Below are 72,089 nucleotides of genomic sequence, written 5' to 3' on the forward strand. Positions count from 1 at the left end.
TTTCATCACCAAAAAGTGATTATCCAATTCTCACCATCATTTATGTTTTATAGCATTTTTATGAGTTGCATGTATGCATTACCCTCTCATGACTCAAGTATATTATTGTTGGTTCACTTTTGTAAAGGGTCCTAAATACATTTTATATCTAAAGTACAAATGAAAAATTCAATTATGTAATAAACAATATCATTAAAATTATTAATTCACAACCCATGTAGTTACACTTCTTAGTTAAATTTTATTTTTATTTAATTACCATAAAGTTCATATTAGCGATAAAACAAAATTTTAATCATCAAGATTCTCATGTTGAAAATTCTATGGTAACACCATTATAACAAATTTACATTTCAAATAACGATCAATCATGTTACCTCATAAATCATAAAGATACAATAATTTATTTGTTTAGGTTTGCAATTGCCTCTTTTCTGAAAAAACAAGATAGATATTCATTGTTAAGTAATCTCAAATGATTAAATTTAAATTAGTAAAAACATAATTAACTTTCACAAATAAAACAAGAGTTTAAAAACTTAATCTCCTTAAAATAAGAGTTAATATACCAATTAAAATGAGTATATAATTTTTTAAAAGTTAATATTCTTATGCGATGTAAAAAGATATACAAATATTCATAAAATTCAAAGAAGTACAATAAGACAATTTATATTGGAAAATTATCACAAAGAATAAAACACTTTTCTAAATCTTCTCAACCTTAAATGAAGATAGACTTTTCAAGATTTAAAGTTATACAATTATCTTTCAGGATAAAATACTCAAATATTTTTTTCCAGTTTTCCCAACAAAATTGCCTTTCAATACTTGTTTTCAAAATCTAAAATAGATTAATGATGAACATAATTTTATTCACACTTATTAGCTTTAATCATAAATTATTGGAATGTAATAATAAATAAATTCATTGTTTTAATCAAGATTCATATAATTGAGTATATTCAGGCCTTAACTATTTTTGTGTTAATTTTGTGTTTTTTTAGATTAGACCGTTTAAAGGAAGTGTTTAGTTTTGCAAATGGGCCAAATATGCAAAAAGTCCAAGTTGCTTCTTTGAATCAAAATAGAAAACAAATTTTGAGGAGAAGAATGAGAAAATAAAATCTACAATATCTCATAAACAGTAGAATACAGTGAAACAAAATCCAAGAATTATGGAAAGTTGGAAATTGTTAAGAGAATCTAAACCATAATATTTTTCCAAGATCCTTGGAGCAGAAAAACCTATAAAAAGACAAAAACTTCAAGGAGAAAGGGGGAAGTTTCACAGAGTTTTCTTAGTTTATTTTCTTCTTTGTAATTCTTTTATTTTTGCCTCTGCATTGGAAGATTAAACATTTTTGGTTGATTTCTTTGTAATTCCCCATTGAGTTATGAGGTTCTGATCAATAAAAGTTTTGTTTTTCAATTCTCTATAGGAGTTGTTTTAATATTCTGAAAAACTAGATTTTGTGAGAGATTGTACTTGAACGCATGATTGAGAGTTTTTCTTATCTTAAATTTTGGTTTCTTAGTTAGTTCGCATTGTTCTAATTAATTTCTTGGGCGCATGATTCAAAAGAGAGGAGATAAGCATTCCCATGGAGTATACACATGGAACAAAGTGGATACTGATTAAACTAGTAGACGCATGATTTACTGGTGAGCTTCAAATTGAATTAGATTGACGCATGTTCAATATATCTTTAGAAGACCTATGAAGAATTCATTGGTGGAAAAACTTAGAGATCAACCGCTTTTTATTTGTTGTTTTAATCTATTTTCTATTTCATGGTTAACAATCACAACCAATTTTATCTTTATTGTTATTACTAACTTTCTTATTTGCAGATAGATTATGAATAGTGATATACTGATTTCACTATTAAATTCGTTGGGAGATGACTTGGGGTCATCTGACCACAAGTATACTATTATCTTTATAGTGTTAGATAAGTCTACGCTGAAATCATCTTAATTTGACACCAAAAGGACAATTATCAATTAACCATTATTTTACACGTTGTATATTCAAAATAAAATAAAAATATGATTTTATTTTCAAGTTTTAGGACATGTAATCACATCTTCAAAAATAAAAAGTTACAAAAAGCAATAGAACCAAATAAGTATTATATTAAAATGAATGATTATTTTTGTATCATAAATTAGCTTCAACATGAACTTATCTCACAAGTAATAAAAAAGAAAAAAACAAGAGTAAAATTTTGTAGTTGGTTCCGATTAAATTTGATTTTACGAAAAAAAAAATGGTTAGATTTTAAAAAAATGCTTAAATAAAGGAATTGTTCTAGTTGAAACAAAGTTGAAATCACTATCTTACATAGTTTGACTATAAAACTTTGTCCAATTTTTTTATAAAAACTATAAGGTTGAATTAGCTGTCAAATAGCTGCTAATAGTGGTGGTCAAGCCTTTGATGAATGAAAGAGAGAAAACTTTTTGAACTTAGTTTAAAAAATTCCCGTTATTTTGCTGAGGTTTTGGAATAAACCCTTTGGAACATAACGAAAGTTAAAAAAACTTTCGTTATTTTGTTGTTTTTTAAATGTGTTGTGTTTTTTTTTCAACGATTTTTTTAATACATATTTTCTAAAACAACTGAAAAATGATAAAAGACAGATTTTAAAATTTTGAAATTTATAATTAAATGTAATAAATAAAACAAAACAAAAAATCTTTAATTTAAAGGTAAACTAAAGTAAACATAAAAAATATTATTTGTTATCGCTTATAAAAATAGACATAATAAATGAAAAATTGATGAAAGAATTATTTGTGAGAAAGTGTATTTCTAATTTCAGGAGATTACTCAATTAATGGTAAAATGAGTACTCATCTCTAGTCGATGTGGGATCTCCAACACACCCACCTCACGCCGAGAGTGACAGCTCGTGCGTGGGATAACATATTATGGGTGGTCCGATAACGACCCGATAGCGGGTGGCCTGATAAGTCCAACAAACACTTGCTAGGATAGGCTTGAAAATGGCTCTGATACCACATTATGAAGTGGACTTTAAGCCTAATTCAACCACATAAAACCGGCTCATGGGGTGAGGTTTGCACCCACTTATATACAATAAAATGTCCTAATCTCTAGTCGATGTGGGATCTCCAACACACCCCTCTCACGCCGAGAGTGACAGCTCGTGCGTGGGATAACATATTATGGGTGGTCCGATAACGACCCGATAGCGGGTGGCCTGATAAGTCCAACAAACACTTGCTAGGATAGGCTTGAAAATGGCTCTGATACCACATTATGAAGTGGACTTTAAGCCTAATTCAACCACATAAAACCGGCTCATGGGGTGAGGTTTGCACCCACTTATATACAATAAAATGTCCTAATCTCTAGTCGATGTGGGATCTCCAACACACCCACCTCACGCCGAGAGTGACAGCTCGTGCGTGGGATAACATATTATGGGTGGTCTGATAACGGCCCGATAACGGGTGACCTGATAAGCCCAACAAACACTAGTTAGGATAGGCTTGAAATGACTCTGATACTATATTACGAAGTGGACTTTAAGCCTAACTCAACCCCATAAAACCGGCTCATGGGGTGAGGTTTGCACTCACTTATATACAATGAAATATTCTCATCTCTAGTCGATGTGGGATCTCCAATCTCCAACAAGTACTACTTAAAATTTTCACTCATGAGAGTGTGGACTTTCTCAGGTGTTTCTATAGCCTACATTTTATAGATACACTTTTTTCTTTTTTTAGTTTCATATTTTGTTTGTCTTGGTTTTGATTTTTAGATATATATAATTCAGTGGTAGCCGGTGGAGGAGCACTTGAAGCAGCTTTGTCAGTTTATTTGGAGTACCTTACCACAACTTTAGGATATAGGGAGCAATTGGCTATAGCTGAATTTCTTGAGTCTCTATTAATCATTTTGGAAGTTATAGAGATTTCCATGCTATAATTTTTTAGTCAGAAACCTACTTTCACCTCCAACATCTTTAGAAAACGGAATTAAGTTTTATTCACGACATAAATCGTGTTTCAAGAATCAGTTATGAAATGAAAAATATATTAAACAAAATAAATTATGATAATTTAATAGGTAATTTTATATTTCAAAAAATGAAATGAAATTAAATATATAACTACATATCACAAATTTTACTGCACAACAATTAGATTAAGTATATTATTTAAAGAATGAAATCGAAAATAATAGTTAATTGTTACAAAATAATTATGTGTTATTCTTATCATTATCTAAGTATACTTATAATTGTCACTATACTTTTCAGATACATTAAGTGTTGTAAAATAGAATCTATAATATCGTAAAAGATAGAGAATGCAGTTTTGATTCACGAACCCTAATGCGGTTTTGATTCACAATCTAATTCTTAGGATTCAATTTCGTAGTTGTGTGATTTGCGGAAACCTTCATGCAAGCGTTTCGTTTCTCTTCTATACTCATGATTTATGCAAGGACAGGTTCTCCGCGCGTAGGACTCAGACCTTCGAAGACTCTGTTCGTCTTGGGAGGTTGGGTAGCTGGAACGTGAAGTAGTGTCACCAATGACTGGAACGTGGGTTGTGCCAGTTTTGAGGCTTTTACTTTTTCTCACTATATAAACAAAGGTTTCCCTCATCTAGAAACACATCTTCATTGTGTCTTCGACATATCACACTCACCGTGCATCTTTTTTTTCCCCTCACCTTTTCACCTTCCTCTCTTTCTCTCTGTTCATTAATTCTTTTATTTTATTAAAAAATATATTTATGGGTTTATTGGGTTCTTACTCTTTTAAGAGTAACTTGCTAGTTCTTATCCTCAGAAATTTTTGGAAAGTTTCTGTTATATCTTGGGAGACTTGCGTAACTGCGAATAAGTCCTTACGGACAATGATCACTCACGTCTTGGGAAATCAACTTTGTGTTTTAAAGCCTTATTTACTACAATCGTAAGGACTTATGACTGACAATACAGACAACAACAACAACAACTCTGCTCCGAAAATGTCAAACGTTGTTTCCGCAATGCAAACCATTTTTGGACGTCTCAAAAATTGAAGTCTTCACCGGTCTGAATTTTCTGACGCTGGTGCGTGGCCACCCTGTTGGACATGTACGAAGTTGCTTTTGCACTTACGACTTCTAAACCCGACCAAAGCACGACTGCAAAACAAATTGATGCTTGGATCCATGCAAACAAGGTATGCCGTCACACCTTATTCAGTGTGTTATCTAATGATATGTTCGATCTCTATTGCTCTTAAAAGGAAGAAAAATATATTTGGGATTCCCTTATCCTCAAATACACTGCCGAAGACGTCGTCAGACAAAGCTTCAAGATCGGAAACTACTACCGCTAGGAGATGATTGAAGACAAAGACATTAAAATCCAGATAAACGAATACCACAAGTTGCTTGAAGATATCAAAGCTGAAAGCATAGCCTTGCTTGATGAATCTGTGTCTGAACTCTTGATCGAAAAGCTTCCGCAATCTTGGATTGATTACAAACAACAACTGAAGCACATACACAAATAGATATCACTATCAAATTTGATCACCCACATTATAATTGAAGACACAAACAGTAAAGAATGTGTTGTTGCAAAGGCCAAAACTTAGTCTGCCAAAGCAAACATGGTATAAGACAAACTGGCTCCAAAAAGTTACGAGAAAAAATCTGATAACAAAAAGAAATATAATAATAAATTCTCTCGTCCCAATGGAACTAACCCCACTTTCAAGAAAAAGGGTAATTGCTTTGTGTGTGGAAAACCATGTCATCAAGCACCCCAATGCAGACATAAGGCCAAAAACCACTATCCTCCTAAGGAAAATATAGCCGAAGGAAAGATACAATTGTGGCAGTCGTTTCACAAATAAATCTTGTGACAAATATGAGCAAATTGGTGGTAGACTCTAGGGCTACCAGACACATCTGTGCAAGCATAAATGTGCTTACCTCTTACGCAAGTGTGTGGATGAAGAAGAACAAGTTTATCTTGGTGACTCTAAGACAACTCATGTCCTAGGAAAAGGAAAGGTTCTTCTGAAGCTCACATCTGGTAAAACTCTGACTTTGAGTGATGTGCTACATGTGCCATCAAGTAAAGTTAATTTGATCTTTGTAGCATTATTAAACAACGTTGGGGTTAAAGTGTCATTTGAATCTGACAAGATTTTTATGACAAAAAATAATGTTTTGTGGGGAAGGGATATCGTGATCAAGGTCTTTTTGTATTAAACATTTATGAAGTTATTAATGAATCTGAATCCTCTGCTTATATTGTTGCTTCGTATGATATATAGTGAATTATTCATATCTTATGAAATTGCAACAACTAGGATTAATCAACATGTATGACAAACAAAATAGTAAATGTGATATATGTGTAGAATCGAAAAAATAACGAAGAAAACATGTCATTCTATAGAACGTCAAATTGAACATCTTGATTTAATTCATACTGATCTTGCATATTTAAAACAAACCATGTCTAAAGGTGGTAAAAAGTATTTTGTAACATTTATAGATTATTTTTCTAGATACACCAAAGTATATTTAATTAAACATAAAGATGAAGCTTTTGACATGTTCTTAACTTATAAAGCGGAAGTAGAAAATCAATTGAATAAGAAAATTAAAAGAATTATATCATATAGAGGTGTTGACTATGTTTTATTTAATGATTATTGTGTTAAATAAGGTATTATTCATGAAGTAACCTGATTGTATTCACCTGAATCTAATGGAGTAGATGAAAGGAAAAATATGTCTCTTAAAGAAATGATGAATGACATCCTTATTAGTTCTAATGCTTCTGATAATCTATGGGGTGAATCTCTGCTTTCAGTGTATTTTTTGCAAAATAGGATATCACATAAGAAAAGTGATAAAACACCTTATGAGTTGTGGAAAGGATATCAACCTGATCTGAAATACCTAAGAGTATGAGGGTGTTTAGCTAAAGTAATGTTACCTGATCCTAAGAAAAGGAAAATAAGCTCTAAAACATCTAATTGTATGTTCTTAGGAAATGCGGAACATATTGTTGCCCATAGGTTTCTAGTTCTTAATATTGATACAATTGAACGTAACACTATAGTAGAGACGAAAAATGTTGAGTTCTTTGAACATAGCTTTCCTCTAAAGAGTAGTGGTACATCTGAACAACCTATAGGCAGTGTTAGTGATACCATGAGTGAGAATGTTAGGAGAAGTAAAAGACAGAGAAAGGAAACCTCATTTGGTTTTTACACTTATCTAGTTGAAAATGATCCAATAAATTTTTTAAAAGCCACTGGTACTCCTGATGCTAAACATTAGGATAAGGCCATTAGGACTAAGCTTGATTTAATTAAGAAAAATAACAAGTGGACCTTAGTAGATCTGCCTAAAAGAGCAAAACTCATTGGTTGTAAATGGATCTTTAAGAAGAAGTATCATCCTGATGGATCCATATAGAAATATAAGGCAAGATTAGTTGCTAAAGGTTTTACTAAAAAACATAACATAGATTACTTTGATACTTTTGCCCCTCTTACTAGGATTTCTTCTATTCATGTGTTGCTAGTCTTAGGATCTATCCATAAGTTAGTAATTCACCAAATGAATGTTAAAACAACCTTTTTGAAAGGTGAATTAGAAGAGGAAATTTATATGACTCAACCTGAAGGATGTGTAGTTCCAGGTCAAAAGGAAAAAGTATGCAAACTTTTAAAATCTCAGTATGGTTTGAAACAAACACCAAAACAATGACATAAAAAACTTAACAATGTTTTAATTTGTGAAGGTTTTTCTATCAATGATGTTGATAAATATGTGTTCTAGATATGAAAATGGTGAATGTGTCATTATATGTTTGTATGTAAATGACATGCTAATTTTTGGTACATGTAATGATATTGTTTTTAAAACAAAATTATTTCTAGGATCTAAGTTTGAGATGAAAGGCATGGGTGAAACAAGTATGATTCTAGGAGTTAAAATTATAAGGAAGGGAGATAGTATATATCCTAAGAAAAATACACAGAGAAACTTCTTAAGAAGTTTGGTTACTATGCCTTTAAGTCAGTGAGCACCCCTTATGATGCTATTTCTAAATTAAAGAAGAAGAGAGGAAAATCTATTCCCCAAACTCAGTATGCCCAAATAATTGGGAGCTTATTGCATTTAATGAGCTTTCTAGACCAGATATTGCTTATGCAATAGGTAGATTGAGTAGGTACACTCAATGTCCTAGTCAGGATCATTGGGATGCGCTTGTGAGATTCATGAAATACTTGAGAGGTACAATGAATTATGCCATTGAATATAGTGGATTTCTCATTGTGCTATAAGAGTATAGTGATGCTAACTAGATCTCTAATTCAGATGAGACAAAATCCAATAGTGGTTATATATTTACACTTGGGGGTGGTGCAATTACATGGAGATCAACCATACAAACTATTATTGCAATATCAACAATGGAATTTGAGTTTGTTGCTCTCGAGATAGCTGGTAGTGAAGCTGAGTGGTTGAAAAACTTCTTAGCTAGCATTCCATTAAGAATGAAACCAACCTCATCTGTATCAATGCATTGTGATTGCCAATCGGCAATAGCTATAGATAAAAATAAAACTTACAATGAAAAGAACAAACATATATAGTTGAGATATAATTTAGTGAAGCAACTACTAAAGAGTGGAACAATTTCTATTGACTATGTCAAATCAAAATGGAATTTGGCAGATCCTTTGACAAAACTCCTAGGGAGAAAACTAATTATAGAAACATCAAGAGGAATGAGACATAAGCCACTTGCAAACAAACAAGTGATGGAAACCCAATTTTTGTGATTGGAGATCCCATGAATAAGGTTCATATGGGTACAAGTCACTTGTTAGTTCTACTAGCACTAATATTGATTTAAGATCAACTTTGTCCATTCCTGTGTTGTGTATGAAAGTGCTAGATACTGCATTATCGAAAGGATAAGCTTTGTGGTTAAAATTTTGAGATAAAAGAGTTTTAATGATTTACAAAGTTTTAATGATTTTCATATCCCTTATGGGTGGTGTATGATTTGCAACATACACTTGATGAAATCACTTATAAGAGTGTAAAGTGGGACTACTTGCATAAGATCTTGGCAAGATCTCTATAGCACTCATGAATATCGGGCACGCGCACGGCCTAATAAGCGCAACACAAGGATAACAACAAGTAATGTGGGGGTGTATTGTGATTGATAAACCTCTTACACATAGTAAGTGTCTTGGTTCATATAGCTTGCTATACCAACTACACTATGTGTTAAGTTCGTCAATCTAAGACTGGTTCATATAGCTTGCTATACCAGCTCTGATGCATTACATCTTAAATGAACCCAAAATCTTATTTTTCTTTCTTTATCTCTATGTTTGATCTTTTTCAATATGTGGGAGATTGTTGTAAAACAAAATCTACAATATCGCAAAAGAAAAAGAACGCGGTTTTGATTCAAGAACCTTAATGCGGTTTTGATTCACAAATCTGATTCTTAGGGTTCAGTTTCATTATTGTGCAATATTTGGAAATCCTCGTGCAAGCGTTCCGTTTCTTTTCTACACTCACGATCTATGCAAGGGCATGTTCTTCGTGCGCAAGACTCGGACTTTCAAAGACTTCGTTTGTCTCGGGAGGTTGGGCAGCTGGAACATGGAGTAGTGTCGCCAATGAATGAAACGTGGGTTGTGGCAGTTTTTGGGGCTGTTACATTTTCCCACTATATAGACAAGGGTTTCCCTCATCCAGAAACACATCTTCATTGCCTCTTCTGCATATCACACTCACCGTGCATCTTTTTCTTCCTCTCACATTTTCACCTTCCTCTCTTTCTCTCTCTTCATTAATTCTTTTATTTTATTATAAATATATGTTTAGGTTTATTGGGTTCTTAGTCTTTTAAGAGTAACTTACTAGTTCTGATCTTTTGATTCTAAAAAAATTTCGGAAAGTTGTTGTTGTATTCTGGGGGACTTGCACAATACACCGCAAATAAGTCCTTACGGACAGTGATTACTCACACCTCGGGAAATCAATTTTGTTCACGTTTTAAAGTCTTATTTACTACATTAAGAAGATAACAAAATAAAAATAGGAAGATAGAACTTTGATTCAAACATTTCCAAGTCTCTCAAATTTTGGATGTGAATGGGATGCAGAAATCAAAGCTGCAAATGCCACTAATGCTTCGATTGTATGCTTCTTTTATGTGACAAAAGCGTCCTCATCCTCTCCTCCCTTATTTTCTTTACATATTTGGACTTTTAAATCATAATGGTCTCATTCACTCATTGTGATTAATTAAACTAGACTCATTCATACATGGACAAGGCGTGCATTATAGATCCTATTGTAGTCACTCTCATTGGACACTTGCTTAAATACAATCTGTTAGAAAAGATGGCTTTAAACTAGAGGGGGGGTGAATTGTTTAAAGGGGTTTTCGCAAACTTTTCAAAGCTAGAATGAACTTATTTCAGAAACCAATTGATTCAGCAATTTAGTTAGCCAAAACAGCAAGCAAAACAATGATATCAGGAAAAGCAATCGGTTGTTTCTTCGAAACAATTGGTTGTTTATACCAGCAAACAACAAACAAACTGAAATTAAAGAGTTAGGGATAGAAAGATTGTACACATATGTTTATACTGGTTCACTCCAACTAGAGTTACATCCAGTCTTCTCAGAAACCCTGAGGATATCCACTAAGCAATCACCACTTGATCACTTACACCACAACCAAGAGAATGACCTTGAACACCTCAAGAAACACACTCTCCTTGGCCAACACTAAGATTGCTGATCTTGAACACCTCAAGAACACACAACCAATCTCAGCAACACAAACAAACGAATTGTTCAGCAGTTTACAAAGATTACACTTGTTACAGATGGAAATCTGAAATCAATACAAGTAGAATCCCTATTCAGCACCTTGATCAATCTCTCAACTCTTTAGCAATCTCAGAATACTTTGAAAAACTCTTTTGTGAAAACTTTGTTTCAAGATTCTTAATATATCAAAACTGTTTTTCAGAATATATCTAAGAATATAGTTTGTTATCAAATCTTTAACAAACTCTTAATTGCATTAAAATAGATTGGTCAAAGCATTTAATGACTGGAGCGTATTCAGTTAAAGCATTTAAAGCTCAGTCAAAGAAAACAATTTTTCTGTTATGGTTTTAAAACAAACAATCGATTGTTTCCTCGAATCAATCGGTTGTTTTGTTACTTAACAAAATACACCATTCAAAAACAGTTTTCAAACTTTCTCAAAACATCTAAGTGTAAACAATCGGTTGTTTCGACAAAACAATCGGTTGTTTCAACTTAGTTTGAAAAACATTTTGCTTTGTTAAAATTGAGATGTTAATTGCTTTGAGATTTAATCTAAGTGTTGATTACAACATTGAACTACCCCAGAACAAGACTAAAGCCAGCACAGCAGCAACAAGGAAAGCAGAGGCTTCATCATCCTTCAAAGGATTTGGATTCTTCAAAACATTGAACACCACATGGTTCAACATAATCAACACATGTTGGTGAAAGGATGTGAGAAATCTAGGCCAAATTAGCAACATACAAGCATGTTAAGAGACTACCCTACACAATTTCGATTATTTGAAATAGTGCTTCTGAGTACTGCCAAGTAGTTACTACTATAATTCTATAATTTGTGTGCCACTATGTCCAATAAAGAAAAAGGCATTTAGAGTTGAGTTTGAATGGACGTACCATAGTAGCCAACCAACCTTAGCCTCATTAGAGAAAAAAAAAAGGTTAGGTGACTTCAAACAAAATAGAAAAGTAATATCTCAAATAAAAAAAAAAGTAATGACCATATTTGACCCCATTGTTGAGGATGCCTACAATATGGTGGGATTCTATCCATTTAGACCCTTTTGATAAACCAGTGATGTCTCAACTTCCTTAACTCCTACCCAAACTGCTTATTCTCAAACCTCAAATCTAAAACTACTATCAAATCAGCCTTAAAAACAGTCAAAATTCGCTTCGAATTTGCTGGTTTTTAACGTTTACTTATTTGGGAAAACAAACGAAACAAGTAACAATAATTAGACACCCGAATGCATTTGAACTAAACTTTACACTACTCTCCACACGAAATACTATTCTAATTGTGATGTGAGTTGATTTTAGGATGACATATTTTATGGCTTGCACTTTGTTTATGCGTTTTTTATTTAAGCATAATATGGTGAGAAACCCATAGAAGATTGTCACTGCACATGAACTTAACCAAGTGGTTAAATAAGTGTGAATGTTCTCTTCTAGAGGGCAAGACAAAACACAATTATATGGTGTTGATGATGATGAGGTGAAAAATTAAACAACATATAATGGAAGGAAATAAGATGGAAATTGAATAGGAAAAGAAGAACACAAGAACATAAAGAGGAATGAAAATGGCGTTAGGAAAGAAAGGAAAAGATGAAGAGTTAGAGAAAGCTTATGGATGATGATGGTGGTCACGCCACTTAAAGTGGTGGGAGACTCCAAGATGAGTGGTGAAGAGCCATCACTTGAGGTGCACTACTCTCAAGATAAGACCCAAGAACAATTTAGGATACAAAACTCACTGATCACTCAAGCAGAGTTTCTCTTCTATTCAAAATTCAATGTGTCATTACATGAGGCAAAACACCCTATTTATAAGAGACGGGTGCCTTGGTGGGCAGGACAAGAGGAGAGAGGGGAAGGGAGAGGAAAGGGGCGACCTAAGGTTTGACTATAGGTTAATGTCACCCATTAGGCCTAGTTTATAAAAACTAAGTTAAAAACCATACTCCTAGGTGCATTGTCATGAAATGTGGGCTTTGGCACAAGCCCAAAATATACTGAGTGCACCATATTCTAGTTTATTCTTCTATCTAAACCCCCAAAGTGAGCCCAATTTATTTACATAAATTTGTTTTGTGAAAAGACTATAAGGAAGAACATTTGATATTCTGGTTTATGTATGGTTCTTCTTCTACTGGGGCTTTCTTGAGATGACTGACCTAATTGTGAAGTGTTTGTTGTGTCCTTAGTCATTTGCTTGTCGAGATGGTGTGTATCAAATTGTCTTACAAAGTAATGTGTATTGATCAATAGCAAACAATAATGATCATATCATATATCAATAAAATTTATCAATATCTGTAACCCTTGAGTAAACATTAAAAAATGTAAGGGGATAAACATGCAATGGATTCACACATTTCACCTTAAACCTTCTACATCCTTTATATCCACAATCATAAATCCTTTCAATCCAATGCAAAAGCTTTGTTTTTTCAAATAGTCCCACTCCCACCACAACCATTCCATGGTTGTGTACTCCCTCGTTCTCCGCTCCCTCTCCAATTTCGGCTTCTTTAACGCTGGCTTCTTCTCTGACATTCCATCCATCCTCCACTCCATGACGCAAGATGGCGTCGTTCTCGATCCCCACTCCCTCAACCTCCTCCTTCATATACAACAACTAATAAATTAAAAATATTTATAGTACATGTATAATATGGTTTCTTCAAACTTAAGGTAACACTCTTAATATTAAAAAGATACTTGTTATGTAATAATAAAATTAAGAGTAATTTGTTTAAAACTTTTTTTACAAATAAGATTAGTTATGACATAACTTTATCCATTATCTTTCTTTATATTAGCGAAAATACAAGCGTTGTTGTATTGACATTTTTTTATTTTATTATGTATATATAGTTATGTTTAATATTAAAAGTTAAATAAAAGAGGTTATATGTATCTATTATATATTTAATAAGATTTATTAAAACTAAATCCATGAATTAAATATATAGAAATGAGAAAAAAAAAATGTAATAACTTTATTGCCGCTGTTAATGATGTTACATTTGATCAAATACAAATATGTGATTTCATCTTCGCAGTAACCATCTCTTTTCTTTCCATAAAACAGTCAATGAGAATAAATAAATAAACACTCTTGTTTCCATCTTCATATTTGTGTTCCTTCTTTGAGTCTTCTTTATCTTCTGGATTAATGACTTCTACACATTGGTATCCAAAAAGTCTGAGAACTAAACAAAAACATGTAAATAAGTTTAATAAAGCATTTATCTCTTTTTAGTTTTAAAGACTTCAAAAAAATTATCTTTGAAGACAAAAAAGAAGTAGTGAATGGTTAATGTTAATAAAACAATCATTTTAGTGCCTCTTGTTAAAAAAAACATTTGAGTCTTTAATAAAAAAAAGATTTAGGGGGAAAATAATGAAGAAATAAACAACAAATGCTATGTGAATACTTGAAACTGAAACGCAAAAAACAAAACGTGGGTAGGTTTACATTTGTGGTGACTTGTGAAAAATAAATTGAAAAATGAGAGTGAATACCAAAAAAAGAAAATGATAGAAATGTCCAAGATAATAATAAAATGACAAAAACCTCTTATTATATATTTTTAAAATAATAAAATAAAACATTAATATAAAGATAAAATGAAAAAGTAGACATGTACACCAAAAGAATGGTTAAAAAGAAAAAGGAAATCCTTTTTATATATAGATATAAATAGAATATTTTACAAATTTATAATTATTTAAGTTATATTAAAAGAAACATACATACGTTAAAATTCTTTCATAACCATAAAAGTGGACATTGATTTTATCTCTCTCACACAAACATATATATATATACCAAACTTGTCATTATACACTATAATATTACAGTCAAAAGTTATTTGAAAAACAATATTACTGTCAAAAGTTATTTGAAAAACAATATTACAGTCAAGTTTATTTGAAAAAACAATATTACAGTCAAAAGTTATTTGAAGTAAGTAGGTAGTTGATTATTTATGATTAAAATTATTAATATATTTTTAATTAATTATTTTTTCAATAATATAAATTATCTTTTAGTTAAAAAAACCCTACTATCTAACATTTGTGATGCCAAATAAATATTAGATAATTCTAAATTTAACCTATAAAAATATTAGTCTAAAGTATTGTTGTGAACTAAGTTATTCACTTATTTGGTTGTTAGTTTCTTAAACCCTACCTTAATCCATCCTCATAGTTCATTGCTCATATAATTTTCTAAAAAAAAAATACTACTTTGTTAACATGGTTCTAACTCATGATAGAAGAATATATGATTCTTCTTATATTTAATTGATATAGTTTTAAGGATAACTAGATTTGATCACTCTTAACATATATGATAAATAATCTTAATTAATAATTTATATACATAAAAAATATTAAAAATATTTTAAAAAGTATAAATAATATATATATATATATATATATATTAACTTATAATTAAGTGAAAAAGTCATAATATGTATTTTTTAATTGAAGAAATAGAAACAAATCAGTTATATTTTAAATGATTTATTATTTATTTTAGTTTTCATTTTTTCACGCAGTCCTATTTTTTTCGCAAAGGTAAAGGAGCAGTGACGTGAAAGTTGAAAACACAGGAACCATAGTAGCGTGACCGTGTAAACGGTCTGCGTTCGCTCGGTTAATCGTTTTTTTTTATAGTTTTTCCAAAATTCCAAACAGTCCTAATAGCTATGCCATGTGATTAAATTGCGAAAGAAAGAAGCGCGCAATCGCACGGATCGCACTGAAGTCAATGGTCCAGTAGTAATTTTTGCGAAACCTAAAAGGGCATTAACGTGATTCCACGCTATTAATTCAATACGTTAAGAGTTTTGCACTTCTCTATTTGCTTAATCGAAGGTCGGGGACAGTCTTGCACAGAGAAAAATATTTAAGGGGAGAGAGAGAAGAGAGAGAGAGAGAGAGAGGAGGGAGAGGAGAAAGTTCACGCACGCTGCTATGTTGATGGCGGTTAGGGTTTCCTGCTGATCCCGCGAAACTTACTTCTTTTGCTGTAATAGTTTTCCTTCTCATTCTCCTTCTCCTCAAAAACCCTAATTCGAAGCCCCCAAGATTGAGTGTGCCCGTTCTTGCATCAATTTCGAGGAGCTGCGATGGGAGCGCCGGAGAAATCACAGGCTAACACTAATTCGATGCAGGCAAGCTTCTCTATTGTAATTTGAAACCTTATGTTTTCCCTAGAATATAGTCTCTGCAGTTTTTTCGCTTTTTCGATGTTGTTTGGACTTCGCGTTTCGATTTAATTTGTTCGGTCCTGTCGTGCTTCCTCCTTTGCGTGGTTTCTTAAACAACTTATTTCGGAAGTTTCTATGTTGTATGCAATCCGTTTTTTTTTGTAGTGACGGATCCTTATGCTTTTGTGTGGTTTGTATTGTAGCAAGTTCATCACATAAGGTATTGACTTTGAATCGTCTAGGACTGGTTACCAATTGAAACATGGTTCGGTCCTTTTTGGTATTGGAGAATTGGGATTGTTCGGTGCCAATTAAAGTATCCAAGCAAGTAGGCTAGATATACACTTCTTGTTATATCAATATCGGGTTATAATTTATTGGAAACTGTCCCCTGGAATTAGGATGTTAGAAATTGAAATGAAGGGTAAGAATATAGTTTTTGCTTTCAGACCTTGTCTTGGAGGTTATCACGGTTGGGCCATGCTCTTTTGAGCTGTAGTTATTAGACAAGGATCCAGCAGTGTTGGAATGTTTGATTTGAGATACTTGAATATGCGCTGACTTATTTGAGCCTGAAATGAATTTTTTATAGATCCCAGAGTTTTGGCTGCAATTTGGTTGGATAGTATTTTCCGTTTGAATTTTTATAGGAGGGGTTAGAATTTGGGCAGTTGTTGTATTGTCACTGCGCAGTGGGCTAGTTATGGTTTTGTGCTCCAATTTATGGTCTTCTTATGATTTGTCGCTGTTAGCTTGGTTGGTGGTCACTAAATGTACAAAGCATTTTTTTTTCCAGCGAGTTACTTGCACTCATTTCCCTTTTTACTTTTTTCAACCTTTTGATTGTTAATACCCTGTATTCAGCTTGCGGTGTTGTGTTTGGTACCACCTTCTTTTCGGAGTTGAAATTATACGCAGTTCACTGTATCAATCTTTGACGTGAATTGTAATACCTTAAGCACATCAAGAGAAGCCAATCGGAAAGACTAGTTCATTAGGTGGAGTCTCATGGCTTAATTATTAGTTTGGTACATTGAGCTTCCTATCCTACTCAATATGAGACTCATAACAGGATACTTGATAGTGTGTTCTTAATATTGTTGATTGTTTCCCTAGTGATTAATGGGATCCTACTTACCTCTAAAAATATACTCATATATCCGTTTTTTATTGTTTCTGTGGAATTTTAATTGGATTTTTATGTAGTTGTTTGTCTTTTGGCTCGTTTTCCTTAAGCTACTTGTTCTGCTCATGAGTAGTGGTCAGTTGTTTAGTTTACCTTTTTTAAGAATTTATCAATCAATTTCATTAATAATCAAAATTCAATTGTTGTAAACTAATAAAACTGATTTTATATTGCAAAACACTCTCATTACAAGTGAGGAAAGAAGATCCTATCTGGTATTAGTATTCTCATATTAGGTATGTTCAAACTCTGATTATATTAGAATTTAAGTAAGTATTAACAAAATCCAGAATACGACATTCAGTATCCTTTGAGTCCTGCATTGAGTAGAACGGGAAGCTTGATGTAATAAACTATTAATTAAATATATTAAAATATTGGTACCCAGTAGTATTATATTTATCTTTTCAGTGCTTGAATGTTGGTTTTATTGCAAAACACTCCCTTAGTACAACTGAGGAAAGTAGTTCAAATGGTGTTCGTGTTCTCATGTGAGGCATGTTCAAACTTTTTTTTACATTTCAGTAACATTTTTTCTCGTGCCAATTTACTCAAACAGTTAGGACTATTTGAAAATAACAAAATTGTCTCCTTTGATATTTACAGCTTAACTTGAAAAGATACCTGAGTACTTTTTTGAGAGAATTTATTGCAAATGGTGTTTGTTGATAAATTAGGAAGCCCAAACATTATCCACTTGGTCTTCAGAACTGAAGACAGGAAATGAATAGTTTTGGACTGAGGATGCATAATAATGATAATATTGATTTTCAGTGCTTCATGCTTATTAACTACTATCAACTTGGAAGAAAGATTATTTCATAATACTGTATAATTTCAGTTTATATTTCCTTTCTTCTTTGCTCGTTCCAATTTTGGAAGTGTGGGCATTCTTGTTTTATTTGGCTCATACAAAACATTTTCCTTTTTGGCCTTTTTTCATCTGCTAGTTGCTTCACATTCTTTATAGCAAAGCATTTACATTGTTTTTTTAATCAATTCATTATAATTTAAATTTCACAGATTCAATAACATGAATAATATTTTCACGAGACAGCAGTTGTCTGCTTAAGATGTATGCATGTAGTTTATTGGTTTTGTTTGTACTTATATTGTAATATTGTAATACAATTTGTGTATTTTGAATTTCTGACATGCAATATGCTCTTATCAACCTTTGCTTCTGTATTGCTTTGCTATAGTATGTGGTTATGAAGGAAGTATGATAATTTCTTTTTACTTAATCTATCTCCTAATTGGATTTCAGCGTGTCAAGGTATATCGACTGAATGATGAAGGGAAATGGGATGACCAGGGTACTGGTCATGTCACTGTTGATTATCTAGAGGTTTGTAAGTCTTGTTTGATTCTTTGAAGCTTTAATTTGTGATATGACAGCTTGGTTAATGGCATCAGTTAATCCGAGTAGCTTGCTACACCTAGTGGTAAAAAAGCTTTTGATCATAAGATCCTAAGATCCTACAAATTCATGATCTATTGATCTTATACACACACATACATATGTTTGATTAATAAGAAAACACAGACTTCAAGTCATTGGAAAATACTTGCATAAACTTAAGTTCATAATCTATAAGGTTATAACTCGAAGCTAGTAACTCAAAGTATGACGTTTTTGAAACTCAAGAACACAAATTAAAGTCTATAAATAAATATATATATATATATATATATATTATCATATCTAAAATGTTGTTATAGTAAAAAAAGTGACCTTCCATTTGATATTCGTTTGGTCCATCATCCTAATTCTCCAATTAGCAGCATCACTGATGTTCTTTGCACCTTTGTCTTGAACTGTGTTGTTATCTTCAATTTGGAGCATCCCCATCCAAGTTGTCCACATCGAAACTTTGTTGTCTCCATCATCATTTTCCACAATTGAGTCATTGTTGGATGTAACATCATCTAGATTTTGCTTGCTCAAGATCATTCCCTTTCCTAACTTGCCTTTTTTGACCATTATTGATTTAGCATAGTTAATACAACACCATTCACTGATTCTTGCTTTGATCAGTTTCTCTTTTGGTGTGGACCTAAACAAAAGCAAATGGAATTAAGATTTAAGATGAAAAAGATTAGAGTAGTAGGTAATTTTAAAAAGACTAACAGAGGATTGTAATGTTCACTGTTTTCAAAATGTTAACATATTGAAACTCAGTTATGTTCACACCAAGAGGAATTGCAAGTATACATGTCAAGCTTAATTTCCAATTAACTTTTTGAAAATACGAATGTTCATCTCCATAAGACTCCCATGGTCCCACCAATTTGTTGGAATCTTTTAAACTATCATTCTTGATAAAGGACCACCAAACTGAGTTGGTCCTTCTAAATGTCAAGTTGGATATCAAACCTTATGTTGTTTTCAGGATCAACCCCATCCTTGTCAGACAATGTATTCATATAGTCACACCTAGATTATAGTGTTGTTGAGGGTTAATAAAATAGTCTGCAACATGTGAAGGATTTTGAATGGAAGAAAGTTGGGTGCACCATGATCACATGGGTGGACTGTTAGTCTTAAATGGAGATTAGACTATAAAATAGTTTATGTCAAAAGCCTTTGCACCTTCAATTATATGTGAACTATCTTCTTAAACCTCAATTATGCTATAATCCTGTCTGTGAAGCGGGCTAAACCATAATAGCTAATGAATGGACTGATTACATAATCCAGCATGTCAATTTCACCAATTTCAGATGCTGCATGCAAGACAGCTCACATAAGACACTGAAGATTGTTGAATTGCATAACCCCTTGATCTGGTGCATGATTTAAACTACCATGGAGCCTTTTATCTGTCATTGAATCAGGAAGTTAAAAAATTATCTCTTTTTAAATACACATTATTTTGAAGAATTGGTGAAAGTATTAATTTTATTGGTGAACTCTGCTTTCTTGTAATATCTGAGGACCAGTTCATCTTCAGATTTCCCCACGATAAAATATTTGTGATGTAGAGTAATATGGTTTGGGTATTAACAAAATATGTTCTCATTAGATATTACTGCATGTAAATGCATATAATTTATACCTGTTTTTTTTTTCCTTTTCTCTTTTATTAGACAAACTTTGAGATTCCTTGCATTGAAAATAATTGAAGTATAAATCTTAATGCAGCGATCAGAAGAGCTGGGCTTATTTGTTTATGATGAAGATGATAATGAGACCATACTTTTGCATCGGATCAGTTCTGATGATATTTATAGGAAACAAGAAGGTAGTTGGTAGCTTTTATGCTTCCTCCCTCTCTTTCTCAATAAGGGGAAATTGTCATTCATATTTATCTTGAAAATAAGGGGTTGTTGTGTTATCAGTTTGATGGATGCTTTTTGTTCTTCAGATACAATCATCTCATGGAGAGATCCAGAATATGCTACAGAACTGGCACTTAGTTTTCAAGAGCCTAGTGGTTGCTCTTACATATGGTTTAAAACTTAACTTATGATTGTCTATTAAGTTGCGTTTTTCTGGGTTTTGTTTCTGCTGCTATATATTGAGCTTAATTAACATACATGTTTTGTTTAGGGACCATATTTGCAACGTGCAGAGGAATATGCATTTTAATACATTAAATAGTAAGTAATGCAAATTTAATCTCATTACTAGCTAGCTCTCTGTAGGATGTGCTTCTGTTTTGTGTCAATATTTGAGAGTTCAAAAGATCACCTACGCAAATTATTTCCCACGAGCTAGTTTTAGCTTCTGCAACAAAGGAATGTAATATATACTGCTGATTGGGTTGTTTATGTACTTGTTTATGGGTTTATTGACTAAGTTTGATTATTTATGCTGGATATCAGGTGAGCCATTTCACAGTGTCAATAGTGAACCAAGGGAGTTGCCTGCTGTTGAGCTGTCAACACTTCCTTTGATTTTAAAGGTTTGGACATGATGTTAATCTTACTGTGTTTTTCTTAAAAAGTGGGTCTTTAAACCTAACATAATATAACAAAACCAGCTTGTAAGGAGAGGTTTGCACCCATTTGTATATTATAAATTGGTTATATTTATAGTGAATGTGGGATCTCCAACATTTTTTGTTTATATCTTTCTAGAATAGTAACTATACACGCATGCATACCATTATAACTTAATATATTTTCATTGTTTGTTTCTTTTGGTTTGCAGACTGTGGTTGACACTGGCTTTGCAGATCAATTGCGGCTTACAGAACTAATATTAAGTGATGTAAGCTAACATAAAATTCTGGTAATTGTGCATGTTTTGTCTTCATTGGGTACACTGGTGACCTTCAATTTGCATAATTTGGTGATCTCTCCTCTCATTCATTTAAGTCTCAATCTTTGATTGCAAACCTGTGCTTTTCGTACAATGATTTATAGATTTTTTTATTGATGTTTTGGTTAGAGAGTTTACTGTAATGGTGCATATGACAGACCCAGGACAGTCTTTATCCCAGTTCCTATATATAATCAGACTCACTCTAATTTTAACATCATAGTTGTTCATATAATGCATGTCATAGTTGTGCTATCATATCATGCTGTCACATTGAGCTGCACCCCCTACTCTTCTAGTATATATGTGTGTGCATTCTTTTTAATTGGTGTTTATATTGCAGCAAGAGTTTTTTCAGAAGCTGATGGAAGTATTCAGAATGTGCGAAGACTTGGAAAATATTGATGGCCTTCACATGATTTTCAAAATAGTCAAAGGGATTGGTCAGTATTCAATTTTACACCATTTTTATTTGGATCCTGATTTTGTCAATTATGTTTCATTAATTCTAGTGATATGTTTCTGCATTGCAGTTTTGCTAAATAGTCCAGCAATTTTTGAGAGAATTTTTAGTGATGACTTTATAGTGGACATTATTGGTGCCCTCGAGTGTAAGTGTTTAATCTTTATTTCATGTCTATTCTCTGTTGTTTTGCTTTAATATTTTATAATAATTTGTTGGTAGAATTTAGGGCTAATAGAGGTTTAAATTTGATGTAAGTGATTTAGACAATTTCTGAACCACTTGTTTTAGCAATATGCAGATGATCCAGAGCTTCCCCGTGTTCAACATCATCGGAAATTCTTAAAGGAGCATGTTGTTTTTAAGGAGGTATGACATGCTATTTCTTTTTTATTTTTTGGAGAGCTGCAAGTTAGGTGGATCTTTACTCTGTAGATGTCATAGGAATTTTGTTCCTAATAATATGTTGCCTGTTTTCTCTTGTAGGCTATACCTATAAAAGATCCTGTTGTGCTGTCAAAGATACATCAGACATATAGAGTTGGTTTTTTGAAGGTTTGGGTTTTCATTATTATGCTTTCATGGCTGATTGCTTTCCTCTTCAATATGATTTTTACCTTCCCTTCTCACTTTCAGGATGTTGTTCTGGCGAGATTATTGGATGAGGGTATTGGTGCAAATCTTAACTCCATAATACATTCAAACAATGCCTATGTAAGATTTGGTTGTAAAAGAATGGAGACATATCATTAGTTTTGTGAATGTTGTCTTTATGTTTTTTGCGCTGTTTTTTTTAGGTTGTCTCTTCATTGAAGGATGACAGTACATTTATCCAGGAGTTGTTTGCTAGGTTAAAATCAGGCACCACAACTCAAGAATCCAAGAAGAATTTGGTAAGCCTTGTTGAAGATATTGTTTTATCTGCTTTTCCTTTTTTATACTCATAAGAAAGCTGTTCCTCCTTGTGGGCCTGATCTCTTACTACTATGATATGAGTGATTGAGGGGGATTGATTTTTCATAACATTCCCTTCCACTTGCATTTTGTACTGTAGACATAGATCACCATCCCTTGAGTTTGGGTTCTTTCCCTTTCCATCCCTATTATGACCCCTCATCTAATAAACAAACTTATATACAGCAGTGCTACTGTACAATTCCATCATGATGTTATATCATATTTGAATTTGTTCCTGCTTGATGATGTATCTTATTACACATTTTCAGTCATATGGTCTTATCTGGTTAAATTTTACATTTTCACTTGTAAAAGAAATAGAATCCCTGTAAATGGTCTATTTCTGTTTCATTTACTCCCCCTAATCAGCTTATATGGTTAAAAACTTTGGAAAATATAGTTTGTCTTGAGTCATGTTTTCTATAGTTAATCAATGTAAGTACTACTGGTGTGGAACACCTTGTGCTTCACTTTCAGATTTCCTTGAACAATGCATGTCCTTTGTTGCTGGCTACTGTCTACTCTAGTAAAGGTTTTCCTATTCTACAGTCTTCAGCTTGATCACAAAACCAAGTATACGAACCTGTTAAGTTCAAACAATTGAAGAATGTGTTGCTATAAAGTGAAACCATGTAATCTAAAGTGTTTTTAGTTGCAGTGGTTGTAACCAATGCTACTAAACCCGACTAAGCTTGGCCTGCTGAACTGGTTTGACTATGAAACAGTTCAATGACCGGTTCCGTTTAGATACTGGACCGGGTGTGCTAATGAATCGACAGTGATGTCATCAATCCATACATAAACTGAATTGAACTGGTGCAAATTGTCTGAGCCCACTGGATATTCTTGGGTTCCAATCCTTCTGCATATTGTAGTCATAATGGTCAGATATAACTTATAAGTGCAAGCATGTGCATGTGAACCAGATTTAACTAGTGCAAACTACCCCTGACAAAAGGGTTTGTCATGGTGCAAGGCCTTTTGCAGTCATGTTGTTTTCGTTGTTGCTTGCTACAGTCACAGTAAAACATAAGTGCAAGTATGTTTGTAATTGCATTATGCTGTAGGTTGGTTGTCAAGCATGTACGAGTGCAAATACTTGTAGGTTCTTGTGTCTTACATGTAAGTACAACAAGCAGCAACAACAAGGGCTTATCTCCCTTGGAAATTTTGATTAAATTGATCAAATGATGCCATTCAGCACAAATGAAACGAAAATAGTGAAGTGCTTTGTTTATTCTTCACATTCCTTTTCTTCCAAAATAGGCATGTAAATCAATATGCAGCATAGTAACTTCGTAGATGACCTTGCTATCTGAATAGGGTCAATGGTTTACTTTCTTTAAAATGAATCATGTCTATGTAGTGATTATCATATATATTGAGGTTATATGCTATCTTGTATGGCTATATTTCTATAGTTGGGCAAATACTGCCTTGTTTGATGCTCATAATTTCCCATAGATTCTTATTCTAAATAATGTTCTCCTCTTATGTGGTGTGAACAGGTTTATTTCTTGCATGAATTTTGTAGTTTGAGCAAGAGCTTGCAGATGGTCCAGCAGCTTCGGCTTTTTAGGTATGTTACATTTGAATGGTTTCATGAGATAGCTGGTTTTTCTACTTGTCTCTTAAAGAATGAATTTGGTTTAGCATATTAAATGAACATATGCTGCTATCTTTCCTTCCATTTGTTTTAGAGTTATTCAGTAGCTTTTAGTGGAAAACATTTTTCCTTAGTCTTCTATGAAGTATGTGACGGTGAGCCTAATTATGGTTTTTTTGACTAAGCCCTAGTAGAAAACCTGAATAACAATTTGCACACTCGGCATGGTATTTTTGTAGTCTATTCATTAGCAAGCTTTTACATGCCATATCACAACTTATCTAGCAAACTTTTGATACACTGTGATAAGTCATGTCTGTAGTAGCTTTTAAATGAAACTATTGTAGGTAATTTTTTACTACACTTTTCTGACTCGTAATACTTGTAACTGACTCATGCTGATTACATTTGTATTGCCATTTATTTATTCTAGATCCGGGCACTTATTTAATCCCATTTTTGATTTCAAATTCTGAATGTATGCAGGGATCTAATGAATGAAGGCATCTTTGACGTTGTCACCGATGTCTTACAAAGTCAAGACAAGAAGCTTGTGCTAACTGGGTATTGCTCACTTGTCATTTTGATTTGTGTAAAATTCACTTGATTATTATATTTTGTACATTCCATATGATTGCTTTCTAATATGAAATCACTGTGATGGTTGCAGCACAGATATCCTCATTCTTTTCTTGAATCAAGATCCTAATCTCTTGCGATCCTATTTTGTTCGACAGGAAGGATTTGCTCTTCTAGGACTTTTGGTATGTTTTGTATGCAACTGAGTTCACATATTTCTTCTGTGACATTCATATACATAGATTTATCAGAGATAAAAAAGCTTATAGGTGAACCTATATATAGTGTTCTCTATTGCTAAACTGCAATTCTAAAACCAGAAGTCAGTGGTTTAGTGGAGTGTTTTGTTTGTTTCTCCTATTAGTGCTGCCAACTGTTGTAGGACAAATATGTGTATTCTATGATGGTAAAACTGATGTAAGACATCAAAGAATGAATACAAGGTGTGTTATATAGTCTTACTAAAGGTTCAAAACCAAAGGAAAGAAAGTAATGACTAATCAGAGGGCTGTTTTGGTAGCATTAACTTTCAACAGTTACTGTAGAAAGGAATCTGAAGTTTTCAAGCTTTGAAACCTATAGTGAAGTTTGATTGTGTTTTTTTTTTGGTTTTTCTAAACTGTTTTGCAAAATAATTTTACAATTTTTTTGAAAAAGAAAAAAAATCTGTTTGACAGTTTGAGGTTGCAGATGTGTTTTTTTTTTTTCAATTTAAAGACATTTTTCTGATTTCTATTTTTTCAATAGTACAAAACTTACGTACAGTATCTGCGATACCATAAGTGCTGTTCTCCAATCAAATTTGGAGTTTTACTTTGATAACTTAAAGTTTATTAAATGTATCACATATTACTGAGGTGAAACTCTAAATATGATTGGAAAACAATATCTATGTTACCTATGGTACTATACTAAGTTTTTTCGTTTTTTAAAATAGTTGATAAAAGTATTATGTCAAACTTTTTTTTAGTTGCAAAACCTAAAAACTGTTTTTGCTGACGGCTATTAAAGAAGCCCTAAATATCCTTGAAATTGGTATTGTTTAAAGATTAAAGGACATCTTACAATTTTAAAATCATCCGAGTAGGATAGTTCAGTTCAGTGGAATTGGTTTCTGAATCCTGCGTTTGGAAGCAACTCAAGATTTGAAAATTCAGTTCTTCCTAGAATCGGTAAATGAACTTTTTGAAATTTGAATATTGTTTCATTTCTGACTTGGGGAAATTCTGGCTCTGACTGACAACCACATTGATAAGGATTAGAAGAGGCCTTCTTTCCATTGATCTAATCCTTGGTTCATTATTCTTCTATTAAACTTTCTACTTATTCTTTAACTCTGCCGCATCTATGGGTTGCAGATTGTTCTGTTTTCCTGTGAGATATAAAGCCCCAATCAGATGTTCCAATTCCAGATATACATAAGTGGCTGGAAATCCATAATAAGTAGGATACCTGTTAAGTGATTCATTGCAGTGATGTTTCTTTGAGTTTAGTTCAAACCAATTTGGGGGAGATAATATATAGTTCCTTGGTTTTAAATTTAGTGTGGAAAAATGCAGTTGCCGACGTACATACTCTCGCGTGCACAAACTAATGAAACTGTAATGCTTCTGCGTTTTTGATTGCATTTCTGGGAATATGAAAAATTCTGAAATTTAATACATATTTGTTTAAATAAGTTATCAAAACGATTCTGAAGTTTGTTGTAACTTTAATTAGTTATGCTTTAGATTATGTTTGTGTCTTCATGACCTTTTCTTGTTAAAAAATAAAAATTAATAACATGTATTGAATTTTGAGTAGTCTGTTTTTATCTGAGCATTTACATATTTTTATTACAAACTACTTGTGTTGTATCCACTACCTTTAGATAAAGCAGCCACACCATGTCCTTACTCTGGAACTAATTAAAATCTAATTATTGGGAGGCATAATATTGAAGAGAAAAGAGTTGTAACGAACTGACCGTGTAACAACTAATCACAATGGTTGTAACAGGCAACTAACTAACTAAATCAGTTACAGCAATGTTATGGATACCCTTTATTTGATACAATGGACTCGCCCACCATATGTGATTTATGGATACTATCCACTTAGTTTCTATATTTACTAGTTGATTTGTTATATATCTAGTTATGGTTTATTGGGAAGGCTAGCCCATTTCATATTTATTACTTTTACACAGGTTAAAGGAATGCTAACAGATTTTGAAGAGAACATGCACTGCCAGTTTCTTGAAATTCTTCGCAATTTATTGGACTCATGCACATTGTCTGGATCTCAGGTTCATGATTTCTGCTATTTTCTGGAGCCTATCAATTCTTACCTTGCTGCTTGGAACTTCTTGTTGTATGATCCATATTTTTCTTGACTGATATATTTATGTCTGTGTTCCTTTGTAGTTGTTAATTTTTAGTGCCTCATCTTTGATAAAAAATTTATTAAAACTCAATTCTTTGACTTAAATTTTACATTTATATACTTTTTTATGGTGGTATTTTATTGTGATGAATTTCTTTGCTTGCTATAGTTATACTTCAATAAAAATTAATAACATGTATGAGGGGGGAGGGTGCATTTTAGACCTTACTGGTGGTGGTAGCTTTTCATTTGGAGTATGTGTTTGCCTTTTCTTTTCTAGATTTCAATGTTGTGTTCTAACTGATAGTATATTTAATCATTGGAGAATCTAGTCAGTTAAAATTAAAAGTCAGGCTGAAGTATTTTAATGGGAACCAAGTCTTTTTTCTTTCCTTGTTGACGAACCGTGATCGTGTGAACAGAGTGTGATTATTGACCTGACGAGCTTCTCTTTCGAGTTGTCTAAAAAAAGTGAAAAAAGGGAAGTTACAAGTTAAAATGTATAATAACAAATTTCATTTGGAGTTGTATATTATTAGAAAAATTTGAATAGTAACAGTCATGTTGACAGTTTCAGGGAGAAAGTGAAGAGCAGCTAGACTTTATTAAATATGTTAAGAATTGATATTTGAGAGAGAAAACTAAGCAAAAATTTTATGGAGTTGTAATTTTTTCTTGACAAAAGGAGAGAACATTTGAGTGGATCCATGTCAATTAGACACTTGACTGGAGTACATAAGTGATGAAACCCAAGATGTAAACACATTTGACCTATTTTCGTAATTCTCACTCCCTCTCTCAAGCTGGAGGAGACAAGAATTATGTGTGTACAAGCAATTTGAGGTCCTCTTAATGACTTGGTGAATACATTTGTCAATTGTTCATTTGATTTTACAAAGCTAGTTGTAATATTATTTTCTATTAAGATCTTCTACCTAATAAATTCACAATTTATTGAAATATATTTGGTGATCATGGGATATTGAATGAGGCAATATGATAGGCAAGCCGATTATGATCAATGAAACATACCAAACCTCAATTCCTTAAGCAACCATTTGAGTTCACATGTAGCAGTTTAAGCACTGCAGTGAGGCCATTAAAGGGAAGCCGAGAAGGGTGAGAATTGGCATGTATAACTTTCTCAAGTTCTGGAACTGCCTCATCTGAAGGGTGCAGTAATTGGGATGACGGGAAAATATCACAATTCTGGACTGGGTACATAAGGATTTTCACTTAACAGAAATATTTCAACTTTGGCATTTGTGGGCAAAAAATAGATGGAGGTGGTTGCAATTTTGGTGTGTAAAGCCCCATTTAACATACTAACAATTGATGGAAAATTCCATCTGTTGCATCAATGTGAAAGAGAAACAATTAAGATGAGTGATTTGGGAGATACTGAAGCCCTAAATGAAGATGGTGAGGTTGTCTTACAAACAATGGGAGATATCTATTGTGATGGATTGGTTGTTGATACAGGTACAAAAACCTCTTTCGAGATGATAATGGTTTTTCTCTTGGCTGCGTTTGCAGTGAGCTTGGGAGGTTGCTCTATACACGTGCAGCAGAGTTGTGAATTTTTCATGGTTTAGAATTGGCTTGGTGTAGAGGCTTTTGTAAGATTGTGATTTATTCGGATTCTCAGATTGCCGAGGTTGTTAGCTAACAGATTTTGTCACTTGTACCCTTGTTACACCTTGGTTAAAGTTACCCTGTTAATCAATTTAAGGTGGTCACGGGATTTGCCATCATGTTTTATGTGAGGTTTATTAGGTTGCAGATGCCTTGGCTATGTTTAATTGGGTCTTGAATTTCCAAAACTTAATTGCTGATGTGCCTCCCGATTTTTTCTCTAATTCCTTCAAGGCATTCTAGATGTTTCTTGTCTTGAATAAATTATTCAGTAACAATAAATGAGTATGGAGAGTTTATTGATATCGAGGTGGATAAACATACCGGGGAAGAATTAGTTTCATACTTTCAGCCTTACGGACAAGGCAGATTTTCAGCAGGAGGTGACTGGGAATTTAAATTTAAGGGCATCTATGATAGTTATTGGCAGTAGGAACAGACAGATAGTTATATACTAAAACATGTAATACTAACTGTTTTAAGGGGTTATTAGAATATGATGACTGTCATGTTGATAGTTTATGGAGAAAGTTAGGAGCAGTTACATTTTATTTAATTTATAGTAGGGAGGTGGATGTGTTATCTTTTAATTTGGACAGTGAAGTCATCTAAGAATCTTTTTGACTATGTGAAAGCAAATGCTGCTGTACTTCGTGATATAGAAATAGTATTTTTCAATTTATCAGCTGGTGTTATATCAAATTTTCTTGCTTTGCATTTTGAAGTCAACATACTAAGTTTTGTTTGTGCAGGGATAAATTTTGAATGTTGAATTATATTTTATATTATATCTGCTGAATTGTTGGAAAAACTTGTCGGTTAAAGTTTCATGTAAGATGAAGTCTATTTCTATGTCTGTATGATGGGTAATACTAGAACTTGTTTTATTGACATTTTAGTTTTCTCTGACAGAGGGACACTATTATTGACATATTCTTTGAGAGGCATTTGGGGCAATTGATTGAGGTTATAACAGCATCTTGTCCTTCAGAAAATACTGCTGATGAAAGTGACAAATCAGTAGGTCCTGGGCGAAGTGCTCATCGTCAGGATGGGACAAAGCCGGAGATACTATCAAACATATGTGAATTACTATGCTTTTGTGTCCTACATCATCCTTACAGAATAAAGTACTTTCTTGTTGCTCTTCAGTATTAGTTGATTTTGTACTGTTAAGCATGAAAGTTATGTTTATGGTTTGCTGTTTTCAGGTGTAACTTTCTTCTCAATAATGTGTTTGAAAAAATATTGCTATTGACCCGGAGAGCAGAAAGATACTTAGTTGTTGGTGCTGTCCGATTTGTTCGAACTATTCTCTCGCGCCATGTAAGTTTAAATTACCATGACTTGAAGAATTAATCTGATTATGTTACTGTTCAAAGGGGGGGGGGGGGTGTTGTTCCCATATGTAGACCAATGCCTGTTATTACATTCTTATGATAGAGCTAAGTTAAAAGTTTCAAATCTGTCCAAATAAAAGGTGATTGAGAAATAAATCTGGACACAAGTGCAAGAAAATAAAGGACAACTTTTACTGTTTCATTATGAATTGTGGAGATAATGCCAACTGGTGCACGAAGGCAAGAAATTTACTTGTTTTTGTGGTAGATATCACAGTTTTGTCAACTGCCTTGATGGCCTGGTTTGGCAATTTAGGGGGTTCTGTCTTTTGTATTGTCACCATGACATCTGCAATGGCAGCTGTATATCATGAAACTGACTTGCTGTAAAAGCCTGGAAAGAGTTTAATGTTTTTCTCATTTAAATATACTTCATCATAATTGTAAAAATCACGTGATTTGTGAATTGTATTGAATGGTTCCTTATTTTCAAGGTTAATGTTTTTCCTTAAAAAAACAGTTCATTTCTCTGCTTTACTTTTATATCATCTAACAATTTGGTGTGTTAAACTGCAGGAAGAGCAATTGATAAATTATGTTATTAGGAATAATGTTCTCAAACCAATCATTGATGCCTTTGTTTCTAACGGCAATCGCTACAATCTGCTCCATTCTGCTGTTCTGGAGCTTTTTGAGTTTATTAGGAAGGTGTGAATCTTTAATAAGTGTTGTGGATCTTAAGTGCCTCAAGAAATGTTGAGCTGATACGTTGCATTGTACAGGAGAATCTGAAAGTATTGCTGAAATACATAGTTGATTGTTTTTGGGATCAGCTGGTGAAATTTGAGTATTTGGCGTCCATTCACTCGCTGAAAGTAAAATATGAGCAGGTAAACCTTTTTCTTTGAGCATGACATGTGGGTGAAACACAGGCTTGATTTTATGTGCTTGCTTGCAGTGTTTGGATAATGGTGGGACAAAAGATGTCGTTACTGTTGTGGACCTTCGTAGACGAAATGATGAGCGTGCTCTGGAGAGAGAAGAAGAACGATACTTTAACGAGGACAGGTACATTATCTTCTTTCTTGATAATTCTAGGAGATTTTCAGTTGCTTATATAACTAGCATGGGGTCTTGCTTTTCGATTATTTGATCAGTGATGAGGAGGATATTGCTTCCGCATCTGTTCCCCGGAATCAGAAGGGTCACCAGCAACCTAATCTATCCAATGGAGTTGCTTCAAGCTATTCACAGTTAAGGTAGATTTCTGTTTCTTAGTATTATGTTTAATTTTCTGTAGTCCATATGCCATAAAATTGTTTGTTCATCTTGATTTTCAGTCCAAGGTCATTGGTTGACTATGAAGATGATGAGGACGATGAAGATTACAAACCACCACCAAGGAAGCAGCCTGAAACTTCGGAGGATGATGATGGGGTATTGGAGTCTCTCAGGCTGAAGAGGAAGTTACCTTCAAAAGATAAGGAACCTGAACTTGTGAAGAAACAGAAGTTATCAAAGAATTCTAAATCTAAAGATAGTGTCTTTGCTGCCTTGTGTTCAACATTGAGCCAAGCTGCTCTACCAAGTAAGAAAACATCAATCAGCATTCAGACAAGTTCTCGAACAGTTGAGGGGAGGATGGGCTCAAGTGAAAATAATCAGGGAGATGTACAAAGTATTTCTAGAAGCAGTTCCGATAATAGCGACATTGCAGGAGAAGAGAATCACATAGAGACAGAGGCTGAAGACTCTAGAAGCTTTTCCGATTGCTTGCATGCAAAATCAGATAATATACAATTGGGTGGAGAGGAACGACCATTGGTTGCCCCAAAGTCCTCACCAGAGATGGCTGTAAATGGATCGTAAGCTTTCACTCATGCATGAAGGCAGATTATTTGTTTCATTTGACGTCTAGATTTGCTGGTGGGTAAGTGGTTCTGACTACATACATAGAGCTTTGAGACGAAGGAAATTTACCTACAAGGGGGTAAATTCTGCTTATGCGTTGCATCGAGGACGTGGGAATACTGTACAGTGCCACTATGAGGCGGGGAGATATTAATACAGCAACGTGGGTGGATATGCTCCAATTCAAAAGTTTGCTATTTTGGGCCTTTGACCTTAGTAGTTGTTTTTGTATGACATTCCTGAGAAATAATTTTCTTAATTTTCCCGTCCCCCAAATTTACCTCTTCCAGCTCATTTATTTTCAAAGTTTCTGTCAGAGTATCCAAGGTGCAAATGAGGGGTAATCATGTTAAATTGTATCCCTTCTCAGTGTTTGAACTTCATTATTGAGGGCACCAATATCTTGTCCTACACAGGTCTTCCATGTGTCTTTTTTCCTCCTTTATTTCGGTGGTGGGAAGACGTGCAGTGAGTATCCAAGGCCCTTTTTTCACTAATGTAGGGAATCGTCAACCGTTGTAAATCTATTAACCGTTGAGTATTGCAAAGAACTCTTATGCAGTTTTTCTACATCGTAACTGGATTTTACGTTGCTTGATTATTGGTGTTTGTTGATGCTGCGAACCTTGCGTTGATCTTGTATTTTCTTTTCTGTATTTCGTATTATGCCGCCTTTAGTGCTGAAACTGCAATTTTGGAATAGCCCAGTCTTTATTCTTTAATACTAATGTCTTTTTACATTTGGATTGGTTCTGATTACATGATAGATCATGGTGGACTGGGTTTGCGATTCGTAGTAAATCAGTAGTGCAACCAAAGCTATGAAGCTCAATTCATGATTTGCTTTTCTAGAAATGTAAAGTGGTCGATTTGGGGTGTTCTCATTCTTTATGATGAAGGCCAATAAAATTTGCTCGAGATGTGTCTAACCAATGTTATCTGTAAGCTACATTTTCTTTGTTTCTCGGTAAACAGTGTATTGGAATGTGAGTTAGTGTATTATAAGGGCATCAAACCTCAGTTCAATTTAATGGAACAAAGTCCAAACATGCGTAATACGTGAAAAATAGTAATGTCTTTTTGTTACTGACAAAGTAACTTATTAATCTGTTCACCAAGCACTCCCTGCCCACAAGATACAAACTGTTCTAGTCCTGCATTTGTGTGCGATACTATCTATAAAAAGTGTTGATCCTTTCGTTTAGGTGATATACCCAAAGATAGAAAAGTGCACATGATTTAGTGGAAGGATATAGACCTGCACTTTATAGGTTGTTGTGGTTAAGTAGAAAGATAATCCCGGGTCTGAGGTAATTTTCTAAGTTCAGAAACGTTGGTATCAGACATCTTTGGAAGATATTTGTGAAACTTGGAAAGATGTTCAAGCAGGTACTGTCTAAAGAGTGGTGAATGGACTCTCGATCCACGTGGCTTATACAAATTATACAAACTTTGGAAGACAAAGACCTTGTGTTCCTTGGTTTTTTAGGTTTATTCTCTCCAATGAAATTGCAACAACCTTCGTTTGTACTTTTTTAGCATTATTATTTTGCCTGATATTCTTAGTGGAAACTCATCTCAAACGGAAGTTTCTCTATGAAAATAACATATACTCTTCCATACTGATCTCTTAACCTCTAAAGACCAACTTCATAGAATCATTTAACATTGACCAATAATTAAAAGAATGATTGTACCTTTGGATGATAGCTAGTAAGACTTTATTAACAAAAGAAAGTAGGAGAGACGGCTAAAGATACGTCTCTCTTCGATTCTGATCTATACTCACAAGTGAAACTAAATCATTTTTGACGTTGCATGAGGGAATTTTGTCTTGCTAAAGAAGTTTGACAAATCTTAACTGAACCCACTTTTTTCCTTCTTGACTGTGGATTTCAAATATTGGTTCAAATGGTACCTTCAATAATTGACCTCTTATCTTTGTGCTTGCTGTCTGTCAACTATGGAAGAGTAGGATTGAAGTTGTTTCCTAAAACAATCATTTATCAATAACTCACTTTACTCCTCTGAAGTAATATATGCTTATTCCACAGTTAGCTGGCTTCCTCCTTACAAACAATATCGTCAAAATTAACTATAATATGGTAGTAAATTTCCAAGGTTATGAGACTAATATATGTTATTTTGTCTTTCTACCATAGTCTTAGAATTAAACTTTGAGTCATAGTTTTCGGGTTAAATTCTGTCTTCAAGAGGGTTTTTCAAACTAGATTTTTGAATGTGACTCTTTAGGTGTAATTAAATGGTTGCATATTGGTTTCTTTAGCTCTAGTGCTTGTGATCGTGATCAAGGGTTATGACTATGGTAAGGTCATATAGAACCATACTTTTAGAAAAGTGAGTCAAGTGGTCAACATGCTTATTAAGCTTGATTTATCAATTCGAAGTTAGTTCTTTTTTCTTTTATTACTTTGCAATTTTTTTTATTGATGTATGTTTTACCTTATTTTTTAAAGATTTTTTGTCTTATTAAAAGAAAAAGTCACGAGTTTTCGAGACATAATTTTTTTATTAGTTTTTAATATAGTTTTTTAAGGAGGTAAAAACTTGAAGACACATTTAGAAAAACATATGTCTTGAAAACACTGACTGAATCCGAAAGATTTTCCCAAATTGAAATTAAGTCTCATTTCGTAAACACTTTTAAATGAGATTAAACTGATAAAAAGAGTTAATATGTGTCAATATTTTGTACTTTAATATTTGAATATTTGAAGTAAAACGGCTAAAAGTCCTTTCTGCTTGCGTTTTTCATGTTAAACACATTGATCAAAGTTATTATTTTAGAATTCAGATTGGAAGTTAAAATGCAAATGCAGCGATCTTTTGGAAGGCAATCATTTCATAGACTTCAAGCCCTTCCTTGGGTTTGAAATGATACATACATATAGAGAATTTTTAAAAATAATTAAAATTAAAAATGTACAAGAGTATTTTGTCTTTTTAAATTATAGAATTTTAATCTTTATTTAAAAAGGAATAATTTAAAATTTCTCATATTATCTTATTTATTAAATTCATATATTTTTTGTTTTTTTATTAACTAAATATTTATGAATTTTTTTATATTATTCAACTTTCTCATTTTTATTCGTATTTTCACACTCTGTTAATTGAAAATATTATTTCTTAACTAATTCATCTACTCACTTATGTATAAGTAATATTTTATTAGATCTTTAGAAATTTTGATGTATTTGTAATGTTTTTTTTTGTTATTGATATTAAAATCATTAAATTTATGATTTGGTACGTAGATTGATTAATTTTAATTAAAATATATTATGGTAAATGTTATTGATAAAAATTGTGCCACATGAAAAATATAGTGTATAAAAATGGAATGAGATTTTGAAAATATACTATGTAAAGTTTTGAAATTGAGATAATGTTTTATTTGATTTTGATAATTACAGATAAGCAATAAGTTTACAAACAATCGTATTGATTTTGAAAAATAGTTTACAAACACTTTTTTAAGTGTCATATTTTCTTTTATAATTTCTAAGTTTTTTTCTTCTTTTCTTAAAAGATCATCACGTTTTCTTTATTTATTTATGATGTTTATAAAAAACAAAAATTTGTCAAATACTTGTATATTTAGCTAAATTACTACTTTAGTGTCTATATTTGTATAATCCAGTAAATTTAGAATTTCAATTAAATTCCTTAACTTTTAAATTAATATAAAATTGATTTATTATATTTAAAGTTCTTGTCGATTGACGAAATTGAGGAGCTTATAATAGAAGTTTTTAATAAAATGGGAAAAAAATTCAATAAATTATAAGCACAAGGATAAAAAATAATAATGTAACCATAACTTTTCATTATAAAATATTTGTAGATTTTAAATTATTTTTTTCATTTTTTGATTGCGCATCTTATGTATTGTCCACATAATGTTTGCATTCTAATATTTTTTTGAAAACTATTTATCAAATGGAAATATTTCACAAAATTTTCTGAAACTTTTTATATAAGTTATAAAATTAATTTTTATTTTGCATAAATTTATAATAAATACTTTTATTCCAATATAATAAATATATTTTAATAAACATGTTACATTATTATATTTTCTATATTTTTATAATTATTGTATTTTAAATATTTATGAGAAAAAACATAAGTCAATTCCCACGTTTTTTCCCAGTAATTACTCTAGCAATTTAACAAGCATCACTCTTTCTCTCTCACTCTCTAATATATCTTTTTTCTTTCTCTTTTCTCTTTCTCTGAACTCTGAATCAAGTATCGGAATCGGCGCATAGTGAAGGTGATGAGGTGGGTGTGTTAATTTTTTTTTTTGCTTCAATTTTTCGATGGTTCATTCCAAATGCTGTTTGAAAACGATTAAAAGAAGGAATATTATGTAGGGTTTCGATTTGTTCGATTTACTTTTTGTTACACTGTAGAACATTAGCCCTATTCTTTTGATTTTCGTAAGTTTGTAACTTGAATAAGTTTTTTTCCTGCTGTAATTACAGATGTTGGTTTTTCATAAATTGGAATTAGTTATCGGAGAATATTGATGCAACGAAGTTTATATCTCAAATTTGAGGACATATAAAACATGTCAAGTAAGAAGGAAGAGAAATCTCAGGCTGCAGCTGAAAGAATCAAAGCTGCGGCTCTGAGTGCTGCTAAGGGCCTTAGCCGTGCCCAGGCGGAAAGGGCGGCGACCGCGGCGGCTCGAAATGTCAATGCTTATGGGCAGAAGGAAGAAGGGCCTAGCAGATGGCAGGAGAAAAGAGAAGCTAAGAGGCAGATGTATCTGATGAGTACTGAGAAAGCTGTTATATTGGGTGAAAGGAAAGACTTTAAGCCTGCAATGTCGGCTTCCGGTGGGGCGGCGCAGTGCCAAAAGTGTTTCCAAAGTGGGCACTGGACATATGAATGCAAGAATGAAAGGGTTTATATTTCAAGACCTTCTCGGACACAGCAACTAAAAGACCCTAAATTGAGGGTGAATGTGTCAGAGACTCATGATTTGGATGATAGTGTTGCTGATGATGCTAAGGAGGAAAAGGCAAAAGCAAGTTCCAAACAAACCAAAAGGAAACATAGGTCTGACTCTGATTCTGGAAGTGATAGCGAGGATTCGGTTTTTGAGACTGATAGTGACAGTGGGTCATCATCTGTTACGGGATCAGATTATTCTTCTGAAAGTAGTTCAGATTGCTGTTCATCTTCTGATTCAGAGGAAGAACGAAGACGGAGGAGGAAGAAGAAGCAGAAGAGAGGAAGACGCAAGAGGTACAGTACATCATCGGAATCATCTGATTCTGCTTCAGACTCTGATTCTGATGATAAAAGCAGCCAGAGAAAGAAGAGGCATAATCGAAGGCGCTGAATGAGACTTAAGAATGTGTGCAACAACTAAGGGTTTGGTGAGCGAGGGGACAACCAAGTCCATGTATACAATCATCAAGTTTCGGCAGATATGTTGCTTGTTTATGATGTCCTTAATGTAGAATAAGCTTTGATAGATGCTAAGTTGTGCTCTTTTTCTTTTATCACTATGATCTCTTGAAGAGACTTGCAAGTTAGGTTTAATCTATCAACATTTAACTTTGTGAATGTGCTCTATATTAAAGTGAGATGTTTAAGCACTTGGATGGCCTATTGATCAAATTCTGTCATACTCAGATACTCACTTGCAATGTAACTCTTGTGTAGTTTTGAGGGTTTCATTACAGATTCTTGCACATTGGCTAACTCTGAGGGCTTTCGGGTATCTAGACCTCTTTAACACCCCTAACTATGAACAAAGAAGCTTTTAGTTTTCATGCTTGTGGTGGATCCCTAATTTTTTGTTTTACATTCAATTGTAGTTTGTCTTGTTACCAACTTTTGTTGATGGATCTTCCTATCTCCGGAATCCTGTGGTTTGTCTGTGTCAAGGATCATGCTTAACTGTGATGTAAGTGATAAAATTGTGGATGTGATCTATTTTATATTGAGATGCTTAAGAACATGGATGGTTTTTGCAATTGATTCAAGTTTCAAATGTTGTCATACTCCGATGCTCATATAAAGCTAAATTCTTGTTTAATTTTGAGGCTTTCGTTACTGAGTTGGTTCTTGCATCTTCTCTATCTCTGGAGGTATTTTCCTGCATCTTCTTGCCTATGGCAAACTAATTGACCTTGAGCTTATTGCTTAATCTGTTGGCATAATATTAACCCAGCTAGCGCTTGGTTTTCATGCATCAGGTGGATATCTTCTGTTTTGTTCCATTGTCAATTGTAGTTAGTATTGTTATGTTACCTACTTTTTTGTGGATCTTTTTATCTCCGGAAGCTTGTGATGTGTGTTAGCGTTTTGGGTCATGCAGAGCTATGATTTAACTGAAGTTATGTTGGGGCATTAACTATTTCTTTTAAATGGTTGTGTTTTAATTAGAGCTCAAACACTACTCAGCTAGCAATTAGACGTCATCAAGTACGCAATTCACTTGTATGATCATTAAAATTGTTTCTTATAAATATCTTTTTGTTGCTAAACTGTACCAAAAATCTTTTTTTATCAATAAAAGAATCGTATTTATAATGATATAGGGATGTCCACTCTCTTATATAATAGAAAAAAGTAAATGAAGATATAAAAAATGGTTATGTTATATTAGTGAATTGGATAACATAAATACTAGGTAACCATTAAACCCTCCTCAAAGTCAATCTATCATTCACTTTATATCATCTAAAAAATCAATCCTTATGCTTCCTTTGTATTAAAGGATGGATTTAAGGGAGTGAAAAAAAAAGATTTAAGGGAGTGAAAAAAAAAGAGTGGAAAGTGGTTTGAATTAAGAAAAAGAGAATTGAAAGTTTGTTACTGATTTGATAGATATAATAAATTTAAAATAATTATAAATAATTTAATATAAATTTTAAAAATTAAAATTAAAATTAAAAGCTTCACTTGAATGTGTAGATTACTGCAACAAAACAAAAACCTTATCACAACATTGTTTAGTGAACCTGTATTTCTAAACCTGTCTATAAACTCATTTCATCACCTCTGCTACATCCTTTCAGCTTCATACTAGTCTTACACCCTCTTGTTGAGGCAAAGCTAACTTCAGAGGCATGATCTTGTGCAGTATATCCATTGAATAAAAGGGAAACAAAATTTTCAATTCACCTTATTACACCATGACCAACAACCAAATTTTTTACACCATTTCAGCAAACACACAATTTTTAAATACGTTATGCTCTCTCCATAAATTTCAAATTGTTGCATATCACAAAAGTTTCCACTAAGTTGTTTTTTTTTTTTTTTTTTAAATTCCTTCCCCAAATCTATGCAGGTCCAAATATTCCTGCATTTTGGTAGGTGATGTTGTACTGAAATTTACCAAATTTGGCATTTGTTCCACACCTTGTAGGCTCTAGAACAAGAGAACAAAACATGATTTGTGGATTCTTCTACCTCTAGACATAAAGGACATAACAGGGTTGACTCTGCATTTAAAATCTTCCTCATTTTCAAGTTGTCTCTGGTAGATAACCTATTTCTAAGCATTCTCTGAGTAAAGCATAACACCATAGGGAGAAACTTGGAGCCCCACATACTTTTAAATATAGGATCCAACTAGTGTACCCATAGCTCTGGTTTAGCTAACTTTGCATATCTCTTCATATTCTTCACCAACACTATCTATCCTCTTTATTTATATTATCTTTTCTTGCTATGTTTGAGACATAAGATTTTGTAATAAAAATTTCTCTAACTCAAATTATTCCCTCTTCTAAACAAATTACCATTCTCATGTATTTTTTTTTATCCAAGTACCCATGTTATTCATCACACTACTTTCTTTTCCTGATACTTGGTATAGTCTACTGAACTTTTTTGTAAGAGTGTTATGTCTTCCTAAAACTTTGTTCTTAATCTCATCTTTCTATTAATCATCTTATCATATCATTTTAGTTGATTTTGTTATGCACATATTCTCTCTATATTCATAGTTCACTAAAATAATCTCTTTACCATCATTTTTTTTTCTGTGTGAACTATGATAAAAAAAAAGTTAGATATGCTTTTTAGTTCTTCACACGTTAATTAAGTGTTTTCATTCTTTCCAATTTAAAATCTCTCTATTTAATTCTTATAATTTGAAAAAAAAATGTTTTAGTTTATTTAACTGGCTTATATTTAAATGTTGTCCAAATAAATATTTTTTAAAAACAAACAAAACATGTGATTACTTTTTGATAAAGATACAAACTTCAAAGTAAATTCTCATGTAAGTAATTTGTAATTATTAATTATATAAATATTATTTTTAATAATATTTATTACAAAGATGTTGGTTATTAATTCATATTTTGTTAGTCTTAAATTATTTACCGTTGGTATTGCATTAATGGTCAGTTTACAGACTGTTGGTATTCCTATTTTATAGCTTCTATTGTAATGTAATTTTATTATATATATTATTGAAGTAAATCAAATGTATGTATCAGTTCAACAGTTTTGCAATTTCGCGCAATTATGTGCAGATGAGAGTTTTGTTTGATTATCATGAGTTATGGGATGTCGTTGAGAGTGGAGTGTCTGTATTAGCTGATAATGCAACTGAGGCGCAACGAGTAGCGCATCGTGACCAGAAGAAGAAGGACAAGAATGCTTTGTATCTCATCCATCAAGGGATGAATGACGAGACATTTGAGCAGATAGAAGGAGCAACAACTGCAAGTGAGGCTTGAACTATTTTGTCAACCAATTATAAAGGTGATGACAAGATCAAGAGTGCGTCTTCAAACCCTAAGACACCAATATGAACTGCTGCAGATGGAAACCATAAAGACGGTTGATGTCTATATAAATAAAGTTTTTGCCTTGACAAATCAGTTGAAGACCAATGGTGAAACACATTCGGAGCAGGCAAATGTGGAGAAGATTTTGAGGTCTTTAACTCCCAGATTTGAACATGTTGTTGCCGCAATTGAAGAGGCCAATGACATTTCAACAATGACAGTAAGGTTATTATCTAGTTCCCTGCGAGCTCATGAGCAGCGAATGAATGAAAATAAGATTGAAAAACTAATTGAACAGGCTTTACAAGCACAAGCCTCAATTGGTAGCTCCTATCATAAACACGGTAGTTCATGAGGCAGAGGACGGGGACGTGGTGGTAGCTATTCTAGCAAATGTTGTGGTGGCCAAAATCATGGAGGCGCTGAGCAAAACAACACTGGTTCCAATCACAATCCAAGTTCAAATAACTTTTGGCGCGGAGAACGTGGTCGCGGAAGAAGAGGAGACATGTATAATAAATCAAATGTGGAGTGTTATAACTGCCATAAACGCGATCATTATGCAAATGAGTGCAGATCAAAAGGTGATAATCATGCTGCCAATTGTGCTCAGAAGATAGTAATCACGGACAAGATAAAGAGGATTATGCAGTACTAATGACAACCACATCAAATGAAACTCCAAACAACCAGACTTGGTATTTGGATACAGGTTGCATGAATCATATGTGTGGTCAGAAGGAGCTGTTTGCAGATTTGGATGACTCATTTCGCACAAAAGTGAAATTCGGTGATGGTAGGTTCGTTTCGGTGACATGAAAAGGGTGAATTCTTATCACATTGAAGAATGGTGATCACATGTACATCTATGATGTTTTCTATGTACCTGATATGAAAAGTAATTTTTTGAGTATGGGACAGCTGACCGAAAAGGGTTACGTGATGCACATAGTTGAAAATCAATTCTTAATTTTTGATAAAAAATGTCATTTGATTCTTAAAACCTTTTTATCAAAAAACTGCATTTTTCCAGTAGATTTTCATATGGGTGATTTCAGGTGCTTGAATGCAATAGTGAATAATGAATCGTGGTTGTGGCATTTACGCTTTTGACACTTAAATTTTCAGAGTTTGGAAAATCTTTCTAATCGAAATTTAGTGAATGGTTTACCCCATATTCATCACCCTGATGAATTGCGTGAGGCTTGCATTTTTTGAAAGAATCACAAGATACCATTTGTTAAGGAGCCTTGGTGTGAAATTTACTTTGAAGCTTGTTCATACAGATGTTTGTGTCCCGATGAATATATCATCAATTGGAGGTAATAAGTATTTTTTAACCTTTATTGATGAATTTTCAAGGAAAACTTGGATTTATCTATTGAAAAGCTAGGATGAGGTATTCCTTGCTTTAAAATATTTAAAGCATTTGTTGAAAGACATAGTGGTAGATTAATTAAAATGGTGCGTAGTGATGGAGGGGGTGAGTCCAAGTCTAATGAGTTCAAGGGGCACTGTGAAGAACTTGGGTTGCAGCATAACATAACATGTCCCTACACACCTCAACACAACGAAGTTGCCGAGAGAAAGAATAGAACAATCATAGACAGGACGAAGAGCATGCTTAAAGCGAAAGGTATGCCAAATTATTTTTGGGTTGAGGCCATAACATGTGCGGTATATTTGAGAAACATATCACCCACTCGGAGTGTTCCTAACACAACTTTGATTGAGGTATGGAGCGGATTCAAATCCAATGTGCAACACTTGAAAGTATTTGAGTCAATTACTTATGCTCATGTCCCCAAGATCGAAGTTGGATGATAAGGCAGTGAAGACCATTTTCATTGGATATAAGCATGGGGATACAAACTATACAATCCAATGACAAAGAAGGTGATTGTCAGTCGTGATGTTACATTTGTCGAAGATGAGGAATGACAATGGAATGCAGCAACTGAAATGGATTAAAAAAAATGATACATTTACGTTTTGAACGATGATGTGGAAGATGGAGTCACTCTTGAAGCACCTGTAGTTCAACCTGAAGCTGTAATTCAACCTGAAGTTGCAACTCCAATTGCAATTATGATGGAACGACCAAGAAGGCAGCAACGACAACCTGTACACCTTTAAGATTACGAATTAAATCTTGATGATGAAGTTGATGACAATGGAGAATTGGTTCACTTTGCTTTTCTTGCAGATTCAGAACCCGTGAGACTTGCAGATGCCATTCAACACCCCAAATGGCGAGAGACTATGAATGAAGAATTGATGGTGATTGAGAAAAACAATACATGGAAGCTCACTAATCTTCCAAAAGGACACAAAGCAATTGATGTGAAGTGGGTGTACAAGATTAAAATGAAAGCAAATGGTGAGATTGATATATACAAGGCAAGGTTGGTGGCAAAGGGATTCAAGCAAAGAGAAGACTATGATTACGAAGAAATATTTTCTCCTATAGCTCGAATGAAAACGGTGAGATATGCAGATAATGAAGAACCGTAAGAATGAATTACCTGGGATGCCTGCGCCCATAAGAAATCACGGAGCCACCCATTAATGGTAATGGAACTCGTCATTGCTTTAACTGCACAAAGGCAATGAAAAATTCACCAAATGGATGTCAAGTTTGCGTTTCTAAACGACCCACTTGATGAAGAAGTTTATGTAAAGCAACTGCCGGGTTTTATACAATCTGGCAAAGAGGAGAAGGTGTACAAACTAACTAAGGCTTTATATGGTCTTAAATAGGCACCAAGAGCTTGGAACATAAGGATTGATTCGTTTTTTCATGCCACTGGATTCAAAAAGTGTGCATCAGATCATGATCTTTATGTAAAGACTAATGATTATGTAGATTTGCTAATTTTATGTCTTTATGTTGATGATGTGATTTTTACAAGAAGTAATCTTAAAATGATTGGTGACTTCAAGCATATCATGATGAAGGAATTTGAGATGACTGATCTCGGTCTTATGTCCTACTTTTTGGCCATTGAAGTCATCCAAGGAGACGATGGAATCTTCATTCATTAGAGGAAATTTGTTGTTGAGTTTTTAAAGAAGTTTAAGATGGAGGATTCAAACTCAGTTAAGACTCCAATTGAAACTGGAATTAAGCTTACGAAGGAAGGTGATGAGCGAACTGTAGATGCAACATACTTTAAGTATTGTTGGGAGCCTTAGATATCTCACGTGTACTAGACCCGACATATGTTATGTTATAGGATTGGTCTGTCGATACATGGAGTCACCTCGACAAGTTCATTTACAAGCTGTAAAGAGAGTTATGCACTACATAAAAGGTACTACAACTTTTGGTCTATTTTACTCTTCATCTAAGAAGATTGAGATCTTTAGATACTCAAACAGTGATTGAGGTGGAGATTCAAATGAGAGGAAGAGCACAAGTGGTTATTGTTTTATGATCGGAAAGACTGTTTGCTTGTGGTCATCAAAGAAACAATCAATTGTTGCATTATCTATTTGTGAAGCTGAGTATGTAGCAGCAACAAGTGCTTGTCAATCAGTTTGTTTCAACAATATCATGACTCAAATTGGTTTTAATCTAGATGTTCCAATCAAGATCTATGTTGACAATGTCTCTACAATTAATCTTGCGTTCATCAAAGAAGTAAATACATTGATATTCGATATCACTTCCTGCAAGACCAAGTTGGGAAGAACATGATCAAATTGGAATACTGCAGATTAGAAGATCAGATTGCAAATATTCTCACTAAGCCATTGAAGATCGATGCTTTCGCCAAGTTAAGAGATGTGTTGGGCATGAAAGTTATTCCAAATCAGACGGAGGATATTGGTTATTAATTCAGATTTTATTAGTCTTAAATTATTTATCATTAGTATTGCATTAGTTGTCAGTTTACAAGACTCTTAGACATTACAACTTGAGATCTCAGCTAGGCTGACACCTCAAGTAACAACAATAATTTTCCATCACATGAAAAAAGTATTATTAAAAAAAAGAAAAAAAGAAAGAAAATACAAAAATAGGGAGGGACTAGACCAAAATCCATATGTTAACAAAAACGATACATAGGTAGACTATACCTATTCATAAAGAATTCTAAGAACAAACTAGACGAACATGTATTATACCAATGAAAATATTCTCTATAAATAAATCCTAAATTAGCCAATTTATCAACATACACATTCCCTTCACGAAAAATATGAGTAACCCTAAACCTAATTTTCCCACAGTAATTAAGACAAATATTTCATCGATTACGAAGCATCCAAAGAACATTTGTCCTAGCAGTAAACACATTATAAACCAAAGCAAAATCACATCCCAGCCAGACATTAGTAAGCCCCATCTTTTGAGCTTCCTCCATAGCTTGTATAACCCCATAAAACTCTGCAATCAAAGCAGTTTGAACTTCAAGAAACGCATTAAAAGGTCCAATAAATTCCTCCACACTCCCACGAAAAATACCTCCACAAGTAGCAAGACCAGGATATCCCCTAGTAGCCCCATCAGTGTTAATTATACCCCAGCCGGGTGAAGGAAACTCCCATCTAACAGGAAGAGAGGACGTAGAACTTTACCAATATAAGTGCTAATACCAAAAAACTTAAGCATATTGAAATCGAAAATATCATTCTTCATTGAAGCTTTAGACGAATTACCCAATAGACAAGTTAAATCTTTAATAACCAAAATAGCCCTAACAACCTCAATCTTATCTCGAAAACGAGCATAATTCCTCATACGTCATATCATCCAAATAGAAAAAGTTATCACATCAACCTTAATCAATTTAACTAAAGGACTACCATCACTCTTAATAAAAGAAAAAAGATCATCATTATTAGAGAGAAATGATAAGTAGAAAAAATGTGTCCAAAAAATTCTAGTAATTATAATTTTATTATATGTATTATTGAAGTAAATCAAAATGGATGTATCAGTTCAACAGTTTTGCAATTTCGTGCAATTACGTTCAATCCGTTTCAACAACTTTTTGTCTTTTGTTATTTGCTTAAAAAGTAAATTCTCATGTAAGTAATTTGTAATTATTAATTATATAAATTTGATTTTTAATAATATTTATTACAGAGATACTAAAACAAACATTTTTCAAAATATAGAATTAAAAGACCAATTATAAATTTACAAAATATAAAATTAAAAGACTAATTATAAATTTAGAGAAAAAATAGACTTATCCTAAACTGGAGTAACATATTTAAACTTCATCCCCTGAAATGATGAAGTAAGTAATCCACATAACATATGTTGATCATATAAACCTTACTACCTCTAATTTCACCTGATTTTGAAATTTTAATTTATCACACCAATACATATCTATTAGTCAAAATTGGTGTGAGAAAGTAGGTCAATTTTTATTTATATAAACCAATAGATGGTACTGTACCGAATACTTAAAAATTTGTTAAACTTATAAATATTATTTTAGTTTGAATAATGGTTACTTCATGGAATATTATTTTATTAGTAAATATGCATTTAATAATTGTTTATATAATAAACATGTTAATTTTCTGTGTAAAAAAATATTTTCAAACTTTGAATTAAAACAAACTATCAATATTCAAATCTTAGACATTTTTGTTATTCTTTATGGTTTAAATGTTGGTCGTTGTTTCAAAGTTTATATATATTGTATAAATTTCTTGTTATATAGTATCTTTAGTTTATCAAAACTAATTAAAAAATAAAATTGACCATACACAATAGTTTGACTTTGTATAATTACTTATTCATTTTTATACTTTAATCATTAGACTAAAATAAATTTCAAATTTTAATTAATATTCAGTCTTTTTTTAGTTTATATGTAATATCTATAATAATATATAACGAGATTCTTATTGTAACCATTTTTGTGTGTGTATATATATATTTTTTAATTTTATCCTGAAGAAATACAATTAGTTTAGTACATGAGTTTAATATTTTTTTTTTCTAATTTTATCCTGAAAAAATAAAAAATATTAATTTAATAATTTTTCTTATTATTTTAATAATTTTTCTTTCTCTTAAAATTACCAGTTACAATATCTTTTAAATAACTTATTCAAATTTTTACTTTCTTTTCTTCCTTCATTTTTTGAATGCACATTCTCATTTTCACTTTTTTTTTTCAAATACACATTCTTATTCTTATTTCATTTTCTATATTTTGATTAATTTTTGCAAAAACTATTCTTTTACTGGGTTTAAATTCAATTTTTATCTAATTTTGTTCTAATTCTTTCATCTTCTTCACATATAATGTATTTTATACATATATTAAAATATTATAATATTTTAAAATATAAATAAATATTTATAATAAAATTAAAAATACATATACACATATTTATAATAAAATAAAAAAAATACGAATACCATGTATAAAATAAATAATATAGTTCTTATAACACAAAGGGTTGAAGTTGAACCTTTTTCTTCTTCCCTGAATTTGGATGATTGTAAGATGAGTACACTGAGATTTTGTCGCAGATGGTTGTTACCATTTTTCCCTGTTCCCACTAGATGTGAATTTTGTTATACATATGTTTTTTGGTTATTAATGCTTCTTCGTCTTTTCTTCTCCATTTCGCAGCAACAATGTTCTGTACCCTACAGAGGACAAGGAGAACAAGGTTCTTCTCCACGCTTGCCGCTACTGCAATCATGAGGTTCTTCTATCTCTCTTTCTTTACATTCCTAATTTCTTCGTCAATCTTTCCAAGCGAGTCCATGTTGCGATTCGTTTTTCTTAAACCCTAACTAGTTCTACTAGTGAATGATAATCCCGTAGTTTGGGAATGAAATCAGTATCATATTGTTGCTTTAGAAGATGTCCTCAAACCTTAAAATTTTTTATGCTCTTAGGAGTCCCACATTGAGAAAGATAAGCTAATTGCCTTGATAATTAAGCCTTGAAGTTCTCTAGCCTAATGAACTAGTCTCTTGGGTTGGACTCTCTTTTCTGTACTTAAGTCCTAATAATTGGTACTTTTGTTAAGAGATAATATACTACGAGAATTGCTTCCTATAAATTGGATTAAGGTGCAAACTAAATACTGGAGAGAGTGAAGCTATCTAAGAGAAAAGGACTACACCGAGTTAGTTTTCACAAAGGTGGAAAAGTTTCTGTGGACCTTTGCCCTTAAAGGGGTGACAGTTATTGGAATCCACATCTTAAGTTTCAAATTCTTCCAACTAATAGACTAGTTTTTTTGGTATAGATCTCCTATTGAGCTTAAGTCTTAACATAATGCCTTCAAACTGGAAATTGAATTTAGGAATCACTAATAGGATTGACATTTCTTCTATTTTTCTGTTAGGTCCTAAGGAAAGCTTCCCATACCGATTTAATGTGTCAACGAGTTTTTCTTGTTTTCACTGACAATTGACTTGTATTTCTTTATGTTGAAGTGCTCATTTATGAATTTTAGTCATTGAATATGAATGTGTGCTTTTATAAGTATTTGTTAGTTTTATATTTTAAGTTTTATTGTTGATGGTGAATTCTGTAATTCACAGTAAGGTTCAATTCACAATTTGAAAAATAGATCTTTTGCATCTCGATTCAACTACTATGTAAATACTTATTTTGAGGGACCACATACAGTTATGATGTTATCAGTTAAGTATGGATATGCCTGTGTGATCAGTTTTTCTCTTTTGAGCAGGAGATTGCAGATAATAATGTTGTCTATAGAAATAAGATACATCATTCTGTTCAAAGGCGCACTCGAGAGCTGGAAAATGTAGCTGCAGATCCAACACTCCCTCGCACCAAGTCTGTTCGCTGCTCTCAATGCAACCATGGAGAGGCTGTTTTTTTCAAGGTTAAGTCTTACTGACTGTGGAAGAGAAGATCTATTTTCATGCTTATGAGTAGAATGTTAATTCCACATGATTAGGATTTCCACTGTGCATATTTTCAAAGGCCACTGTTCATCCTAGCAGTGATGTCTCTTCCTCCTTGGTCATGCAACTTTATGGGTAGTTCTTTGGGACATCCATTGTTCCATCTATCTGTGTTACGTTTTTTACCCCGTGTGGCCATCCTGTGTATTTGCCTCTCCTCGGGTCGTCTTTCTAACTTTGGTACAAGGAGATAATTATTGTTAGGATTTTTTCCGGTTGCATTTTTAGGAGTTTTTAAAACTTTTGTATCATGTTTATTTGTAACAAGGTTGGATTTACTTTTTTTTGTGTTCAAATAAATTTATATTTTGAATCTTACCAAGAGAGCATTTGTTCAAAGGGAATAAAATCATCAAATCCATAACATTATTTAAAGGTCTGTAAATAAACTTAAGTTTGAGAGATGGTTAGAATATATCCAGTATTTTACAATAGCTTAGCACGTCTTTAAGAGATGTTTAAAACATTGTTGAATCAATTATTCATCTGATTGAGAAAGCTTATATAAGTCATATTACACTAATACTTAGTTGTCAGTACAAGTAAATAGGACTGCTGGATTAGTATTTGTATCACATGTGCAGCATCATTATATATTATATCAATGTAATAGAATATTATCGAGAGCCTCCTTGTTTCTTCCTTCACTGTCCAATCTCTGTAATTTCTTTAGTTTTGGGAAGCTTGACTCGTTGTCAGCATAGCTTGTTAGTGATCTATGATTCATAATATAGGTCCATTGCTGAAATGCGTATCGCAGGTTTTGCCATTTATAGTTTTTAAAAGTTTCATTGCTGAAATCAGAAGATGCAATATCATGACCAAATTTCTCAGAATAATTTTTACCCAATAATGAAATTAGTTATCTTAACTGAACACTGGACAGAGAACCCCAATGAGGCGACTCCTATTATTTGTAAATATTCATAAATTACTTAAGCCATTTAATTCTAACATGCCATCTACTCACAAATATTAATACATATATGATGTGTAGGCGAAAGAAGTTCATTGAAATGTTTTGATCTTTTGATGTAACATTGAAGATAATACACTTTTCATTGCAATTTAAAATTTCAGTCGCATGTTCAAGAATAATGAATGTCTGATCACATGTTAGGATAAACCTTTTGTTTCCAATATTCGTAACCAAAAAAATCATCTGCTTATCTTAATCTGTGATTTGAAATTCATCAAGAAACCATGTTTAGTTAATTGGGGGTGTTCTGAAATTTCTGAATGTATGTAGGCAACGGCCAAAGGGGAAGAAGGCTCGGCACTCAATTTTGTTTGCTGCAACCCAACTTGTGGCAACCGTTGGAGAGACTAGAACTCTTCATATTCAACATTGGGGAGTTTAGCATATCAAATTCATCGTTCTTGGATAGGTGAGAAACTTTTTTGTATATAAAACTTGACTTATGTGAAAACGTTCACAATTAGTAGTTCTTCTCACACTTAAATTCCTTAATCAACTCTGGGTTATGAATGAAATTTGCATTTAGTTTATTCGAGCTCCAAAACATTTATGCAAGGGTAATCCAATGATAAAAAAACAAAGTCTAACAAAAAGTTGTCATGAACTTCATGTTTGGATTGATTGAAAGGAATATGAAATAGGTTGAAACAAAATGATAATGTTTTATGATTTGGATGATTTAAAATTAGGAGTGACCAAAATTGATACATTTTTATCTCATTTACAGATTATATTGAACTTTAACTTTTGTTTTAATTAATTCTTATGCTTTACTCTATAAAGACACCTAAAATTTTAATTTTATTGTACTTAATTCTTAATTTTTGCCATTTTTTATTTCTAAATTCATTTTGTTATATGTTAATGCATAAACAATGAATTATAATAAATAGAAAAAATATTAATGAATGAATGAACTTAAATGAAAATTATTTAGTTCGAAGCTGTCTGAAAAATATATTTATAAAAAAATAGTAAGTTTACAAAATAATTAACTAGATAAACCAAATAAAGAATCCATTTTGATCAATAAGATACATTTAAGAAGACTTTATTATGAAAAAAACACAGCCGGATCTGCTAAGTATTAATAAAAAAGTACATTAGATTTTAAGAAATAATAGATGAGTCATTAACTATTTATTATAAAATAATTAGATGAATTTCCACTATTTTTTTTATATTTTTGTAATAAATAAATTAGATGAGCTTAATCGAATGAAAAATATGAAGGGTGGATAAATAAGTTGTTCTCACTCCTATTTAGAAAATAATGTTATAGAATGGAGGCAAAATAAAAATAAAAATAAAAATATTTCATTATATTGTACAGGAGACATTAGATTTTTTTTTTCGGGACTTCTTGAAAGGGCGTATAACTTTTTAAGTTCTTTATTTTATTTCTGTAAAATTTATAATTTATTAAAAAAGGTTTTCTAGTTGATCTAAGTAAGGCTAATTTTTGAATTTATGAATATATTTTAGTTTTTCAAGAGTTTTTTTAATAAATGTTTAATTTTCTTTTATTCTAATGTGTTTATTCTAATGATTCCTATTTTTTCCTCCTTTTTTCCATTAAATATACGAATTTAAATGGAATGCATAACATATTAAACAAGTAACATAACCACCCAATAAATAATGTAAGTTAAATTAGAAGTTTCCTGCATTTTCTATACCTAAAATTATTTTGGGTTTAAATATATTTTATCTTATATTATAACACAAAATTGATTTTTCTCATGGTTTAAATGTTAGATTATCCAAATCTTGTAGTATAATATGTGAAATATGATTATTAGTTTTTTTTCAAAGATTGTTACTTCTTTTCAAAATTTATTGTTTTGACAGTAAACTAATGCATATTATAACTTATTTTAATGAGTTAGTGAAATAGAACTTCAAATTGAACAAATTTCATAAATAGAAAAATTTATTGCATAATACAAACAACTGGATAATGTAAATTTAAATCAGGAAAAAAAAATCAGTTTCGTGCTATAATACATAGAATAAAAAACATATTTAACCCAATTATTTGTTCAATCGTTTTACTTTTACTTATGTAGAGGAAACTAATATTTATTCTTTTTTAACTTTAATTTAGGTTTCATTTAGCTTTTTTATTAAAAAAATTATTTTCTAATTTTATATTTCTTTGTTCAATTGCTCTCCCATCAAGTGGGAGGATTATAATTGTTTTCTCTATCACACTTTCTCAAGAGTGTGGCCTAATTAGAAGTTAATGCAGCTAAACTCACATGGATGGAAGGAGGGATGACAAAAATTGACAACTTCAAATTTCAAGGGTTAAATTAGCATTATTTATATACGTGAGATCTAATTTATATGAGAGGTTTAATAACTTGGTAAGTCGAACTATGTAAAAATTTCTAAATAGGTATGAAAATATAAAACATGTGGCAAGTGATTTCTTATAATGTTATAGTAACTTGGGTTAACTTGTTATAAGCCGTTGACAATATTATTAAGCAACCTGAAATTTTATTACATGAACATGCCCTTGTTATATTATACTTTATTAATAGAGTTAAATAAGTTTTTATATTGAAACTAGACATATTAAAATCAATATCTCTAATTTTTTTTCAGTATTTTTATATTCAACTAATTTTTTTTGAGATATTAATTTTAATATGAACTAATTTTAAAAATATAAAAAACTTGTTTAACACTTAATAGAAGGACTTATTGTTGGGTAAACAGTGGTGTTTTCATTTGAAGTTTCCAAGGGTGAATGCACCATTACCATCACCCTTCACTTTTACGTTGGTGTTGTTGGTAACCCCAAATAGCTTTTGATTGTCTCCATTGAGAAGGCCAGATGCAGGAGGAACTGGAGCACTGTTCATGTTGGGATTCCATTGAGGATAAGAAGCCCTACCTCTGTTGCTGTCACCTCCATCCATCATGTCTGCAAACCCTCTTACAAAACCTGCCATTATGAAGTATAGATGAAACTTTGTTTTGGGTTTTCCTCAGTTGCTATGCATGGTGTTGAAGGATCTCACCATTTTATAGATGCATGAAGAGAATATGATGATAGGTAGCACTACTCTTGTTTTCCTTCTCTAATTGGCCACATGATAGTGATAAGTATAGCTTCAATGCAAAGCTAGTAAGTATCTTGTGGGGTTACAATATTCTCATATATCTAAGTTTGTGATCACCACCAGAGTGGTATATGTTCTAAAGGATTAAACTTATCAAAGAGACAAAAACTTTTATAACAAAACGTGGAATTAAAAGTGGTGTTAATAGACTTAGAATATGTTATAAATGACTATACGATACCATCTTAATAATACATGATATAATAAATACAAAAATAGAAAATGAAAATTTGAAATGTATGAATGTCCATGAACCATATCACATAATTGTACTAATATAATAGTTATTTGAGTATCATGAATATTGTATTTGGACATTTTACATATATTGTTTTTAGTTTCATGTATGACAGTTTACAGATAGCTTTGTGTCAACATATTGACATACTGGGTTTTACCTTTTGCATATTTGTTAGGTTTTTGGTAGTTAATAGCTGTTATGAGTTAATTCTTTTTATTTCCCTCAAACTTCTCTAATCAAAATATACATTTACAATCAACCAACTTTCTTATAAAAAATATATCAACCTTATTTTAATAATAAAAGTTTATACTAAAGTGAATTAGAAAATAAAATAATAAAAAAATATTATTATGAAATTTAAATGGGTTATACATATAACACTTACAATATGATATTAGTATTTTTTTTAGAACCTATATGATTTAAGATTCTATAAATTGTCTACTAAGATACTAGACGATCTATGACTCACTTGACGGTATAATGATTAAAAAATTATACAAGGAGTTTATGTTTTGATGATAATAAAAATAATCTAAATGATTTATTTATATTTTGAATGTTTTGATCCAATCCATAATTATCCAAATCCATATTAGTTTTGATCCATTTAAATGGATTTATTTCAAATCCAAATCCATATATTTGGATTTTAAATCCAATCCATTTAATTGGATATGGATTAGATATGGATTGGATACATTTTTGGATTATCCAATTTGTATTTTGGGTTGGATTTTGACTTGGCCCGATCCAGGTTGAGCCAAGACAATTCAGGCGCAGGTTGAGCAAAGTTGACCCAAGTCCACGTCGAGCTGAATGGGCCCGGACTGATGTCAAGCCGAGCGGGTCCGGACTGATGTCGAGCCAAGCGGGTCCAAGCTGATGTCGAGCCGAGGGGGCCAGGGCCGATATCTAGTCATTCGAGCTTGGGCCAATGTTGAGTCGTGCGAGCCCGGGCTGATGTTTAGTCGTGCGGGCTCAGGCCGATTTTGAGTCATTTAGGCCCAGGCCGATGTCGAGCCGAGCGAATCCAAATCGATGTCGAAGTGAGCGGGTCTGGTCGATGTCGAGACGATCGGGACCGGACAGATGTCGAGGCGAGCGGGCCCATGCCGATTTCGAGGCGAGCGGGCCCGGGCAGATGTCGAGCCGACCGGGCCCGGGCCGATGTTGAGCCGACCGACCCCGGGCCGATGTCAAGCAAACTGGGCCCGGGTAGATGTCGAGTCGAGCGGGCCCGGGCCGATGTCGAGTCGAGCGGGCCCGGGTCGATTTTAAGCTGACCGGACCCGGGCCGATGTCGAGTCAACTGGCCCCGGGTCGATGTTAAGTCGAGCGAGCCCAGGCTGATTTCGAGGCGAGCGAGACTGGATCGATTTCGAGGCGAGTGGGCCCGGGCAGATGTCGAGCCGACCGGGCCTGGGCCGATGTTGAGCCGACCGACCCCGGGCCGATGTCAAGCAAACTGGGCCCGGGTAGATGTCGAGTCGAGCGGGCCCGGGCCGATGTAGAGTCGAGCGGGCCCAGGCAATTGTAGAGTCGGGCGGGCCCAGGTCGATTTTAAGCTGACTGGACCCGGGCCGATGTCGAGTCAACTAGGCCCGGCTCGATGTCAAGTCGAGCGGGCCCAGGCTGATTTCGAGGCGAGCGAGACTGGCTCGATTTCGAGGCGAGTGGGCCCGGGCAGATGTCGAGACGACTGGGCCTGGGCCGATGTCGAGGCGACCGGGCCCGGGCCGATGTCAAGCAAACTGGGCTCGGTCAGATGTCGAGTCGAGCGAGCCTGGGCCGATTTCGAGTTGAGCGGGCCTAGGCCGATGTCGAGGTGAGCGGGCCTAGGTCGATGTCGAGGTGAGCGGTCCCGGGCCGATGTCGAGGCGAGCGGGCCCGAGCCGATGTCGAGGAGAGTGGACCCGGGCAGATGTCGAGCCGACCGGGCCCGGGCCGATGTCAAGCAAACTGGGCCCGGACAGATGTCGAGCCAAGCGGGCCCAGGCCGATGTCGAGTCGAGCGGCCCCGGGCCATTGTCGAGTCGGGCGGCCCTAGGCCGATGTCGAGCCGACCGGGTCTGGGCCGTTGTCGAGCCGACCGGGTCTGGGCCGTTGTCGAGCCGACCTGGGTCAGGCCGATGTCGAGTCGATCGGGCCCGGGCCGTTGTCGAGCCGACCGGACTCGGGCCGTTGTCGAGCCGACCGGGCTCAGGCCAATGTCGAGTCGAGGGGGCCCGGGTCGTTGTCGAGCCGAGCGTGCCTGGGCCAATGTTGAGTTGTGTGGGCCCGGGCCGATGTCGAGTCGAGGGGGCCCGGGCCGATGTCGAGGCGAGCGGGCCCAGGCCAATGTTGAGGTGAGCGGGCCTGGGCCACTGTCGTGCCGACCAGGCTCGGGCCGATTTTGAGCCAATCGGGCCCGGGCTGATGTCGAGTCGTTCGGACGAGGCTGATGTCGAGTTGTTTGGGCCCAGGCTGATGTCGAGTCGTTCGGGCTGAGCCGATGTATAGTCGTTCGGGTCCGGGCCGATGTCAAGTCGTCCGGGTCGGGGCCGCTGTTGAGTTGTCTGGGCTCAAGCCGATGTCGAGTCGTCCGGGCCCGGACCAATGTCGAGTCGTCTAGGTTGGGGCCGATGTAGAGCCGAGTTGGTCTGTGTTCAGGTTGAGTCGGCTTAGGCCCAGTTCGAGCCAAGTTAGTCTTTATCCATATCAAAATGGATTTAATGTAATTGACAAAGTGGATTTAATATAATTAACAAAGTGGATTTAATCTGGATTCAATCCTCTTTAAATGGATTTTAAAAAAATCCAAATATATTTGATCTAGTTAAAGTGGATATGGATTTTAAATCCAATCCACTTATTTGGATTTGATCTAGATTGGATTTTGGAAAATCCAATCCATGCCCACCCCTAATATTTTATAAGGTTGCAGTACATAATAGAATTTATGAGCGTGTACAAAATGTGTTCATGATTGACGGTCTAATAAAACTTATTAATTGAATAATAGAATTTAAACTGAATGTTTTATTTGTGATATGGATTATCTAATAATATTTTTTTTTATAGTTTCAAGATACAATAGACCTTCTAAACGTCTACAACCTTTATTCATAACACATAGTCTGATATATTGTTCATGATATACGGTCTAAGGAACAAATTTTGTTTAAAAGAGTTGATTGTGAAAAACGAATTCAGAATACATATACTTACTAAAACATGTTTAACTAAAATAACATAATATATGAAAACAAAATATTTTATTTACAAGTTTTGTGAAACAAAAGAGATATTCACAATGTTTTTTTAAACAAAAATATCTTTATTTCAAAATTATTTTAGTTAAACAGATTTTTATCAATTTTGATGTATTACAAATATCTCTAATTATTTTAAACAAAAATAAATTAAATAATTAAAGCTTTTTCATTCAAAAGATTAAAATATGAAAATATTGTAAAATTTAAATTTAACTAATTCAAGTATCAAAAGACATATTTGAGAAATTACATAAACGAATTGAAGGTGAAGAAAAAAAAAAGACAAGACAAACAACAAAAACTATAAATACAAGAGTTAGAGTGAGTGTCTAGTCAAGTTGTTAAGGTGTATAATATTTTAAGTTGATTGCTAAACTATTGAAATTCTTGACATTGTGAAGTTATACCCGTATGAGTTATTTTTTGTGCTCTCTTTTGAGAGTTTTTTTTTTGTTTTATTTTAGAGTTCTTAATCTTAAATGGAGGTTAACCTACAGAAGTGTAAATACTCGTTGTAACTTGTAGAAGTGTGAATACTCGTTGTAACCCATAGAAGTGAATACTCGTTGTAATCTAGAGATGTGAGAATACTCATTGTAACTTGGAGATGTGAGAATAATCATTGTAACTTGGAGAAGTGAATACTCATTGTAACCAAGTGTATTGATTAGTGGAAACACTTAAGCAGTTGACTTAAATGGTCAGATGTAACCCAAGTTTGAATGAATCAGAATAATTTCTTGTATGTTATTTATTTTATCTTGACTCGATTAGACGGTTTGACTAAACGATATAATTAGATGATCTATTAGATAATCTATTTTTATTTGTGGTGAAAAGAGTTTAAACTCCGTTCAACTTTCAACTTTTCCTTTTGAAATCAAATACAATGTCTAATTGAAATAATGATATATTGACGACTTTATCATATATAGATTTACATTTCTATTTAGTATACAATTGTTTGATGATTACTGTTATATATATATATATATATATATATATATATATATATATATATATATATTAACACAACACACACATTAACTAATATAAGGGAAAGTTGAGGAAATAATAAAAGATAAAAAAAAATTGTTAAAATTAGTTTAAGTTGAAGAAATTATATAAATTATAGTTTATGTATGAATTAATTTGAATTTACCCTAAAAGCTAATGTATTAAGTGTCTAGGAAAAAGAATTTCGGGAGCAGAGAGCACCAGATGCTAGATGATAACTTTCAAGGCTAGTTGGGAACAGAATTTGGCAAAACTGCGTTTATCTATCATGAAAGTGTGTGTATAAAGAAGTACAAAACCATTTTTAAAGTTTAAATAATTAAATGACCTTAGACTGCACATGCTCAATATCCATCATCAATATTGTTCTTAATTTTAAAACACGATATTGATTTCAAACTTCATCAAATCGACTCATTATTACTGCAAAGAGAGACACAAATATATTTATTTATAACTTCTTTACTAATTCATCCATTCATTTGAAATGCTGAATGTTTTTTGTTTTGCTTCTTCTTAATTATTATTTCAATTCATTTTCACATTATATTAATTTTACTATTAATTTTCTCTCTTTAGTTTCCCTCCTCCATGATTTCCCAAATTCCTCCCAAAGCATAATTAGGTATTTTCTGGAATTAGTAAATTGCAGGAGATGATAAAAAGAAATAGACATGCATATATTTTATAAAGATGAGGTATAAAAACCTCAATTTTATTGGAAATAGTAGAGGCACCACTTAGGGTGAAGGTACAGAACTTAGGGTTAATAGGAGTTTGTGGATGAGTTAAAGCCACCAAAGACGATGGATCCATTGCCATTACCCTTGGTGTAACCAGTGTTGTTTATAAGACCACTCATGTTCTGTGTGCCTGTGTTGTTAAAGGAGGCTCTTGGCTCCTCCTCAGGGTGGCCAGAACGAGCAACAGTACCAGGATTCCGAGACTGTCGTCGTGGCTGTGGTGTCTGCATAGGTTCTCCAACATCATTAAGGAACCCAAACACTTGCCCAAAAATACCTGCCATTTTCAATACTTCCTATCAATATGTTAGGGTTGCTACTTTTCTTTCTCTGGCTTTTGCTCTGTGAGATTGTTTTCGATGCTTTTATAAGCAGGGCGAGGAATATTAGGGTTGTAGCTTCCACAGCAAGCAACTATTACTTTATGTTCCATAACTTCTCATGTATTGTGTTATTTTCTTTTGACCCTTTCTTTTACGAAAATGTTTCTTTCACAATGTGAAGCCAATAAATATTGATATTTAATCATTTGTAGAAATTTGTGATTTTGTTAATTTTGAAAAAAGTTTCTAACATTTGCTTGTATTTTCATCAAGGGGTTATTTTCCTTTTTGTTTTACTTTTCTCTGCAGTTGCAAATTTTTTATTTCTTATTATTATCAATAATATTATTACTATTCTTATTGAAATTATTATTAATAATTATAACAATAATTATATTATTATTATTATTAATAATATTAATAGTAATAATAGTAACAATAATAATAATATTAATAATATATAAATAATAATAGTAATAATAATATTATTAGTAGTAGTAATAATATTATTAATAATAATCATAGTAGTAGTAATTATAATAATATTATTAATATTAATAACAATGATGTGTGTAAAGTAAGACATCAAGGTCAAGTTCTCTAATCTCAAAGAATAAATGGTGACTTACAACCATTTTTCTGCACAGTGATGTAATTTTAGAAATTTTGAGCTTTATTTGGTTCTTGGGTGGGGTGGTGCATAGGTGTGTGTAAAGTGACATCAGTGGAGGATACCAAGGTCAAGTTCTCTAATCTCGGTGTGAATGTAGTTAGTCACAACTAGTGGTGACCTCCTATCAAGTTTCTACGCACTGATCAAATTTTTGAAAATCTGAGCTTGTTGTTGTTCTTGAGTGGGTGGTGCATGAGGTGTGTGTAAAGTGACCTCAGTGGAGGACATCAAAGTCAAGTTTTGTAATCTCAGTTTCAATGTAGCTAGTGACAAACACACTAAGTGGTGACCTAGTTAAGAATAAGTGGTAACTTGCTACCAAGTTTCTGCACAATGAAGTAATTTTATAAATCTTGAGCTTTGTGTTGTTCTTGGATGAGGTGTGTGTAAAGTGACCTCCATAAAAGACACCGAGAAAAAGTTATCTAATATCGGTATTAATGTAGTTACTCACAATAAGTGGTGATATGTGTAGGAATAAGTGATGACCAACTATCAACTTTCTGCTCACTAAACAAATTTTTGACATTTTAAGCTTATTGAGTGGGGGTGGTGCATGAGATTTGTGTAAAGTGACCCCAGTGGAGGACACCAAGGTGAATTTCTCTAATGTCACTATTATCGGTACACATTTATCATAGTGGACCAATCAAACTTGTACTTGTGTACCATATTTATAATTTATGTTTTAGGTTTGACAAATTTATTAGTGAGTATGTGTTACCAATGTTACATTGTTCAAAATGTTTGAAGTAATCAATTTTATTTTTCATGTCATAAATAAATTTCACCTATGATTATTCCTAGTCACCTCATTCATTGACCACTAAAAAACTTAGACCAAGTCACCAAATCTTAAACCATTTTTGTAAATGACCAACACATTAACCTCAACCATACTCAAGTCCAATTGGCCAATACTCCAATAAATGAAAGCCTTCATATTAAAACTGATAACAATCTGCATTTAAGTATACAAAAAATATTTTAAATAAAGTTATAGCAATGATGTGAAAAAAGTCCAATTCAAAAGTATGCTGGCAATAAATATTTATTTTATTCAAGAACATATTTAACTAGGTTAAAGTGAGATTGTAAGAATATGAAGATAGACTTTTTTTTTTTATCAGCAAGAATATGAAGATAGATAAATAACACTAACTAAGTTGGAAGAATATTATTATAATTGCTATTAATATTATTAATATTAACATTATTATTATTATTAAAATTATTATTATTATTATTACTATTACTATTATGATTATTATCATTAATATAAATATTTTACTAATAGTAATAATAATATTAATATTATTTTAATTATTATTAATATTAATTTATTATTAATATAAAAGAAAAACAAAGCCTTATATTGAAGAAGAAAAAATTTCCAATCATAAGATTCACAAAAAAAATATATTAATATTTGTTCTGATGGAGAATTCTGGTTTCAAAAAAGATTTTTTTTAAATAAATTAAATTAGAATTATTTTTAATTAATTTTTTTTAATTAATATAATTTGTTTTTAATATTAAATTATATTTAATAATTCAAAAATATCGATTAGTGATGTTTTAAGTGAATGTCGATCTAGGTCTATCTTTTAGATGAAATTTGTTATTTTTTATTATTATTTATAATAATTTTTTTATTAAAGTAAATCATCTCTTAATTCTTGAAAACTCAAACACACTACTAAAAAATCATTAAATAAAAACTAAATTTAAAAATAAAAAATAATTAATTGTTATATTAACTAAATTAGATACTATTTTAAAAAAAAATATTAGTATCTAAATTAATTTTTTTTTATTATAAATAATTTTTAAATTGATATCTAATTAACTATAAAGAATTTAGTTACTAATTATATAGGTATTAAAATTAGTAATTAAATACAAATTTAAAAACTATTTATTAAAATAATAATTAATTTAAATACTAATAATTTTTTTAATATCTAAAATAGTATATAAATTAATTAATAACAACTATTATAGTGATAAAATAAGATAAAATAAGTAATATACAACCAGAAAAATAAAAAGAAGTGTACCTCATTCACCTATCTCTCCCTTTATACATAAAACTTTCACTAATATTCTTATCTTTCATTACCAAATACATAACAATATACTTATTTCATATTCCTTAATCATGCTCCTTTTAAGATGGATATATGCATATAGTTATGCACAATTTTCAAGTTTAGCTCGTGTCTTTTTAATATAATTTAATATGAAAAAAATATATGGTTGCATTATTTTTTCTTTTCAATGAAAAAATATATGGTTGCATTACAGATTACAAAAAGTAATTTTTTTACGAATTTTTTTATCTTTCTCGTATTTTGATGACTTTTATTGATGTTTTTAGTATTTAGACTTTTGGATGGTTGAATACAGTATTATTAATCCAATCCTTTATTTTTTAAATACAAAATTATTAAAAAAATCCAAAAATACTTGTAGTAGAAAAATAGAAGATGAAAAACTAAAATATGAGGATGAATTAAAATTAACTTTTATTTACTAAATTTTTTTGGTTTAGTTGTTAGAAATTCCTTATGTTTTCCTCTAAAATCTTTTCCTTTTCTCCCGCACTTCTTTTCTCGCATTCCACTTCTTGTCTCACTCTATTCTTAGTAACACCATACATCACCAATCCCTTTATCTACAACCAAACACTTCCCACCAACTATTTAAAATTATAATTTAATATTTGTACTTGATATGTATATATTAATATAATATTTAAAATTATCATTTAATGTTTATATTTGATATGTATACATTAATATAATATTTAGAATTATTATATATATAAATACAAAGGGACAACAGTCCAATTATCTAAGTTAACCAATCACAAATCCCAATATTTTGATACACTTTTTAACTTTCTTTTGTCAACAAAATAAAGTCATCCATAAAGATAAAGAGAATATAAAATATAAGTGTATCACCAAATTGTTTAAACCATGTTCGATCATTTTTGTTTGGTTCAAAACTGTGGTTTTGGACAAAAGAATAAAAGATATAAAATTACAATTTTTTACTCACCAAATTATTTGAGACTTTTTACATCTAATTCAATCAACCAGTTATAGTAATATATATACACATCCTCCTGCTCCAGAAAGAAAAAATCCTCTCGATCCGTCTTCAATAGAAAATTCTTCATTATCGAGTTATCAGGACCCAATAATACTGTGTTTGTTTCAAGATTTCTAATCATATATATTTTTGGAATCATATTCCCAAAATTATTTACTCTGAATCTGATTCATATATATTTTTAATGGTCATCATTTAAAATTCCCATATTATTTTATAAAGTTCATATAGGTTTAAAATGCGCATGTAACAGTATATATTTCATAGTTCTCAACATGCCATTAATTTTAAGTTGTTAACTGTGACAAAATTATAGAGAAAAGTATTTCCTGCAATAAATAAACTATAAATACGCGATGACATTTAATCTCTAATTTTGTATAATATACAAAATAGTGCCAATTGTAAAAAAAGAAAAGCTACACTAAAATAAATGACGTTTTTAAAAAAAAATAAAAATTAAATGATGTTTAAATAAATAAGAGATAATTTTGTGCAGTTATTATATGAAGTGACAAATAATGGGACACTCTTTACTTATATGTTTCATCTATAGTCACTTTCACAACTTAATTTTTATCAACATATTTTTCTTTACTCTACCAAACAAAACACTAATAATGCATATATTCCTCATCCACTTCAAATTTTCTTTTTGCAATTACTGTACCAGTATCCAAAACTTTTGCGTATGGTGTTCATACTGAGATCACTAGAATATTTCAACCTAGAATCATATTCTAGGATATTTTGAAAATTCTCTTTAGTCAGTTTATAAAGTCTATAATTTTATGAATTTCTTAAAATTTACCCAAAACCAGGAAAAATTACATAGCAAGTGGTCGTTTTAAGTATTTTATCTAAAAATATATTTTAATTGTATTTTTTTTTTCTTTTGACAGCTGGAATGTTTGGTTGATAATGTCTGATTTTAATTTCTTATTTTTTATTTATTTTGATCCTGTAATTTTTTAAATTACCACAATCAAACATTTGATATAAAATTTCCTTTAAAAAAAATAAAACATTGAAATATTTCTTAGACTCACTCAAACTATTCTGATACGTCCAATACATTAAAAAAAAATCAATTAGTCACTATATCAATTAAATTAGATACTAAAAAGTTATTGGTATTTAGAGTGATTTATATTATTAGTAAAAGAGACTAGTTTATAATATAAAGTAGTAAGTAGCTAAAATATTGGTAATTAACATTTAAATGTCAATCATAAACTAGTTTATAAATTTTTATTAATAATAGAAATTATTTTAGATATCAATAATTTTTTTAGTTTATAAAATCATCTCTAATTAAATAAAATATTAACTAATTATTTTAGTCTCTAAAATTAATTTTTATTTAGTGATTTTTTTTGTAGTGATAATCTCACATTATTTAGGAGTCGAAAGTAATAATAATTTATATACATTATTTCCTCTTAACCTATTAAGATACGTTTTTTAAGAACAAAATTGTTATTGAAATAATTGTTTTAAAAACAAAATCTTAAATCATAAACCCTAAACTTTGTCGGAATATAATTAATAGTTAGGATATATTTAATATATGTAATGATTGGATGTGTTATGAAATTTTTAGGATACAGTTTGTGTTTGGAAGAGAGGAAAAATTGAAATTTTTGTATTACCTAATTAAAGTTTATTTTGACACGCATTTGTGATTTCGTTTAACGATAGAAAGAGATTTGGAGTATATGTATGTCGACGGAATTAAGGATCGCCATTGGTACTAGCTGAAGTGTGAGAAAAAGTTGCAAGAACACTTCTAGGACAATTTGAATAAGTAGTTTCACATGTTAAAAATATAAAATATAAATTTTAGTATATCTAACGCGTGCATTTATGCTTCTTTAATTCAATAAATTTATATAATTTGATTTTTCTTCGTTGTAGTTCTTAGGTTAGAAACATTAATATGAGATTCTACTTATTTTTTTAGTTGTATTTTACCCTATAGGCCAAGAGACCAATGCTGATGATCAGCCTGAGTTAGAAAACACTGAGCATGCATTTGTATAATTTTTTATGTGGATATTTTTGAAAAGTTATCCATAAATATTAAGTATCATTTTGGTCTTCTTTCAAGAACAATTAAGTATGTTTAATTTTTTTCAGGAAAATCCTAGCATTCTTCTTCATCCAGCCATTTACACTTTGATTGAGGTTTTAATTAACTCATTCTCCCTTTTGAGAACACATCATTGTTAATGGTTGCTTCCTTTATAGTTTTTTAGTCTTTTTATAATTGGATCCTTTGACATTCAATGATCAAATTATAGTATTATGTTCTCTAAAAGAATGTTAAACCACTGTTACAATAAATCATTAAATAAAAATTAATTTTAAAAATAAAAATAATTAATTGTTATATTGATTAAATTAGAGACTATTTTATAAATTAAATTTTGTTTTGGATTCTAAACTAGTTTCTATTATTGATAAATAAAATTTAAATAATTGGTAGTTAAAACATTGCTAGCTAATTAGATACCAATTTAGAAATTATTTATTAATAATAAAAATTAATTTAGAAACTAATAATTTTTTTAGTCTATAAAATGGTTTCTAATTTAGTCACTATAGCAATTAATTATTTTTTGTCTCTAAAATTGATTTCTATTTAGTGATTTTCTTGTAGTGAACTTAAAAATTTGTTTTGAGATATATTAGTAGAACTTTATCAAGTTAGGATACTATCAAGATCTAATTAATAATTTAATATCTAATTAATAACTTAATGTTGGATACACTTTTAGATTATATAATTCAAAAGTTATTATTTTATAAAAAAAAGTTTTAGATTATGTTATTTAAGAGTATTTTAGATTGAAGCGTCTCAAAGTCAATTTTTAACTTTTGAATTATATAATCTAATATAATCTAATAGTGTCTTCTATAATTCAAAACAATGTCTTTCAAAAATTACATAATCTAAAAAAAATTATATAAAAAATAACTTTTAAATTACATAATTTAAAAAAAATTATATAAAAAATAACTTTCAAATTGTATAATTTGAAATTGTATTTCTATTGAAAAATTAAAATTAAATGGATGACTATGATAAGGGTGGTGACAATAACAAGAGTAAGAGAGAGTCTGATGTTTTAATCAACTTATAAGAATGCTTATAAAAACTATAGAGGTGCAAAAAGAAATGGCCATAAAACTTCGGCTTCCTGAGAATGACACAAGACCCAGGCCCAAACAAGGACTTGAGACATGGATGGTGGAGATTAACAAAGAGGCGATGGGAAAGTTTTATTTTTAAGCAATGGTTATTTTTAAAAACATTAGGAGAATTTTTGTAAGAAAATGGTCACATCACTTTCTTCTAACAATAAAATTTCTTGAAACAACTAAGTAACTAAAATATATGATTTTAAACATCTCCTATTGAAAATGCTTTTGTATTGAGGAAGAAAGTTGAGGATTCCAAATTTCATTCCTTTGGAAAAGGAAGTGTCTTCTAAATGATCAACTAGAATTTTCTTCATACTTTATTTTATTAGCACTTTTATTCTATACATTATCCCAATGTTTCATTGAACAAATATTCCCTTCATAAAAGGATAATGCATATTTAAATTACAGCATTTATAATAAGAATAAGTCGTCGCAAGAACTCTGCTTTTGGATGAAAAGACACAACACATATTGACATATGCGTAAATATTTCATTAAGTGATTTAACTCTCGATTGAGACCCCTGTGTGTAGTGGAATGATACCACTTTAATACTAATTTTATTATTTAAAAAATTAATAATTTAATTTATAAAAATATTTTTTTAGTGTTATAAGTTTAAAATCTATATTTTATAAGACACTTTGGCGAAAAATATTGATATGTCATAATTAAAAATATTAAATTTTTAAATCATTCAAATTATAAAAACAAAATTTTATTTTTTAATTTTAAAAAATTAAAATATAAATAAAAAATATTAAAGTGTTAGAGTATTATAAATAGTAAAATTTATTAACCACTCAAGTAAAAAAGATAAGTTTTTATTCCATGCATAACACTGAAAAAGATAAAATTATTCTCTTCTTGCTGCTCGTGCAAGAAAAATATCACTCAAAATATATATTCCTTTATGCATTAGAAAAAAAAAAAACAAGAAAAATATCACTCAACATATATGATTCCCCTATCCATTAGAAAAAGAAAAGGAAAGCATCTTTTTAATATCATTGATTGATGAGTGTCATGAGATAACAAAATTCACTTTAACAAAAATGAATTGACAATTAATTTTAAAGACTGAAAAATTATTGATGTATAAAATAATTATTATTATTAATAGAAATTTATAAAATGATTTTTAAATTGATATTTAAATTAACTACTAAGTTTTTAGCCTCTAAATTGTGTTTGGATTGGGAGGGAAATTTGTGGAGAGGAGAAAATGGATTTGTGAGGATTTGAGAAGATGTGAAGTTGTTTTGGATTGAGAAATGTTAGACTAGATTTGTGAGGATGATTTATTGAAGTTTTTGAGTGATATGATAGTTGAGAGGAAATTTAGAAATTATTTTAAAGGTATAAAATGTAACTTTACAAATTTACCTTTGTTATTAAAATAATTTGAATAATGAATTATGATTTTTTTTTTATAGTTTTGAGATAATGAAATTTTTGTAACGTATAATATCCATAATTTTCAATATTTTTTTAATTAAAAATTAAAAAAATATAATACAAAATAATTTTTTATTTAATTGAAATAATAATTTTAAATATATTAAAATTTATGAAAATAAATATTATATATATATTATTTTATATAACTATATATATGTTTTTTTATATTATATTTTTATTTTTATTATTTATAATTATATGTTGTTATTAATAGTATAATTAAATATTTTTGTTACAAAAATTTATGTAATATTTAATATATTAATTTTGTATATTGTATATATATAATTATATATACAATATGTAATAATTATATATAATTATTGTATATTTATTTTCTACTGTGTATAAGGGTTGAAGCATTCTTGAAATGCTCAATTTTATTTAATTTATTCTTCGCTGATAAAAAAAATATGTACATATATATAATTATATTAATAATTATAACAGTAACAAAAATATTTAATATTATTAATAGTTTGAATAATTAATATATTTTAAAAATAATATACAAAATTTAAACATAGTAGTACAATAAAATATATATAACTTGTGTAGTGAGTAGAGGAAGAGTATGTGAATAAATTTAATGAAGGTTACGTGATACTTTCTACAATCTCTCCATATCAGAGAGGACCCGAAAATGAAATCTCCTCTCCTATCTGCTCTAGCCCCTCCAAATCAATATAATCAAACACCATTCACAATACTCACTAGTCCTCCCTCACATGTCATCGCTAAAACCAAACACAACATACAAATATAAAATAATAATAATAATAATAATAAATAACTAAAATCTTGGTAATTAATGATTAAATATCAATTTACACACTATTTTCTAATTTTTTATTATTAATAAAAACTACTTTATATATCAATAATTCTTTTAATTTATAAAATATTCTTTAATATAATAAAATAGTAACTAATTATTTTAATCTATAAAATTAATTTTTATTTAATAATTTTCTTATAATGATTAAACTTAATTATATAACACGAACACAATGTAATGTATTCGGTTGTTTGCTATGAGTTTAATTTTGTTCTCAAACGGGTTTGGGGCCTAGAGAACGAATGCTTCAACTTCCACCAAGTTCCCGACTACACCTTTCCTTCTCTCGATCGTTTGGCTCCAAAGGCGGAGACAAATTTGTGTTACTTTGTGTATAATTTATTGTTGTGAAAAATCTTTATCCAGAAAAAGGCACATATTGCCCTTTCTATTTCTTCATGATTCAGTTGGACAATTTTTCACCTTCTCTATTGAAAGTTCCAAAATTCTTGGTTTAGGACCTCCTTCTCCTTTCTGCTACCATTCTCAGTTTGAGAATTTTTTCTATGTAATTTCTAGCACTAAGTACATGAAAGAAAACAAAAAAAGTAAAATAGAAAAGAGGAAAAGATTGTAAAAAACTATTTTCTTATATTATTTTTTTTTATATTTGTGTAAAAGAAAAAGAAGAGTATATAAAGATCGAAACGATTAAGAACAAAAAAAAACATAATCTAATACATACACTTCTGATGATGTTGATAATAATACAACAGTACAAAGCAGTCTCTCATCATAAACTGTTAACATAGTTAGTTTTTCTGTTTTAAGTTATTGGATTTTATTTGTTTGACCCAACTTTCCTTTTCTGTTTCAGCTAGGTCTTAGTATTTTTCTTATATATACACCATGTATTTTACTCTCCAATACACAATTAAATAAGAATTTCTTTTGTATTTTCTTTTCTCTGCCTTTCTCTCTTTTATGCTTAAGTCATTGTCTCTTTTTCATTTGCAATTACGGTTCATCATAACCTCCCTTTCTCCATTGCGATTTCGTGCGCTCCATTTGATGCACCACATCAGACAAAGAATATTCATCTTCATTAACTATAATATGGTATCAGAGCTCTTCGAATGAAGAGCTCTGCTGCGCTTCTCTCTGATCTTTATTTCCCCCTTTGTTGTTCTTGGTTATCTTTTCTGTTCTCTTTCAAAATCTTGATTGGGTTTAAAAATCTCTTAGGCAATGTTTAATGAAAACCCCAGTCTTCATAGTCTTAATAGTAGTCACACTATTACATGCAATTTTTGTGGTAAATATGGTCATATTAAGACTGTTTGTTTTCGCAAAGTGGGTTTTCCTTATGGTAATATTAAAACCTCAAAGTTTTCTTCTACTAGAAAAGTCTGCACTTTTTGTAATCGTCTTGAACACACTGTTGACACCTGTTATAAAAAGCATGGGTTCCCTCCTGGCTACAAATTCACCAATTGGACATCCCAAGCCAATAATATGATTACTACTGACACTTTTTTTGAGCTTTTTCCTAAAGAACAGGATGTAAAAGGGATTCAACTTACATCACAATAGTGTCAATTCCTTACCAACATTTTGCGTCAGCAAAACCTTGAGGATCCTGCCCCTCACACTCAAATTAATGAAGTCGGCACCTTCTCCGCGGATGAAATCCCCAATACTGAGCATTCTTCAACAGGTAAGTTTCTCTCTTCACTATCTGCTATAAAAGAATCTTGGATTATTGATTCTGGTGCCACGAATCATGTTTATCACAATTTGAATGTTTTTACTACTTATACTAAAATTAAACCTGTCTTAATTAGTCTTCCAAATGACCAAACTATTTATGCCACATATTCTGGTTTAGTACATTTTTCTGATAAGTTTTATTTGTCTGATGTGTTATATGTGCCTCATTTTCAATTAAACTTAATATTTGTTTCTAAACTCACACACCAACTTAAATGCACTTTAACTTTCACTTCAACCCACTGCATTATACAAGACAATCTCACCCAAGAGAGGATTGGTACAGTTAAAGCCACCGCTGGCTTGTACCTTGTCACTACCTTGCCTGCTTCTAGCCGTTCTAAACCGCATTGTTTTGCTCCTTTTATTAATTGTAATATCACGGACAAAACATTGTGGCATTATAGACTAGGATACCCTTCACTTGAAAGATTACATGTCTTAAGCAAACAATACTCTTTTATTACTGTTGATACTCATCATGTATGTGACACTTGTAGTCGTTCGAAACAGAGAAAACTTCCTTTCATTTTAAGTAATACTGTTACCTCTGCTATTTTTGATCTTGTACACTTTGATATTTGGGGACCATGTTCCCATAATTTCTATGCAAGGTTTTCGTTATTTCTTGACTATTGTTGATGATTACTCGCGTTATACTTGGGTTATTCTGCTGCATAACAAATCTGAAGTGCGTCAGCATATCATTTAACTTCAATGTTTTCGTTCAAAATCATTTCAAAACTAATATCAAAACAATTCGTACTGACAATGGTGTTGAGTTTGCTATGTCAAATTTTTATGAGAATTATACATAAAAAATCTTGTGTTGAAACACCACAACAAAATTGCATTGTAGAACGTAAACATCAACATATACTAAATGTAACCCGGACTTTACTTTTTCAAGCAAATCTTCCTCCTATTTTTTGGGAATTTTCTGTAAATCATGTTGTTTTCTTAATAAATGTTATTCCTACTCTATTACTAAATAACATCACTCCTCATGAAAAGTTGTTTGGAAAACCATATGACATTTCCTTTCTAAAAGTGTTTGGTTGTCTTTGTTATGCTAGTACCATTACTGCACATAGGAAAAAAAATTAGATGATAGATCTATCAAAGGTATTTTTCTTGGCTTCCCGCAAAATACAAAAGGTTATATTATCTTAAATTTAAAGTTTCATAGCATAGAGATATCAAGACATGTAATCTTTCATGAAAACCACTTTCCATATAAATTGGACAGTAGCTTGCTTAAGGACCCTAACACTTTATCTCTCCCTATTTCTAAAGCATATAATTTTGCTTTTGATTTTTTTTTTCTGATACTGCACCTCCTGTCGAGCCATGTGCCTCTACTCCTGCACCCAATATTGTCCCTCCACCAGCCTCATTATCTTCTGATCTTCCAACAAATAGTGCCTCTACTCCTGCATCCAACATTGCACCTCCACCAGAAATATCACCGCCTGCATCTCCAGGAAGCACCTCACCCCAATTTCCAAGAAGATTAGCTCGTCCTCACCAACAACCTACCTATCTTGCGGATTTCCACACTGCAACCAACACTGTAAGTTGTAGATATCCTATTCATAATTACTTGTCTTACAATTCCTTATCTTCCAATTTTAGAAATGTTATTTCCTCTATCAATTCTCATCCTGAACCTCAGACATATAATGAAGCTTCCAAACATGCTTCTTGGCAATCTGCCATGCAAGATGAGTTTTAAGCTCTTGTTGCTAACAATACTTGGCAACTTACCCCTCTCCCTCCAGGAAAGAAAACTATTGGTTCTAAATGGGTATATAAAATCAAATATCATTCTGATGGCACTATTGAGCGCCACAAAGCTAGAGTTGTTGCCAAAGGGTTCACCCAACTTGAAGGACTTGATTTCTTAGACACTTTTGCACCTGTTGCTAAACTCACTACCCTTCGCCTTCTCCTTGCTATTGCCACTACCAAAAATTGGATTTTAAAACAACTTGATGTCAATAATGCCTTTCTTCATGGTGATTTCCATGAAGAGGTATACATGAGCCCCCCACCTGGCCTCTCTCTTCCTTCTCCCCAGCAAGTTTGCAAGCTTCAACGGTCTTTGTATGGCCTTCGTCAAGCTGGTCGCCAATGGTACGCCAAGCTTTCTACTTTTCTTTTATCAAATAATTACTCTATTTCTGCTGCTGATCACTCTTTTTTTCTTAAATATAATAACGATAAACTCACTATTAT

General features: G+C 31.9%; 3 protein-coding genes across 7 annotated transcripts; all 3 read left to right on the plus strand.

Annotated features, from left to right (window-relative positions):
* The first annotated feature begins 15,513 nt into the window (after window positions 1-15,513).
* LOC137807001 (uncharacterized) lies at window positions 15,514-33,024 on the plus strand. Of its 4 annotated transcripts, none has more exons than XM_068607411.1 (24): window positions 15,514-16,079; window positions 18,569-18,649; window positions 20,447-20,546; window positions 20,670-20,754; window positions 20,855-20,904; window positions 21,130-21,209; window positions 21,458-21,517; window positions 21,912-22,011; window positions 22,102-22,179; window positions 22,333-22,400; window positions 22,518-22,586; window positions 22,668-22,745; window positions 22,829-22,924; window positions 24,497-24,567; window positions 25,081-25,158; window positions 25,265-25,358; window positions 27,362-27,460; window positions 30,085-30,302; window positions 30,384-30,498; window positions 31,089-31,220; window positions 31,295-31,402; window positions 31,471-31,580; window positions 31,670-31,771; window positions 31,853-33,024. In XM_068607411.1, the coding sequence occupies exons 1-24, from the start codon at window positions 16,035-16,037 to the stop codon at window positions 32,379-32,381; spliced, it is 2,646 nt and encodes an 881-aa protein (XP_068463512.1). In that variant the 5' UTR covers window positions 15,514-16,034; the 3' UTR covers window positions 32,382-33,024. The 4 variants fall into 4 exon arrangements, 2 of the variants coding, with proteins under 2 accessions (XP_068463512.1, XP_068463513.1); XM_068607412.1 differs by having other exon boundaries at window positions 31,670-31,765; XR_011080456.1 differs by having other exon boundaries at window positions 15,761-16,079; window positions 25,270-25,358.
* Window positions 33,025-36,586: 3,562 nt separating this feature from the next.
* On the plus strand, window positions 36,587-38,140 carry LOC137807002 (uncharacterized). 2 transcript variants are annotated; one of them, XM_068607413.1, is made up of 2 exons: window positions 36,587-36,731; window positions 36,935-38,140. In XM_068607413.1, the coding sequence occupies exon 2, from the start codon at window positions 37,021-37,023 to the stop codon at window positions 37,798-37,800; it is 780 nt and encodes a 259-aa protein (XP_068463514.1). In that variant the 5' UTR covers window positions 36,587-36,731; window positions 36,935-37,020; the 3' UTR covers window positions 37,801-38,140. The 2 variants fall into 2 exon arrangements, with proteins under 2 accessions (XP_068463514.1, XP_068463515.1); XM_068607414.1 differs by having other exon boundaries at window positions 36,616-36,723.
* Window positions 38,141-47,637: 9,497 nt separating this feature from the next.
* Window positions 47,638-50,651, plus strand: LOC137807003 (DNA-directed RNA polymerases II, IV and V subunit 9A-like). Its single transcript, XM_068607415.1, has 4 exons — window positions 47,638-47,726; window positions 47,827-47,902; window positions 48,902-49,060; window positions 50,392-50,651. The coding sequence occupies exons 1-4, from the start codon at window positions 47,698-47,700 to the stop codon at window positions 50,470-50,472; spliced, it is 345 nt and encodes a 114-aa protein (XP_068463516.1). The 5' UTR covers window positions 47,638-47,697; the 3' UTR covers window positions 50,473-50,651.
* Window positions 50,652-72,089: the final 21,438 nt, after the last annotated feature.

This window comes from Phaseolus vulgaris, chromosome 3 (genome assembly GCF_000499845.2).
Source record: "Phaseolus vulgaris cultivar G19833 chromosome 3, P. vulgaris v2.0, whole genome shotgun sequence".
Classification (NCBI taxonomy): Eukaryota; Viridiplantae; Streptophyta; class Magnoliopsida; order Fabales; family Fabaceae; genus Phaseolus; species Phaseolus vulgaris.

What these genes read in the sequence shown, in the direction of transcription:
- LOC137807002 (XM_068607413.1), top strand. Translation starts at nt 37,021, where the DNA reads ATGTCAAGTAAGAAGGAAGAGAAATCTCAGGCTGCAGCTGAAAGAATC.
- LOC137807003 (XM_068607415.1), top strand. Translation starts at nt 47,698, where the DNA reads ATGAGTACACTGAGATTTTGTCGCAGATG. An exon ending in GCCGCTACTGCAATCATGAG is followed by an intron (nt 47,903 to 48,901) that starts GTTCTTCTATCT and finishes TCTTTTGAGCAG; the next exon opens with GAGATTGCAGATAATAATGT. An exon ending in GAGAGGCTGTTTTTTTCAAG is followed by an intron (nt 49,061 to 50,391) that starts GTTAAGTCTTAC and finishes GAATGTATGTAG; the next exon opens with GCAACGGCCAAAGGGGAAGA.
- LOC137807001 (XM_068607411.1), top strand. Translation starts at nt 16,035, where the DNA reads ATGGGAGCGCCGGAGAAATCACAGGCTAACACTAATTCGATGCAG. An exon ending in AGTGGTTGCTCTTACATATG is followed by an intron (nt 20,755 to 20,854) that starts GTTTAAAACTTA and finishes TGTTTTGTTTAG; the next exon opens with GGACCATATTTGCAACGTGC. An exon ending in CAAAATAGTCAAAGGGATTG is followed by an intron (nt 22,012 to 22,101) that starts GTCAGTATTCAA and finishes TCTGCATTGCAG; the next exon opens with TTTTGCTAAATAGTCCAGCA.